The sequence below is a fragment of the Propithecus coquereli genome, unplaced genomic scaffold (genome assembly GCF_000956105.1).
Source record: "Propithecus coquereli isolate 6110/MARCELLA unplaced genomic scaffold, Pcoq_1.0 Scaffold166, whole genome shotgun sequence".
NCBI classification, from domain to species: Eukaryota; Metazoa; Chordata; class Mammalia; order Primates; family Indriidae; genus Propithecus; species Propithecus coquereli.
In genome coordinates this window covers 2,161,976-2,227,653 of record NW_012141191.1, presented here as the reverse complement: position 1 = coordinate 2,227,653, position 65,678 = coordinate 2,161,976, and the positions used below count along the sequence as shown (strand labels likewise).

Below are 65,678 nucleotides of genomic sequence, written 5' to 3'. Positions count from 1 at the left end.
TAAAAGGTCTATATACAAAAATCAATTTATTTCTATATATCATCAACAGTTACTAAATAAAATTTTAAAAGTTCCCATTTGCATCAAAATTCTTAATGTTCTATTTGTTGTGAACATTTATCAAGCTATACAGTTATAATTTGTGCTTTTTATGTATGCATATGCTTCGATGAGAAAGTTTATTCCAAAAAGTTTGACAATTTACAACTCAAGGAAAAAGAGGTGCATATTTCAAGTGTGAAGTAATCTAAAATGTGACATAATTTTGAGTAATCAGTGGGAATAATCTATTTCAACTTGGTATTATGAACATTTGTATCAGAATGGTCCAGGTGTTGTTATTTGGCACACTAACGTGTAATTAAATATTTTTAATTTTGAAAAGCTAGTAATGTCTAGTAATTTTTAACTCATCAAAACAAACTATAAACAAATAAGAAAACTACCATTACAAAACAGAATGTAAATGTTGAAAAGTTTGACGGAATGTAAGACAAAATATTTGAGGTAAAAAGAGTTGGGGGAGCAGTATGTCATCGTACAAAATGGAGAGTCAAGTGATGAAGGTTCCAGTATGTCTTTCAAAGTTGCACAGATGACCAGCGAATAAAAACTGAAAACAGTAGTTTAACTACAAGGGAAGGAAGGAGGAAAAAAGAATGGGGATGGCTTGATTGAAGTGAGCTAAGAGCATATATATCATAACAGAAAGTAAATGCATAACATCCAAAGGTGATAAACCAAGAGGTAGCACTATATTATTTAGACATAAACCAACTCTTTAGACAACAACCAAAAGAAACTAAAATGCAAACAGGTGACAAGTTTTGTTTTCAGAGGTTGGAACGAAAATCATGAGTGGAGCATGGGCTATTGCTTTTCATTATTTTCATTGATTTTCAACAGGTGAATTGTTAAACCACCTGTGGAACACTACTCAGCAATAAGAAAAACCAAACTTCTGATACATGCAACAAGCTGGGAGGGTCTCCAGGAGGATAATGCTGAGTGAAAAAAGCCAATCTCAAAAGGTTACATTCTATGTGACTCCATTTATATTAAACATTTGGAAAGACAAAATTTTAGAAATGGAGAATAGATTAATGGCTGCCAGGGGTTAGGAACAGGGACGGGGAGGTGCAGGTGGGAGAAGGGGAGGTTATACAAAGGGCATCGCAAAGGATCCTGGTGGTGATGGAACTCTTCTGTATCTTGACTACGGTGTGGATACATGAACATACTCATGTGATAAATACATATGCACCTCCCCACACACAAATGAGTACAAGCAAAACCTGAGAAATCTGAATAAGGATGGTGGATTGTACAATGTCAATATCCTGGTTCTGATATTATATTTATAGTATGGTTTTGCAGGATGCTACCATTGAGGGAAGCTAAATAAAGGATACATGGGATCTCTTTGTATTATTTCTTACAATTGTATGTAAATTTATAATTAGCTCAAAATAAAAACGATTAGATAAATAAAATAAACACAAAAAGTACTTTCTCTATCCTTCAAAAGTGGAGAAAAAAAGGAAAAGAAAAAATACTTCCTCAATAAACTCAAAGAAAGAATATGTACATGTGTATGTGTGCATATATATGTATATGTGTACACAAACACACACACACACATGCACACACATTGGGACGGAGAAGCAAAGTGTCAAGAACTGAGTCATTATCAGGTTCTGGAAAAGAAGGAATAAGGTAGACACAGTAATATCAGAGAGGTAGGAGAAGTATTGGGTAAACAAACAGAGATTTAAATGAGGAGATGGAAAGCTTCTGCTTAACCAGGGATGAAAATCCAAAGAACGTGTATCATGGTGCCTTCTTGAGCAGAACACATCATTACCCAATATCTGCAGTAGAGTGTAATTGTTATGAGTGTGAGCTCTAAAATTGACTTCCTAAGATTCAATAGCAACTCTGTCCATTATTAGCATAACAATGACTGTGGGCAAGTTTTTGAAACTCCTCTATGCCTCAGGTCCCTCATAATATATGAATCGCATAGGGTTGTTATGAAGACTAAGTTAGCTGATGTGTATAAAGAGCTTAGAAAAGTGTGTGGCATTCAGTCAGGCTTAGCTAACTGTATTATCTCACGGCAGGGCATTTATCATAGATGACAGCGTAAACTATAATTTTCCTACTCTTTCCTTATTATTTATTGCATTTTGGCGCTTTAGGACTATCTGAACTTATTCTACAGTGTCTAGGGGCCCTGATACCCCTGCATCTCTGAATTCTAAAGCCATTTGAATACAGGTCAAAGAAGCACGGTATTGTGTGGATGACGGCTTATCCACCCAGGTACACACAACGTTGCTTGGAGAGGGAAACTGGTTCATCAATACATCTCACTGAAATCTGTCTCCCTTTTTCTGGCTTTGATTTCCAACCTATTTTTGTAATGTGAGTCCAGCACAAGTTAGAGATAATTCTGTAGTTTCTTCAACTTCTTGGAAATGTATTTATTCCTTACCAAAGCACTAATGCACCTTAGGCAATGTATACTCATTCTCCAAATAGAAGCTGTAATAATCATTTTCCAGCCCCCTTAACTTTTTCTTATTTTGCAACCCTCTTTCCTGATGAAGATAGACAGTAATGATGTAGACTGGTGCTGTCAGCTCTAAATCCCCTACAGATAGACTTGTTCTGCTTGTCAGAGTGGTGCAGAAGTAGCTGCTGAAGTAGCCCTGAAGTCTGCATAATGATAGACTTGAGAATTTCACTGTGTGAGAGCCTGAGCTTCACTGACAAGGAATACATGATTCATGGAAAAGAAATAAATATTTCTCAAACTTACGAGTATGAGATATATGAGACTCATATTTTGTAATGAACCATTACGTGATCTCTCCTAGGGAAAATACCATTTTGGCACCTTTTTTCTTTAATAAGGATGAGCATTGACTTAGCAGCCACCACTGTTGGCACAGTGTACACAATAGGCAGCCCATAGAAACAAAGAGCTACGTGGCAGAAGCACCAGAATCCAGTTCATTGTGTGGCTCCTGTCAATGCCACTAAAGGACCTTTGGTCAAAGGCAATGGTTGTCCCCTTTGACAGTACCTGTGGGAGTTTAGGTATGTAGGTTTACCATTTTTACTTTCTCTTAATGAAATCCCCTTAGGAGACCGCCGTCCACACATTTACCTCTTCTGAACCCCCTTTTTTTGTTGTTTATATTGACAAATATCACCTTTGGAGGTAATCAGTTCCATATGGTTATTATTTGTGGTGTATGGTGATTCTACCATTTATTTTTACTTAATTTCTTATATCGAGCCCATTTTAAAAGAAGTTTTGTGTCCCAGAATTTGATTAATAGGTCTGTATCCACCTTTACACACTCTTCAGAGTTGTATAGGGGTTGGCTTTTTTCAGTCCTCTCCTTTTTATATGAAGGCATGCATCTGTCTCCTGATCATTTTAGTTACCGCTCACTGAACTTCCTCCATATTCTTCATTCTTTTTATGGAAGAACAGAAACCAGAAATATACTTCTGACATGGTCTTATAATGATTGGGTATATAATCAGAACAGGATTTTAAGTTTTTTTCTGTCTGGGACTTTTCCTGAAGATAGTCAGGTCTGCAAGGGTGGGGATGGGTGAATTTCTGGCTGCAGAACCCTACGCTTTGGGAAACAGCCAATAATGGCTCCTATACTCAAAGTCCTCTTTCTAGAATCATTGTTTGAAAATTTGCTATCTTTCCTTATGAAAGTTCATCTGCCATGACTTACTAGGTCTTTTTGAAATGATCTGCATCAATCTGGCAACCCCTAGATGAGATAAGCATCATCTACAAACCAAACAGATTGCATATTTTCTCTTTTAGATCATTTGGGCTCACTCTTGTTTACTGTTCTCTACCCATTTTTAATCTTTCCCTTCTGTTTGTTTTGAAGTTTATTTTCTATTCAGTTCTTCCAAGTTCTTATAGTCACTTTTTTTTAAACAAAGTATACAAACTAGTAAGAAGATATTTTTTAAACCTAAGTATCAAAAAGATTGGCTCTGTATGGTACATCTATACAATGGAATATTATGTAGCCATTAAGATAATGTATAAAAAAATATTTAATGATAAAGCAGGATTTTTCCGGTATATTGTTAACAGAAAAAAGCAGATTATAAAACCTTATGCATGTTATTATTCCTTTTTTTTTTTTTTTTGAGACACAGTCTCACTCCGTTGTCCGATCTAGAGTGCAGTGGAGTCATCGAAGCTCACTGCAGCCTCAAACTTCTGGGCTAAAGCGATCTTCCTGCATCAGCCTCCTGAGTAGCTGGGACCACGGGTTCACATGCTACCATGCCCAGCTAATTTCTTTATCCTTTGTAGAGAGGTGGCCTCAGCATATTGCTAGCCTGGTCTCCAACTCCTGCCCTCAAGCGATCCTCATGTCTTGGCCTCCACAAAGTGTTAGGATGACAAGTGTGAGCCACTGTGACCCGGCCCATTTTTAAAAATACAGTATAATCAAGTGCCTAATAACAAGACTAGAAAAATATATACCAAATAATTACTAGTTACAGTATTTCTGAATGGGAAATACAGCCAATATCTAGAAGTCAAAGACAAATAGGTTGAAATTAGTATGGGTTACCGTATACATTTTTAAATAATGTGGCTTAAATATAAAGATCTATCAGATTGGATCTTAGAGTTTATTTAGTTTCATTCATAGAAAGTTATTGATGTTTACATCTGTAACATCATTAATGTTATATTTTGGTATATTATCCTAATCTTTGGGAGACTCAAATAAATAGACGGATGATAATCTTATTTTAAAAGCAGCTTTTATGCATAAAATAAACTATATCTGTTTACAAAGAAAACCAATTATATTGAAATACAGTTGTTGAAATAGTAAAACCCAAAATTGGTGATAGAATAAAATATTCAAGCCTTTATTAATACATTAAATACCAAGATCTAGCAGTAGGTCTAATAAATTCGGAGTAGAGATGAATATAAATGACATTTTAAGATACCTATGACAACTATAAGGTGATATAAAAATATTTGTGAATTTTATTAGTGACAGAGTCATAGACATTGCTAATACTATTGTGGTTTGTTGTCTATATTTATAATCAAAGAAACTGCTAAATTTCAGGTAGAAGTTAGTGAATATAAGACGTATTTTTTTTTTTCTATCCAAATTCATAGACTTTCTGAATTCAATCCTTGGACTCTTGGGTATCTTGAGGATTTCAGATAAAGAACTCCTGACCTATAATAAGATCAAAGTTCTTACATCAAGACAGAGTAAAAGATAAAATACTATATAGAAATCAACTTAACAAGAGCAATTGTTTAATATGCTCTGTGCGTGCATAGATTTGTAATGCCAAAAATGAACAAAATTCAGCATGGAGTAAAACTGCATCTTAAAAGATGACCAAAATATAAAATGACACCAAATTAAGATGTAAGTATTTTCCCCCTAAAAAGTTCAAGATTTATCCACTCCAAATTTAAATACTATGTGGAGATATGATAAAGAAAGAAATACCATGATAAAGTTTAGATGGTCTAAGCTTATGATGGAAAAAAGAAAATCAATAGAAATTTCAATATGCTGTTCTTGAGAACAGTCCTTCTGGCACTATAAAATCTTTGTGAATCAAAATATGTAATGATGTATTATGAAACACTGTCAGCAAGAAACCATATTAAGTCACTCCAGATCCTCATATTAATAGAAATGGGTTCAAATGCCAATGTTATAGATATTAATAACCAACAATAGATAGATAACTAGAATTCGGGAAGAATATTTAGCAGGAAAATTATAGTTGAATTTGGGCAATGACATTCTCTTGGTGGGTTATTTGAGTCATGTACCAGGGTACAGACTGACCCCTTAACCAAAAGGAACTACACCAGGTGTCCAAGTACCTAAAATGACATATTGAAGATGTCTATAAAGACAAGAGTGTCAGATTCACATTCTTTTTCCGCTGACTCACATATCTGTAAATAAAGTATAAGATGTCTAAGTATATACAAACAAATGTTAATAAGTGTACACTGTGGTTATCTTAGGCTCAAGGCTCAAGTGTTATATTTAATTTCTTATTTTTGATTACATTTTCTAAAGTTTGTTCCATGAACATATGCTACTTTTATAGTTAGGGCATATTTAAATTATTTAAAAATAATTTGCTATTGTTTTGTTTTTAGAGCTGACAAGACATCTTATTTGGTAAGATGAGTTCTATTTTTCTTTTATGACAGAATCCTAAATTTTAACAAAGCTTCGAGATTGCTGAAATGACACTCAGGTTTTCCTTGATTAATCAGGCTAAATGACATTTTAAGAACATAAAACGTTATTTTATAAGACAAGATTATTCATTTTGGAATTTAGTGCAGCAATGCTAGCTTGGACATAACAAATACATGTATTAATTTGTAATAGCAAATTCATAAATTTAACACCCAGAATGTAGTCAATACTATTTGGCAGTTTTACCTGGGCTACAAAGACAGACTGAATTTAAAGATTGCTCCTTTTTGCTCACTCTGTCTCTCTCTCTCTCTCTCTCCTCTCTCTCTCTCTTTCTTTTGCACAAAGCTTTATTTCCATTTGGTCCAAGTCTCGGGAGAGGCATCCAGCGTGGTTAAAAAGCTGCCCAGTGACTGGAGGGAGAGGCTCAGGCAGAAGCCTAGATACTTTGAGAGGGGCCCCTCAGAGGTCGCCACCCGCAGAATCCTGGTCTGCTTACAGGTGACCCTTTGGGAGAGATGCTCGCCGGGCCTACCCTGGGGCCCACCAGCCTGCGGAGGTTGGTCACGTGGTCTCATCTTCTTGATGAGTTTCACTTTCTCTTCTAGGAAGTGGCTCTCCAGGAAGTCAGAGAGATGAGGATCTGTTTGGACAGAACCCAGGCCATGAAGATCCAAAAGGGCCTCGTTCAGGTTCTTGTCCAGGGCCATGGCACCTTCCATTGCATCCAGGGTTTCACCATACTCATCTTGAGATGGCTTCTGCCACGCTTGTTTTGCATCTTCAAGAGATGCTTGGAGCCTTAGCTCCTCTCAGCTAATTCACAAAGAAGTGCCCCACACTTTCCAGAGACACATCGTGGCAGTGGAAACAGAAGCTCAGAGAGAAGTTGGTGTAGGAAGCCTGCAGATGCAAATTGACCAGGCAGTTGATCACTGCCTTCATCTCGGTGGGATAATTCTGGGAGATCACGGTTGGTTGGCGGTAAGAAACTAACCACAAAAACGGTGTTGGCTAGTCCCAGAAGCAGGAGATGGCTGAGAAGATGGTCCAGCAGGTTGCAAGTGGAGAGGATATTAGAGGGTGGTCCAAGGCTGGTAGAGAGGTCTGTTCGGTGCAAACACTGTTGAGGCAAGAGACAGAGCCACAGGACTGTTGAACGTGCAGCCCAGAGCTTTTCATTTTAATTCTTGCATTTACTATGCTGATATTGACATGAAACATTTGAAAAGAAATTACATAGGCAAGGAGTATTTATGGTCACCGATAAAATTATGTGAGTCAAATGTTGAATTGTTGAACTCATGGGATTTGGGAGTTGACTTCAACATCTCTGTATATTTTGGCCTTTCCTAGATTATATCTCGGGCTCCTGCTGCTCCTCACTGTTTCATACTGAGCAATTAAACTGCTGCAAACACATTAAGTCATATGGTCTCATTAAATGTCTGAAAATTTAACAAAACATTTTAACATTATAATTCTCACTTTACAAATAAAAATAAAAAACCAAGACAGCTAACAAGAATAGGAAAGATATTCATTTATTCTTTCAACTCACACATATACATTAAATGCCAAGCAAATTATTAGGTGCTAGGAATAGAAAGATGAGCAAAACCAACATGGTCTCTGCCCTTTCAGAGCTTGAAATCAGATTGCCATAGTAGTTAGGAAAGTAAAATTTTTATAGCTAGCCTGATTTGAGTTTGAATATTGGTTCTACCTCTTATTTCTCCTGAACTTTCTAAGCTTCAACTTCTTCATTTATAAAAATAGGATAGTGATAACTCTTTCGTTAAGTCACTACCAAGAATGGATGCAATGTGGATGAAATACCTAGCATGGTATTCACACATAGTGGGTACTTAAGAAAGCCAGGTACCTGGCTTTTATTAAAGTAGATACTTAAGAAAACATTATTATTATTTTTGTGTTTGTTGTTTGTGCGCCAGTTTATATTCCACTAGAGCTACAGAATTTTCAATTTCTGAGATTATGGGAGATTTACACATTACCCTTTCACATGTAATATTCTCAACTTCAAGGTCAAGGCTGGAGCCATTGGGCTAATCCCAGTCTAAATGTGTTTGGCTACCAATTCTTTCACAAAATATATTTCATAAACCATAGTTTGAAAATCATTAAAATTTGACACTTCCTACTTATTGATCTAGAGGGAAGATAGTGGAACCCATCTTCCATGTATTTACTAATATCTGGTCATATTTACAAATATCAGGTTGTAAATTTACCATTAAGCTCAATGTATTACTAAAATATAGTCTGAATGGTGCAGAAGTGAAACAAGCTAATAGGACAAAAGAAAGAAGAGGAAAGATCGCAGAAGTGAAGGACATGATAAGAAGATAATCATTCTAAGTCTACATAAATGTAATAACATTTCATTAACAGAGATGATATAAGAGTATACGTGATGAAAAGATCTAGACCCCTAGAAAAAATGATTTCCTGTGTCTAGTTAATCTCAAGCCCAAAAATGTAGGCATTTTTTTTCCTACCACAACACTGAGGACATGTGTGTGTTTGTTTTAAATCTGCTTTACAGCAGTTTTTCAATGATGATCTTTATTATTACTTTTAGCATTTTGCCAGTGGATTTTGAAGTAACAAGGTGATTCATTTCTTTATAAGAAAAGACATACTGGATTACTTAGTCATTGAATTTGCATTATAAAATTCCATCAGGAATTAATGTACATCTAAGTTTTTAATTAGCTTCAATAAAGGCTTAATTGGGTAGATTTTGGAATATATTTGTTGATTAGAAATAGACAATTTCTAGTATGTCAGAATATTGCATTTTGGTATGTTATTTTGTATAGTACAGCACTATGCATATCGCCATGGGTTCTCAATAAATATTCATTGACTGAATTTCCAGAATCTGCAAGGAAGTAACCTTCATTCCTGTCAGATGCTTTTTATATATTTTAATTAAATGTCACCTTTGTTTTTGAATTATACTCTATTATTTCCTGGATTCCATTTAGCTGGTTACCTATTCATCATGGTTCCATTTACATTGATTAAAACTCCTTGCTTTACTTAGTGCTAATTATTGATTATAAGCAGAGTTAAACAATCAGATCCCATTTCCATATTACTCTTCTGGCACCTATCTTATTCATTCATTGACAAGTTGTCTCACCATATTAAGCAGGCTAGGGCCCTTAGTCCCTGAAGTGAGGGGAAACATAGGAAATAAAAAGAAGGGGTCCTAAACCATTGGCAGTGAAACAGCCAGAATAAGATGAAAGATGTGGGTTGTGCTGAGAGCAAGGTCCCTGGGACACAGCTACCTTTAATATACACAAGTCAGTACAATAAGTCTTCACTTCATTTCATAGATAGGTTCTTGGAAACTACAACTTTAAGCAAACTAACATGTAATGAAATCAATTTTACCATAGGTTAATTGATACAAACAAGAGTTAATTTCCCATTGCATACATATTTCTGGTCACAAAAACATCACTAAACTTCTAAATAAAGATCAAAAACACTTCTACTATTAAACATGAAAATAAATATGAGCTATATATATATTAAGAAAGATTAGTAGAAACAGAGTTATTTACCCAAGTTTTGGTGAATCGGTGAGTGATGGTGGTCATAGTGGTGGTAGGTTAAATCAAGAAACAAATGTTTGCAAAGTCAAAATTGTCCAGAACACTTCCTACCTCCATGCAGTTCACAAACAAATAAAAACCAATATTGCTGAGAGTTTTAGACTGGCATAGTTTATTGTGTGTATTTGTATGATTATCACATATTTGATGAGTTTTTACTTGGTAACAATTTACATTCATTCATTTATTCATTTTCCAACCCACTTATTGCAGATCAGGGTGGTGGGTGGCCAGTGCCTATCCTGGCAGCTCAGGGCACAAGGTGGGAGCTGAGCCTGGCCAAGGCCCTTTCTATAATAGGGCACACTCACACTCACACCATGAAAATAATTCAAATTAAAGTCTTTGGAATTTTAAATTATTTTGAGCTTTGAAGGAAATGTGATTGTGAGACCTGAGTCACGTAGCAAGCTGCTGCAACTTTTGCTTCTCTGATTATAGATTAACCCTCTTTCTTATTTTTCTTGCCCTGTAAAATGTTGAGAAAGAATAAATGGCACTGGAGATAAGATCCCCTTCCCTCTTAGTTACTGATCCTTTGTTGCAGATAAACTTCCTTCCTTTTTCCTGTACATGACCCAGACCAGATGGTAAAAGACCCTATAACTATCGAATTGCTCAAAAAGGAATGTTAAATATACTTTTCCTCAAAAAGAACAAGCTGTAACCAACCAAATTGCTGTAAGTCATAAAACAGCACTGTATAGAAAATGTTGTAATTCTGATAAATTTCTTTGCTTCTGCCTATATAAATGAAGCCTTAGCTTCTTCACTTCAGATCACTGATCCCATTCCTTTGGAGTTTGTGTTACCTGAGCGGCTATCCTCACCTTTGTGCTTGAATAAATTCTTTTAAAAACTTAGATTCAGATATTTTCAATTATTTCAGGTTGACAACACCCACAATCACTCACATTGGGACCATTTAGACACATCAGTTCACCTAACGTGCACATCTTTGGGATATGAGAGAAACCAAAGTACCCAGAGAAAACCCACACAGACATAGGGAGAAAGAACAATGCAAACTCCACATAGACAGTGGTTCCAGTTGGGAATCAATGTTTTTTCTCATAATGAAACAACATGGAACAAAACAATGTTATTTGAAGACCTGCTATACTTCAAAGCTGCAACCTCTGGCTGTCATGATGACCATGCCCCAGCTCTGCTTGAAATAGTAGGGAGGTAGGCAGCAACCAACTTGGTCAGATAAGCCTGGGTCCTTGGCAAAATGATAGAAGGATTGGAGGGAGGTTTATGTTTATAGATAACATTTATAAACTGAATGGGCTTCACTAAATTGAGCTTATTCCCAAGAAGAGGTAAGTCTCATTGTTCTATTGAGTTGGCTGAAATGAAAGGAAAAGAGAGGTGAATATTTCACACATACAAATTGAGATACTTTTATACTGGGTGTGGGTCACCTCTAATCACGTACATCCCTTCCCAACTCTGTGCTCAGTAACATTACCTTGGTAGCTCGAAATCAGTCATGGTGGATGCAGTTACATCATGGATATCAATAATGCTACAAATTAGGGGTTTTTGCTATTTTTACTATTTTTTTCAGACAACTGTCATTGGGTTGTTGGACATGTATCAGCATATCACTCAGTGTGGGTCTGTATATGTGTGTGCATGTATACATTCTAGAAATTTGATTTCTGGAAAATTAATTAGAAATAACTTCAATAACTTCAGATCTTACTCTAGCTTACCCACTCATTGAAAAAAATGGTCAAGATACATAATTTAGCTGCTACAAAATCTCTTAATACTGTTTCCTCAATCTTATTCTTTATTTACAGTGGCAGTTCGTAAGAGTGGATTAATCCCAACCTGTTGGTTATTCCAGCCCAATTCTTTCCTTTAGTAGGCCAACCCGTTTGTTGTAGCTAATCAGAATTATTCCCAAAACTTTCCCCCTTAAGTTCATTTTTTTTTCTTTATCAGTAAAAACTTGGCTGACAATCATTCAGCTAACTGTACTTATCAAGTAACCAGCAATTTATAGAGTTTAGATTGTTCAAGAAGAGGAAGATGAGACTACCAAGAAGACCAAAGGATGCAAACATTGCAATCTTTCCCGAAAGTCTTCTAATATAATAACTAGAAGCTACTTTTAGAGACTTAACATATCTTAAGAAAAGGCACTAGAAGACGCAAATTCATTTATATGTTGTATAAAAACATAATATAAAAATTTACTCATTCATCAGACTTTTATTGGGGACCTGCTATAATAAGGATCTCTAAAAGAAAAATCTCACAGTAACTACCCTTGAAGAGCTTATCATCTAGTGAGGGTCATAAAATACGTGGTAATATTTATTAAATAGAGACAGGTAGAGAATACTATATAAATCTATTCTAATTAAATTTTTGTGTATCATATTAAAACTCAATTTGGTGATGAAAACATAGACTTTATTTATAATTTTAAGATTTTTTTTAGTTTTAGTAAGAAACAAAACAAAAATTATCACCAACCCTAACTTTATCATTTGGAAATGGAAGATTTCATGTTAGATTTTTTGAAGTCTCTATTTTCTAAGCACTTAAGAGGTTTCCCCCATTGTCACATTCCATTTTGACAACTATGGACATTAATTTATTAACCCTAGGTTGATTAGAAGAGTCAACTAAATATTAATATAAAACCTTATTCACTAACAAAATCAACAATCTGAAGCATAACTGTAATTGCTCCTTTCCAGATGACAGAAAGTAATTTCAGTGACTGCTTTACTTAATTAGGATGCATGAAGCATGGACTACAGGTCACCTATGTCCGTAAATTCTGCCTCTTCAATTTTATTGAGAAAGCACTTGTGTCTCAGGCACATTGACATGGTTTTTAGTAAGTCCATATAAGCTCAGTGCAACCAAATTTCACTTACTTGTAGATATATTATCTATACTGCCTTCTAGTTTTTCCATAGATCCCAGTTCATTTAATATTTATTTTCACTTACGTGGCATTATCTAAAAACTTAATAGTGAAAAAGCTTCATTACCCATTTTTTGGCACAATATTTTTGAAGAAATAGGTAAATACATGAAGATACTCCCTCAATTTATTTTGCATGAGGAGAACTCTTTGAAAGAGAAACATTTGCACCCCCCAGATAAAGGGAAGTTTTGAAAGAAGGGTAAGTTTGCATTAGTCTGAAGAAAAGTAGCTATCTACAATCATGAAGCCATTTGCAAGATAGAGTTGTGCAAAATGGTAGCATGGGAAACTGGACAACTCTTTTGCACCTTGGGGATGTCACTAGGTGGTTCAGTAGGAGTTGCAGACCAATAGACACATACTCAAATCTCAATAACAAAACACATTTCAAAGATAAATACAAATTCTTAATTTTAAAATTATGAAACATTCAGGACAACCCACTACAAGGTGATTACAAGCATTTATTAACATCTGTGATGAGAGAAAGCTATGATTGAAACAAGACATATGAGACACAGTTGCCACGCTCAAACAGCCCAAGGCCAAGAACAGTAGCGACAGTAGAATCATAAGCAATAATAACACAAAGAGATAACATGGCCTCCCATGTGAAATGTATACTATGCTATGTATAAACTCTGTATTTATTTCCTTTCTTTTTAAGATTATTTATTGAGAATTAATCCAATATTGATCTATTCTTATTATGATTATTTCCAACTTAGGACATGGAGGAGAGTTACAACATTTGGATACCTGGGTGTGTGTAAGACTAATTTACTTTAACCAATTAGTAGTTACACCCTACACCTCAAAAGAAGTCTTATCCTGAGAAATACCACATTTAATGTTTGAATATATAACACAAATCCAATGTTATGACTGGATTTAATTTTACTGGGTATAATCCAAGAGTTTCCCAAAACTGAGTAGGTTTATGCATGCTCCTTGAACATTTGTATGTAAATATGTGATATGTGTGCATGTAATCTATGGCTTCAAATGGGAGAGGCTTATACAAACATATGTAAAGTGTGTGTATATACAGAAAAGAGGCCTCAGTCCAATCCCTTGCCCAACCACTCAGCACAACTGTTCCAGAGTGAAATTACAAGACTGCATTTCTTGCTTACTCCAGTCTTACTCATTGTAGCTGACTGTGTGGTTCACTTCATTTCTTGGCCAACAGCCTACAGAACACTGGTATGAAGCAGCAGACATACGCAGTAGCCACGCTGTGAAATGTATCACACCAGATGTAATCAGAAATGCACCAGAGCCCACAAGCTGTACGATACAAGCCGGTCTACCATTCTTTCCTCCTGTCCGCTCACAGTTCCATCAAGTGTGGATGCCACAGGAGAGTCCTAATCAAGAGAAACCTGGATAATAACATCAGTCCTTCTAGAAAATGACATTTATGTACTCAAAGAAATGGTGCAGTCTATCATTCCTGCTGCTGAGGCTTTTATATGCTTTTAATTGTCTTCTTCGGTCAGAACATAGAAGTACTTGCTGATTACAAGGGAACAGAGGTCTAAGACTTGATTTTAATGATCCTGCTGCATTTTCAACAGTCTTAGTTTAGTGAGATAAAAGCTGGAATGACAGAGTAAAAAGTGTTTTCAAACAGATTTGCATCGTTCAAGGCCATGGGTTGTTTTGTACTTTGGGGAGCTGGAGGGCCAGTGGAGAAGAGCGTATTAGGCATTTGAGAACACTTATCCACTCATGATTACAGATCCACAGAATGATAGCATCTGAAGAGATCCAAGATTCCTCTTGTCTTCAAGTTCAAACCTTAATTCTACTGATAAGAAAACACAGGTCCAGAGAGGGAGACTGATTTATTCAAGGCCATAGAATAGGTAAATGCAAGGGCTAAAATGATTTCTACTGACCTTAGGTCCAGTAATATTTTTCATTACCATGTGCTTACTGTATAACCTGGCTGAGAATTTTTCATTCCTTTTTTGCCTCTCTTCCTTTCTCCCTCTCTCCATCCCTCTCCTTTTCTCTTTCTCTCTAACAATATCCCTCCCTACTTCCCTTCATCTCCTTTCTCTCTCTCTTTATCTTCTTTCCTTTCTTCTTTCATTTTCCGCTTTCTCCTTTATCCACCTATTCATATATTTAACAATTATTTACTGAGCATTTATTATGTGCCGGGCGTAGTGTTAGGGAATGGGGATTCACATGGGTCCCTGCTCTCATGGAGCTTATAGTCTAATAGGGCACATGGGCATAATTATACTGAGCCTTGACGATGAGTAGGAAATAGGCTGTTATAGAATCGGGGAAGAGAAATAACATTCCAGGTAGAGGAAACAGTATGTGCTAATGTCCCATGGCAGAAAGCTGCTCAGTCAGCAATAAGACTAGAACAGTCTTTTAGGGAGATCTTGGCAGAACTGATTATGCCAGGCATAAAATAGTATTATCATTTGATCCTGTCTTCACTGCCATAGCCCCAATCTTCAACCCTAAATTCCCTCTAAAATACGTTTATTCCTGTAAAATCTTTAAACTTTGTATTAATAAATAAGAAAGAACTATTTTGAAGTAAACTTAAAAAAATAGAGGAAAATGTGTCATGTATCTGTGCTAAGATGTGGACACCATAACCGTGTATGTTCATCTCCTTCTTACCCACAGTTCCTTGCAACCTCCTAAAAGCCAGTGAGGTCAACATGGTGTATGGATTGTGGACTCTGAAATCAGACAAACCGTGGAACTTAATCTTCACTCTGCACTTTCTGGTGCTTCAGTTCTGAGCAAATCTTTCAGCGTTTAAGCTTCAGCTTTCTCACGTGCAGAATCAGAATTCAAAACTACTATCTAGAAGGTTCCAAAGAGCATACGTAAAGAGCCCATTAGGGTGCCCAACACATAAAGTACTCAATAAACATTCAATAAGTGGGTAAAAAGGTATATGACATTTTAAAAGCAAAAGTTTTAAGTCACAATATCAGTAGATGCTCTTTAATAGTAGCACTGGATTTACAGAAATTTAAAATCTATACTCTCTACCTACATCTACAAGGGATGAAAAAAACGTACATTTTCATGACAAATGTCAAAATGCCATATGTGGCCACAGAAGTAGGGGAAGTTAATGAGCCCCCTGGGCCATGGACATGGTCAACTCAGCCCCAAGATGAGTATTCTCACTAAGGCAGACAAACAAAAGCAGGTTCCATCTCTTGGCTTTCATGGATGGAGCAGGACTCAAACACTGAAACTGCAATGTAGAGCACTTAACTCTTCCCTGTCTCAGTTTTGTCTTCTGTAAATGGGAATAATACTTCACATTACAATAATTATAATTATTATTATACCCTCTATCAATATTATTGTGCATTACTATACACGGCAATTATTTTTATTATGCCCCGTATCTGGGACATAGTAAGTGCTCAGTAGATGTTATTCTTTTGAATGCATGCAATATGACGTTCATATTCTATAATGCAGGTTTGAAATGATAATTCTTGATAATTTGATTATAAGGGCAATAACAAAAAGAGTGACTAAGCTTATTTCTTTGTTTAATATATCTCATAGGTGTTATGAACATCGATTTTTTTGCCATAGTTTTCAAATAAGGGGAAAAGGGAGTTAGAGTCCCTATGCAGGGAAGAGAAAGTCTGTGGCTCTTTCAGAAAAGGCTTTAAAGGCTCTGAGGCTACTTTCAATCTTACACAAACAAGTTTATTGCTTGAGCAAAATCGAAAAACAAAATTCCTCATGTCTTTAAGTAGAAAGAACTCCTGGTGGCTAGAGCTGGAATTCTTCATAAAAATAGTTTATTGCTAAGCACATAATATTTCTCAATATGTTTTAAAAGTAAACACTAGTGGACGAAGCTTTGTCTATAACAGAAGTTTTGAAATGCTTGCTGTTCATCAACCTGATATTGCTTTCCATACCTTCTCAGCAGTGTTTTCCCCAGAACGTTAACAGTCACAGCTGGGTGTTAGAGATATGTTTTCATGCTGTATATAAAACATTTTACTTCCAGGATGGCATTTTGTAAACTAAAGTAATTCATTTTCTGAATACACTCATTTTACAAATTGCCTTTGACTTGGAATTTAAAAAATCATCATTTGGCAACCATCATGGTTATAATTGATTCAGAAAGAAACATCAATGGATGTTAAAACAAGTGGTAATAAACTTTGGTTAGTAACAAGGTATTTACATAACTTCAAAATGAAGCAGAGGAAAATAAAGGAGAAACCTAGCAGGCACCACCTCAAGCTGGTGATGGAAATTGACATCACCAGACATGAGACACAGACAAGAGAGGTAAATCCAGGTATGATGGTCTGGGAAGCACACAATGCAACTTCTGGGAGAAAAATGCAAAACCTGAATATAATCATGAGGAGATATCAGACAGATACTGAGAGAGTTGCCAAAATAACTGTCCTATGCTCTTCAAAAGTATCAAGGTCATGAAAGACGAGAGAAGACTGAGGCCTTTCCCAGACCGAAGGAAACTGAGGACAGATGGCAACGAAGCAATATGGGACCTAGGATTTTCTTTTGCTATAAAGAGATTGTGGGACAACTAGCAAATCTGAATAAGGTATTAAGGTTAGATAATATTGTATTCGTGTTAGTTTCCTGAATTTGATCATTGTACCATGTTAGGAAAGAGAATGACCTTGTTTTGGCAAAAAACAACTGAAGTATTTAAGGGTAGGTAGAGATATGTCTGAAACTTACTCAAAGCAAAGAAGGAAATTATGTGTTTGTATGAGGGTGTGGAGAGAAAGAGAGAGTGAGGAAAGAAAGGGGGGAGAGTGGGGGAAGAGAGAAAGAGAGACAGATAGATAAATAAACAAGTGTTTTGCCTTTAAACCACAATAACCCTCTCTGATATGACAGGTTTCTTTCTGATATTTTGTTTGTTATTGGGTTTGATTGTGAACAACTTGGTGGAGAGATAGAGCATATCAGTGGTGGTAGGAGAGTAAACTTATGCTTAATGTATATACATAAGTATGTTCTTCTTCCTAACTCCATGTCATGGTTTCTTGGCAATGTCCAAATCATTGCATTGCAAAAGCCTGTTATTATCTACCTCAAGCCAGCTCAGAGATAAGACCAGATTCAGGTACTAGCCATTCACAAAGGTTTAGTTGGTGGCCTTTATGTTGGATGAGAGCCAATTGCTACTGACTTTGATATACTTCCAAGCAGTCTTCATTTTTCCAGTTTCTTCTTTAACTGGAATCTTCTCCTCCCCACTGTATTAAGTCCCAACCTATTTGGTCAACCTAAAATTTAGCCAACCTAAAATTCCCTCTGTATTCAAGACAGAACACTTTCCCCTAGACAGGTCAATCTCCCCATTTTCCACAAATCATATTCGCTGCTGCCTCAATAACTTCTCTTATATTGTCCCCTTTGTGTAAAATGTAAATAAATAAAATAACAATATTAATAGCAGCTACTAATTACTGAATATCAACTTCATGAGAGGTATTGTCCTAGATACTAACTAATATACACACAGACAGAAAATCTAATTTAATCCTTACATCTTCTATGGGATAGACACTATTATTCCCATTTTTAGAGCTCAGGAAAGTGAGGTTCAAAAGTTTAGACAGGTCTAGTGCAATAGTTCATATCTACAGTCCTAGCACTTTGGGAAGCCGAGGCAGGAGGATTGCTTGTGGCCAGGAGTTCAAGACCAGCCTGGGCAACATAGTGAGACCTCGTCTCTGTAAAAAATTAGCCAGTTGTTGTGGTGCGTATATGTAGTTCCAGCTACTCCAGAGATTGAGGTGGAAGGGAGGATCGCTTGGATCCAGGCAGTTAAAGGCTATAGTGAGCTATGATGACGTTACTGCACTCTAGCCTGGGACACAGAGTAAGATTCTGTCTATAATAAAAAAGTTTACACAAGTTTTTAGTTATCTAGCTTTGTCCTTTCTGTACCTACTCCCTAAAGTATGTACCTTACAATACTGAAGTTGTTATTTGAAAAAAGTCAAGGAAGGAGGCAATGGTCAAATACGTTTAGAAAATCCTGCATTTAATGGAGTTAAGTAACCAGCTTAGACTCTACTGTGCTAACTCATGTGGCTATTCGTCAATGTTCGTGAATTATGTGGCATTCCCTGCTTAGTGTGTACCGTGCCATTCAATGGCCAGTTGGAAAAAGTTATTTGTTGCTATTTTATTTAATTTTGCCTTGTCATCCAAATTCACATGAAGAATAGGATGTGCCTTATACTTCAGTTTCCTTTACATGTTAAACACATAGTAGGTGTTCAATAAATATTCCATGATAACTGGCAGGGACAGGCTAAGCTCTCTACACCATCTTTTTTCTTCCTATACCATGCCTTAGTAGTTCTCCTTGAATTTTTATTCCTCCAATTTCCTGTATCCAAGCTAGTATTTACATGTAAACAAAGTGACCTTTGGTATCCAGAAATTGACTTCTAATCACTGATAGAAGCTTCAGCTTTCTGACATCCTTTAATTACATTTCTGTAACTCTTCATTCTCTTCTTACCCAGGTGAGAGTCAATTTTCCAAAGAGCAGAGTCTTTCAAAGGTTTTGAATAAGAAAGGAAAAATTTAATTTAAATAAGCATTACATACCTGGCAGTTGGGAAAAATGAAAGGGCCATGAACAGTTCATCAGGAAGTACCACAGTGTGTTAAATTATAGGTAATAAAATCATAGTGTCATGAAAAAAACCACTACAGAGACTTTGAAATGACTTTTCTAAACTGCAAGAGTTGCATTAATTCCTATTTCCTACGATTACACAAGAACATGACTGCGTCTGAAGGAAAGCAAGCACATGCTTTCTGCCAAGTGCTTGTAGCTTTACAAGAAACATTGAAATTTCGATATCTTTGCAAAACAGATCTTGAGCTTTTAAGCACATAAATGTAAGAATGTACACATTGCCCCATTTTCAAGGCTAAAATGATGTCTGACATATTCTCCCCTGATAGTAGTTGTACTCCTTGCAAAGAGCCTCAAACCTTGCTATACCCCAACTTTGGTAGATGGGGGGTGACAGCCACATAGCTAGTATATTTTGGATATGAGGTAGAATTTCAGTGTAGTTTTGGGGAAGCAAAGGTGGAGGAGTTTGAACAATTGTTTACAACGAAAGCTATATTTGAAAAGTTTTGGCTGGCAGAGCAAATATTAGGTTGGTGCAAAAGTAATTGCGATTTTAGCATTGTTGAAATTTGCCATTTGATATTGGAATACATTCTTAAATAAATGTGGTTATGTTATACATCATTTTAATGCACATGTTTCACTTTTGTTTTTTTGACTCCTTACTTGCTGTTTATTTTATGTTTATTTTACAATATGGAAATGATGTTAGACAAAAAGCAAATTTGAGAGATTTTCTTATTCAATTTCAAAATGGGTCGTAAAGCAGTGGAGACAACTCGCAACATCAACAACGCATTTGGCCCAGGAACCGCTAACGAACATACAGTGCAGTGGTGGTTCAAGAAGTTTTGCAAAGGAGACAAGAGCCTTGAAGATGAGCAGTACAGTGGCCGGCCATCAGAAGTTGACAATGAGCAATAGAGAGCAATCACCGAAGCTGATCCTCTTTCAACTACATTAGAAGTTGCCAAAGAACTGAAGGTTGAGCATTCTACAGTCATTTGGCAGTTGAAGCTAACCGAAAATCACAAAAATAGTCATTTTGAAGTGTCGTCTTCTCTTCTTGTATGCAAGAACAATGAACCATTTCTCGATCTGATTGTGATGTGCGACAAAAAGTGGATTTTATACTACAACCGGCAATGACCAGCTCAGTGGTTGGATGGAGAAGAAGCTGCAAAGCACTTCCCAAAGCCAAACTTGTACCAAAAAAAAGGTCATGGTCACCGTTTGGTGGTCTGCTGCTGGTCTGATCCACTACAGCTTTCTGAATCCCAGCGAAACCATTACATCTGAGAAGTCTGCTCAGCAAATTGATGAGATGCACCGAAAACTTCAAGGCCTGCAGCCAGCGTTTGTCAACAGAAGGGCCCAATTCTTCTCCATGACAATGCTCGACTACACATGACACAACCAACACTTCAAAAGGTGAACAAATTGGGTCACGAAGTTTTGCCTCATCCACCATGTTCACTCGACCTCTCGCCAGCTGACTATTACTTCTTCAAGCACCTCGAAAACTTTTTGCAGGGAAAACACTTCCACAACCAGCAGGATGAAGAAGACGCCTTCCAAGAGTTCGTGGAATCCCAAAGCACGGATTTGTACACTACAAGAATAAACTTATTTATCGTTGGCAACAATGTGTTGATTGTAATGGTTCCTATTTTGATTAATAAAGATGTGTTTGAGCCCAGTATAATGATTTAAAATTTAAGGTCCAAAACCGCAATTACTTTTGCACCAACCTAATCAAAAGAAATGGTAATTGGTTATCTCCAATGTACCCATACTCCATGAGTACCTATTAATAGTATATATAAACTCCAGTGTTGGTTTCTGTATGAAGGAAAACTAGGCCCCAGAACTACAGCCTTTTCCCATTCTTCTCATAGGCAAATAAATATTTTGAACTTGCCTCCATTTGCTGCATAGATTTCCTGAGTATCACGTACTCCTGTATCCTCTTGCATATATTACAACTGAAGTGGTTTTTAAAATGTGGTCCCTGACTAGCAATGTTAGCATCAGCGGGGAATCTGTTAGAAATGGAAATTTTCTGGCCTCACTGCAGATCCATGAAGTCAGAATCTGGAGGTGAGAGGATGGGACCCACCAGTGATCTGCGTTTTAACGGGCCCTCCAAGGAATTCCAATGCACGCTACAGTCTGAGCACCATTTTCCTCTTGGAACCACTCTCTCGAAGCTCCACAACCACCTCTGATTCACCAAATCTAGGGGTCTTTCCTCAGACCTGAACCTTCATTGTCTCTGTATCATGTCACGTCATTCGTTGAGATTTTCTCCTCCCTTATTTTCTGTGGCTTTGTACTACCCTGACGCAGCCTCTTTTTATCTCACACTATTTCTTCGTCTCTTTCATTGACTTGTTTCCCATTATCTGGAGTTTTCCATGATTAAATCTCACCTCCTTTCACTTTGTACTTTCTCTCATGAGGATCTGATGCATCTCTATGATCTCTATTATTAATTTTGGTCACAGGATTTTTAAGATTTTGTTTGTCTCAGCCTCTCTATTAATCTCCAAGTTTACATTTCCGGTTGCTTGCATAGAAATGCCATCTCTATGTTCCGTGGCCTCTTCAAAGGAATTCATCAAAACCCAAACACCCGGTCCTCACCACCCCCAAAGCAGCTGCTCCTGTTTCTCTCACCAGACTCTCAGACAAGAAAACTCAAAGACTCAGGATCATCTTTGTTTTTCATTCACTCCATGACTGAGTACTTGCCAAGTCTCATTGAGTCTGTTTATATCCTTTGCATTTCCACCAACTTTCCAGTAGGCCCAGCTTCCAGTCATCTTTCACTTTAGTTTTTTCTAGTAATTACTACCAAGTTAATCTTCTTAACGTCTTATTCCAGTGTTTTTATTGTATTGTTAGGATGACATTCGATGATTCTCTAATACCTGCCTCCACTTGCCACATAAAGTCCTCATTCATTAGCTTGACATTCATGAGTATCTATTATATAATGCCCAGCTTCCTTCCCAGGCTTAGCCAACATTGCCCCCTGCTATGTTCTTGTCAATCCAGGAGATTCTCCATTGAAAAGTCTCTGGAATTTATTAATATTTTTGATATTCCTATAATTTTACATATAATGCTTTCACTCAACCTGGAATACCACCTCATCCCTCCTCCATGTCACCTTCTTAGGTTGTCCTCCCCTGGACATTATCTTTCCCCTATTTTTCACTTCATTTATACCTTTTTATGGCAGGTGACACATCTGCAAGTTATTACAGTAATGTGTAAAATGGCTTCTCTTTTTGGCTAGATTGTATACTCCTGCAAGACAGATATTGAGTTGACCTCTACGTTTTTCTTTCTCACCTAAACACCCAGCATGCAATTTGTCATATCATAGATACTTAATAAATATTTGTGTGTTGAATAAATTCTGCTTTCAGGTTGCTTATGAGATGATTGACAGGTCTCCTAACAGAAGCAGCCAATGAGAAGTAGTGGGGGGAGGGACGGATGGGGCATAAAGGATGCAAACAAGAGATTTTTGACTTAAAGAAAGGAAGTCTAGAGTTTTTCTAAAGGGGACACTTAGGAAAGTAATGTGGGTTTGTTTTCAATTGTGAAGAGTTCTAAGTACTGGTTAAGGGACTCTTATGGAAGACTACCCCACGGGGTGCTTCTTACAGAGTTAGCGCACTATGCAACATTAGTTCTGAGAAAAATGAATAGCTGCTAGCCCATAAAATTGGGGGTTCTATGGTCAAACAATTTGGGAAGATCTGACAAAAATGAATAGGATTATTTATTTTGACACCTCCTAGACCTTTCCATTTGCTAATGCGTGGCTTTCCAGGGGAGTCTATAGCCAGTGGTATTTCCTACAGTTCTATGGCCAGTAAACTCTTTCATCACAAGCATCCTGTAGAAATAGCATTTCTGAGGAACCCAGGCAGGGACACATTGCATGAATAACTCTTTGCAACTCAGTATTTTGTGAGTTTTAAAATAAGAAACTAAAGGCAATTTTAATATTCAGTACCTTAGTCATGCAAGAAACAAATTAGCAGGCTCATAAATTGTCAAGGAAAAGGGCACTTCTATTTCAAGTAGCCAAATATTATCGTTTTCACAGTCCTCTCTCCCAGGAGGATTTCCCAAATTATCAGTTATTTGTTGCCTGTTTTCAGATTTATCTTCCACCACCAATCACCCTCCTTCCCTACTCTCACTTAGTGACACACTTTTTTTTCTGGAGGAATCTTCTTAGCAATTCAAGGAAGGTGGGGAAAAAAAAAGAGAAATTAACTACATACACAGCCCTTAGGCCCTTATAATTTAAAATGGATTCACCATGACTTGAACGTGTTGCTAAAGCCATATATTTATTTGCGTATATATGTAAAATAAGTATTTGTGTAGCGGTATGGAATAAAAGACTGACTCAGGAGGGAATGGAGTCGATATTTTACCTGCTCTTTGGTATTCCATGGCTGAGGTCCATTTTTTTCTTCTAAATGCCCTGACATTCACTTAAGAAATGGTCAAAATAATTATTTAAAGTAATATAAAGACCAAATACTACATGTACCAGTCCTAGAGTTTCACACACATGCCAAAATAGTCTTACCCTTATAATCCTTAAGAACTTGCCTTTTTGAGATATCTTGAAGGCAAAATACAAGCTGCTTTTGCAATATTTTATGAAAATGAATTGCTCAGGACCATTAGGAAAAGAAGAGGGGGTGTGTGCCTGTGTGTGTGTGTGTGTGTGTGTGTGTGTGTGTGTGTTTGTGTGTGTATGAAATCAATTTAATGACATGTTTCTCCAGTAGATGAAGAGGGTCCCAAATTAATTAGAGAAAGCAATTCACATGTGAATATCTTCCCGGCCAAGCTGGAATCAAGACCACTAGAGATTAGTAGGAATTACTATACTCTAATTATGCAGGTATATAAATATAGTCTTTAATCTTTTATGGATCTTTAATTTTTTCATATTATCCCAAGTTTTGTTGGTTTTCCTCTAACCACCCAAATCCTCTAGCCTGAACTATCAGGGAAAAAATATTTAATAATTTAAATAATGTTTTTTTTCCTGAAATTCTTAATCAAGTGTTTTACTTGAATGTCCCAGAATTAGAATACATTGTTAAGAATCTGGGCATGTCACAAATAGGATTGGAAGGAACTCAATCAATAGGTTGATTTTGCATGCATGAGGATTACAATCTGGCTGAAGTGAGCCTGTTGACAGCCCCTGAATCTCAGGCCATCCTCTAGATAAGGTAAATGTGTTGTCTTATTTTATTATGCCCTAGAGAAGACATGACCAGATCTACTTGTTCACCACATGCAAGAACTCATTCCTTCATGATCAGTGAAAGTTAGCAGTGGCTAAAAAACTGCAAGTTGATATATGTGCAGTTGCCACAGAAAATCATTGCTTTCAGGATGCAAGCCTACTGGCTGCATCCCATGATAAAAAAAAGAAAAAGTATGGTAAGAATAGAATCTTTGATTCTTTCATTCATCAATGATTTACCAATTCTTCCCGGAGTGCCTGACACATTTTAGATGCTTAATAACTAGTTGTTGAATAAATGAACAAATGCAAGAATGAATGTTACATTTTCTACTCTGGTCATATCATGATTCAACTTTAGATATTTAATTTGTATGTTATTGACACTTGTTGAAAGCAGGGAGTATGCGTTTTCATCACCTCATCACCCACACAGCCTAGATTGGTGTTCCGCACAGAATAGATGCTCAATATGTCTGTTAAATGAAAGGGTGGCTAAAACTATCTTTTAACTTTTTAAGAGTACTTAGGTATTTGATTACCTACCTCATTTTATGACAAAGAACTAAGTAAATGCTCTAGTCTACACCACCCAGTCGGTAAACCTTCACTTAGTTACAGGCTGACTGGCCTCAAATCCTTACGTCTTTGGAAACCCTTCAGTCACTGGCCATCCATGAATTGTCCCATCCATCTTCCTCAAGCAAGCATGCCCAGGTGGTGTGCGCTTTCAACAACACTGCAGTTCTCAGTTCCCATCTAAATCAGAATTCCCAACTGGTTCCGTTTCCCCTGTAGGCACTTTGTTTATTGCTTCGCCAGGGGGTAAAATCTTGTCCAGCTCACTGCGTTAGATCCAGCTGTGATCAAAGTGATTTTGAATCTACCGCGTTTGCTGTGTGGGCTAGAATGTGAGCCTTGCACTGGAAGGGAGATGAAAAATTGCAGACAATCACAATCAAGCCTAGAAACTGCTGGTGACTGACAAGCAGTGTCCAATTTTTGAGACTGTCTCAGAAAGCAACGACCTCACTTTGATGCCGATGTGAGAGGAATGTCAGGATGGATTTCTGTGAGGTATTAAATAAATAAAGTTACCGAAATCACTCACTCCTAATGTAAAGGGGACATATGACTTTTTATCAGGAGCTTGAGCTAGGGCTCCATTCTGGACCGCATTAGCCGTTATGAGATGAAAGCAGATGGAGATTATTCATTCCTTTCAAACTCACATTCTTAAATGGCATCTTATAAAGTAGCTTTAACACAATCTTTCGCTTCCAGGTGAATATGACAAACGAGTCCTCCCTGGAGCAGAATGAGGACCCTCTCCTTTCCAGCACATCTTCGCCGCACTATCACTTTCGGTATCATTCTTGCCCACGAGTAGACAGGCGTTATAAGTGACTCTATCTCACTTACCTTTATTATCATGAGACGCACCCTGACTCCACCACCCCAGGGCTGCCCTGACGTGCCTTAGCAATATGATCCTCCTCCATCCACACAGCTCCTCTCTCGCACCCAGTGACAGCCACATCAGCCAGAATACTCGGAGTCAGGTTCATAGAGTTAAGTGCTCATCTTTCAGGCTATACGAAAAATTCTCCAAAATATATGCTATGCATATACACTCCAAAATACATAGTACATATACTAACATATAGCATATAGTATATATACTCTCCAAAATATATATATTGTATTAACACTGCTCTGACATCAACCATATCTGAAAAGTGAGTTTTAGGTCCCAAAACAACATTTTATAATTGTACATAAACCAAATTAATCAAGTTTATGAGAGGAAAGCGGAAAGGATGGACCCCCAGTTGTTCACACCAGTAAGGAGGAATGTGTGTTGCCTGGGTTTGGGGGAGGAGGAGAAGATGTGGCCAGAAGAGAAGGTCCTTGGAAACAATTGACACAGCCATTTCTATCTTGCCTAGTTGTTAAAGGTTCCAGGGGTAGAGAGGAGATGACTGGGCTGGGCATCAGGTCTCCTCTTTAACCTCTAAAACCTTTTTAAAGTCTGTTTTAATTACTGGCTTTCCATAGTAAGATTTTCTTTGAACGAAATATTATGCTATAAAGAATCTACTAGATTGGTAGTCTCAGCCTATACTACTTAGCAGGTTTGCATTTATTCAATGTGTTTTTGAACATCTCTTTTAGGACTCCAAATGTCCTCCAAATGCAAAAGGACTTAAGTGCTTTGCAGTTCAGTGAAATTCGTTACTAAATTGTACTAAATCACATTCATTATCTCATTTCAACATTGCCGTGAGATCAGTATATCATTCTCCTCCATTTTAAATATGAGGAAGCTGAGATTCACAGAGGTAGCCATGTACCCGAAGACATGCAGGTTGTCAGTTACGGAGCTGACACACAAGCACATGTTCCTATCTCAAGCCCAGTGGTCCTGCCCCGATACCACACTGCCTCACCCACACAGGGGGCTCTAGGCTGTACTGTGAAAAAGACAGAAAGAGAAAATGGGAGCTATATAGTCTTATTACACATTTCAAATGTGCTCTGAATATTCAGACCTATATATTATTTGGCTGTTTCTATCACCCCAGTTTATTACAGAACACAGTTTGGGCGTTCATTTCAGTTTCATCATATAGGGGAATATGAGGAAAAAATTAACTACCATTTAATTTTATTCCAGTTAGTGTTCAAGTCTGGCATGCCCTACCTACTCTGTACCACATCTCTTCATCAAATATATACCTGCCATCAGAATAGCCAGGTCAGAAGGAGAAGGAAGGTGGGCAGGGTGAAGAAAGTGCAAAAGCAGCACTAGGTTATCACTGGTGGTTGGTTCTGTATCATGAGGGAGAGAGAAAATGTAGGGCACAATTTGGCTTCATGTTAAGGAGATCATTGTACGTATTTATCTTTATTTTATACTAGCAGAATCTGAAGTTCAGGTAAGTTAAGGAACTTGGTCAAGGTCACACAGCTAGTTAATGGCAGATCAAAGATTCATACCCTATTGTCTCCAAAATAGTTTTTTGTTTTTGTTTGTTTGTTTAATGATATAAACCTGGAGTGGTTTAATATCCCTTTACCAAAGCACAGAATGTACATTAAACTAAAACATTATGTAACATTAAATAGGCATGAAATTCAAGAAAAAATAACAAAATTAAAAAGAAGTAAATAGAGTGAAAGAAATGGCCAAATAATGATATGCATTTATCAAATTACTGATTCTGAAAATTGATAAGAAGTTATAGCCACTTCACTTTGTATGATATATAATAATGTATACTTTCTCACTTAGAGCTAAATTTGCTACCGATTTTTTCTTTTTTTTTTTTTCCAGAATATTACAGAGGTACAAATGTTTTGGTTACATAAATTGCTTTTGTACCATTTGGGTCAAAATTATAAGTGTGCCTATCCCCCAGATAGTGTGTATTGCACCCGTGAGGTGTGAACTTACCCATCCCCTCCTCCCTTCCCCTACCTTTTTGATTTCTAATGAATGTTATTTCCATATGTACACATAAGCATTAATCGATTAGTTTCAGTTTAATGTGAGTACGTGTGGTGTTTGTTTTTCCATTCTTGTGATACTTCACTTAGAAGAATGGGCTCCAGTTCCATCTAAGTTAATACAAGAAATATTAGTTCACCATTTTTTTTATGGCTGAGTAGTACTACATGGTATACATATAGCACATTTTATTAATCCATTCATGTATTGATGGGCCCTTGGGTTGTTTCCACATTTTTGCAATTGTGAATTGTGCTGCTATAAACATTCAAATGCAGGTGTCTTTTTATAGAATATCTTTTTTTCCTTTGGGTAAATACCCAGTAGGGGGATTTCTGGATCAAATGGTAGTTCTACTTTTAGTTCTTTGAGGTATCTCCATACTACTTTCCATAGAGGTTGTACTAGTTTGCAGTCCCACCAGCAGTGTATAAGTGTTCCTATCTCTTCTCATTCACACCAGCATTTGTTGTTTTGGGAGTGATCCAAAATAATTTTTAAAGACGCACTTAAAATTAAGCTACTGTAAAGAGATAGGAGCTTATTAAGCCAAATAAAACAAAATAAATTTGTTGTACTTGAAACCCACACATGTCCCAAAGTAAATATATGTCAAAGCCTATTATAAAAAGGCTGGGCCCTGATTGAATTCTAGAGTTTGGTGAAAAGAGTCTGGGAGACAGCTTTATTGTTGCTCTATGAATTAATATCACACGTGTTTGGGGATAAACATTAAACACATTACTGGCATTCCTTATAATCCTCAAGGACAAGGCATTATAGAATGTACTCATCAAACCCTAAAAAATATGTTATTTAAACAAAAAGAGGGAGGTATACGGTCCCCCAGAGATAGAATAAATCAAGCCTTATTCACTCTAAATTTTTAAAATATTTGTAAAGAAGACAATTTAACAGCAGTAGAGAAACATTGGAATGGGAGTCGACAACCAGACTCTTTCCCTCACCAGCCTACCTGGTGGAAAGATGATATAGAAAATAAATGGAGAGAGGGATGGGCGAAGGTGTGGGGTAGAGGTTTTGCTTGTGTTTTGACAGATCACGGGCAAACAGTCTGGATTCCAAGCAGAAGAATCAAGCCCAGAGTGGAGACCTGAGGGGAAAAAGCAGAAAATGCCACCACAGACGACTGAGGCCCTGACCAAGGGTTTCTAAGGATAAGACTAAAGCCTCGTTATATTCCTTCTGACTATTTCTTCTTGTTCTTCTACTAGACATTCTAAGATTGCACTAAATTTGTTCAAAATTGGCATCATGAATCAAATCAATTATGGTCTACCCAAAATCAAATTGACAGCAAATTAGCTACCCAAGTGGCTGACTTACAACAAGTAGTCATCTTACTAGGAGACCAGGTTGTAAGTCTACAAAAGCAACACAGACTCCGTTGTGATTGGAATATCACTCAATTTTATGTTGCACCTCATATATACAATCAAACTCGATTTCCTTGAGAAAACATTAAAAAACACCCGCTTAATCAAGGAAATCTGACTGAAGAGATTGAAAATTTGCAACAAGGGATATTAAGTACCTTCAGTCACCAACTTAATTTGCTCTCTGAAGCTGACGTTATTAATGGCATCTCATCTGGTTTGGAGTCAGCTGATCCATTTTCTCATTTTAAAACCTATAGGAGTTTCACTATAGTAACTTTTGGCATTATTTTAATCATTTGCTTGTGCTTATTTATAGTCTGAAGAAAACTCCAAGGAAGACAAGAATCCGGAGACCAATGCCTCGCCGTGATGGCTGTACAACTCCATCAACTTATTTCTAAAAAAAAAAAAAAAAAAGAAAGAAAGAAAGAAAGGGGGAGATGTTGCTCTATGAATTAATATCACACGTGTTTGGGGACAGGATTTGTCTTAGGAGTTTTTCAGAGCTTTGCCCTGAAGGAATATGTGAACATGTTGGTTTGGATTTCGAATGCTGTTACGCTCGGAAGGGCGTCTCTGAAAGGCAGTAGCGGCTGTATCCCACGAGACACCGCATTTCTCAGACCTAAAGGTTTGGATTTGCTTTGTAAAGCACAAGTGAATCTGTTAAAAACTATAGGCTGAGAGCTGACAATGGAGTGCCCTCTGGAACAAACAGCTTCCGGAAAATGACAGCTTCCCGAATGGCTAAAAGCAAAGCTTTTGTTTAAACCACTCTAGACTGCCTGTCTCCATTCACAATAACCTAATAAACACGGAGCCTACATATCTCTGTTTAACCCCTCTGTTTAAATGATAAAGTTACCTTAGAATTTAGAAATTAACCTTTGAAAGACTTTGTAACTGTTTGCTCACATAAATAGAATTAGTTAAAGAATCTGTAGAAGCGTTCTGTAAAAGCCTTTTGAAAATCTGTTAACCTGAGAGGAACTACCTGCTGTTATGTAAATCTGTTACCTCTGGCAATTATTCACTATTTCCTATAAGTTACCATGTAAGACCTCATTCCAGGCTTTTGAGACCCACGGAGAGGTCTAAGCCCCCTGAGCTCCTGCTTTGCCTATAATCTTTATAAACTTATAAAACTATATCTTTGTCTCAGTGTATTCTTTTATTTCTTCCATTTTCCATTTTTCTCTATTATTTTCTTATCCCTTGCAACTCTACCAAAGGGACCTGGTTTTTTGTGGGGAACACTGGCCACGTTCCCGGCACTTTATCTAGAATGCTCACAGGGAAATGAGGAATAGCAGTTGGGTTTGGGGTACCAATTCTCCTTACCTGGTCATAGCTTTCTGAATTACTATGTTGAGAAAGTACTCTGAGACCTTGACCTAAGTCAGTAGGTAAGAGTGCCACATTCGATGATCTATGTCTGTAAGGGGCATGGGACAGGAAATGGTGGCACGAGTGCTGCTCGTTTCACGATCTTTGCTCTATCTATTGAAATGAGAACATTACGTGTGCTCATTGCAAATCCTTTACAGTAATTTTTAACAGTGGGAGTCATCCTAAGAGCTTGTTGCCACTTCCCTTCACTAGCTGGACCGAAGACCATATAACCGTTCAAAAATCCCCACAGCTCTAGGTGTCTAGGAGTTTGCTGGAAATAACCAAGTTGCTATCATTTGCTATCTTCAACACACAAGCAAAGCACACCTCAATGTCACCAGATGAAGTGAACCTCCCATAAGTTAAAGAACAGAGTCTGTGAGAGAAAATTTATTATTCCTCTTATTGACTGAAATGGCCACCAGAAGCTATATTTTCATGGCAAATAAAATATTATGCTACTATCACAGAAAATATAGTAACAAAAAATACTTTTGCAGCTATCCAAAGTGGATCTCACTAACTCTTTTGGCACCAAGGGTGCATATGGAGTTTCATAACTAGGAAAGAGATATAATAGCTCTTTTGTAGAATCATACTATTAAAAAAAAGTGAGCAGAGAGAGAAGAGAGAAGTGGTCTCCCAAGCGAGTCTTGCAATTAATGAAGGGACCTGGAAGGGACCTGGAAGGGACCACAGGATCGTGTATTTCACCTCTCTGCTGAGGAAGAGCATGGCTGAAGCCTGAGCGAGGCTGACCTTTGCAGATGACAGTGCCGTGCAGGGCTTTCCACGCTAACACACCTTGCCTCATTATCCTCACCTGTGCAGCACTAGCCACATTGCCCAACACCTTTTAAGTGCCTCTTATGTCGTTCCAGCTTCACATGGATTTTGAAGGGAAAATATCCCAGAAGTGAAAAGATTTATTGTTAAACACACAGAGTTTGTGGTCCTAAGAAGCTAAGGTCTTCTCCCAAGGTCACCCAGAAAAGCCATGGCAGAGGATGAGTGTCAATGTGCTTATTGTGTAATGAGATACAAGGTAATGAAAGAGGTACAGATGCCACCTAAAATTCCATGCCCAATTTTGACAATTGTGTGTTACTTTTCAGCTCTGTTGGAGGTTTGAGAGGTTTTCTGAAAATTTAAAAAAATATTTTAAAATTTCTATTTAAAGATCAAATTGCCTGTCAGTGACATGGATTTGGCAACGGAAGCTTCTTTCTGGTCCCTGCTTTGCCTCCTCATACTCCTTGGCCAGCACACTCTCAGCAGGTGTGAGCCAGACCAGCCTACGCAATGGCTGAGATTTCTCCAGCCAGTACGCCAAGGGCTAGAAGTACAAAAATCATTACTACATATTACTGGTCAACTATCACAAAACAGGGTGAGGCTCCTTCAGACACCGGAGTGCAAAAGTCTCTGGCCAAACAAGTGTTTCAAGGTAAAAAAGAACCTGTGAGTTCTGAAGCACTGGAGCTTAGAGCGGAAGAAGATTTAAGTGGTAGAGTTAGGCTTTAAATTCAGTTAGACCGTGCAGGCTGAAGTCCTGTGCTATTCACCATTGACATATGTGTGCATTTTGCATAGTGTGTGGCACATGAGAAATGGTTGCTAGGGGTTGGGGCAGAAAGATGACTTTTCAGCCTCTTCACATTAGAGAGGAGGAAGTTGGTCCAGAGAGGTGAAGTAGCTTACCCAAGAAGACCTGGCAGGTTGTATACATACTAAGCAAAATAATGGTCCCAGGGAGCCTGATTTTGTTGACTGTCTTGAGATGTTTCTCACATGCAAGGTTCTGCATCTTTGGTTGTCATTCAGGATGTCTGCTATGAAACTCTGTTCTCCCTTGCAGGAGGCCAAACATCAGCAATGTTCCATCATAGGTATGAACTCATAAAGTTCATAGTATTTGTTTATTCTGCCCTTGAGGCAGACTACTTAGGTAGATATGAAGTGAAATAAAATTTAATTTAGCTCAGCTTTTGTTTATGTAAGTCCATCCAGCAGCACTAGGTGCCACTTTTCTTTTTACTTTCATTTTCTGGATTATCTGAAATCATCTGCTTCACCTATGCATTCATCAAACATTTATTGAATGCCTACTGAGGGCTAAAACTATGCTAGATCTTATTAGTAATAAAAAAGATATAGTTGGCATCTCCATGGCCCCAATAACAAAGATGCTTACAATCGCACTAGAGGAGATGCCTCAGATGAACCACAGAAGACTTGACAGGTAGACCCGAAGAGGAGGCACTGGGAAGAAAGGCGACTTTGGAGTCAGGTAAACCCAGCTTGATCACTGCTAGTTTGATGACCTTGGGAAGCCCCCAAAACCCCTCAGTCCCCATTTTCAGTCTATAAACCAGAGATAATCACAGTATGCATGTAAAGCCCTCTGCACAGTGCCTGGCCACCAGGCAGCACTCAATAAATGTTAGCAATGTTTGTAGCTTAAGCAGTGAGTTCAGAGGAGATTTGGAGATTCTGGTTCATTTGAAACAAGTGAGGAGGAAAGGCCTTATTAATTTATGTTAAGGTCAGAGCTTAGGTTGTATTTAAACCATCTGGGAGGCAGCTTGTGACTGAATATTTGTGATTTCAAGCAGTGGTTTGAACAGTTACATTTCAAGAAACTTAATCAGGCCAGTGAGATGAATTGGATAGGAGAGAGAATAAAGTCAGGGAGACTGGTTATAAAAACAATAATCTGGGCAAGAGTTAGTGGAAACTTAAGGCTAGTCAGTGCAATAGACTTCAGAAAGAGTGAAGAGGCAGTCTGAAGATAATTAGACACCACTGGAGACAGGGAATAAAATGGAGAAAATTACAGGTGTCTTCGAGATTTCAAAGAGTGCCTGGCAAAGTAGAGAATTCAGGATGAGTAGTAATCAAGAGGGCAAAGATGTGTCCAGCTTCTTAGTTTTCAGCATATATTTTTATAGCCAGGGCTTGTGAGTGGCTGGAAAATGTTCAATATACATCATTTCTTATATTCAATGGGAACACTTTCCAAGAAAAGAAGCTTCAGCTCTCAAATACATGCATGTCTGGGCAATGTCACTTACTGTCCTTTGCTCCTTGGTCTGATACCAATTATAGCATCTCCAGCCTCACTGCATGCCCTCTTAAAGGAATTGATGATGTATGTAGATAGATGTCATAAGAGTTCAGATCTTTATGTCAGTTGCTTAAAGATAAATATCACATGTGCTGGGGCTGCTTCAGTTCAATGTTAGTGTGTCCTTCTGAACTCATAAATGAATGTTGACCTGAATTAATGATTTGGGAGTCAACCAAAGTAGTTTCCACTTTTGACAGAGAATATGGGTTGAAAGAGACTACCCCTTCATCTTTATTGTTTCCCCAACCCAACACCCAGGAATCCAGCCTCTTTCCCATATACTCTGTATACGAATATCTATTACCTATCATGATATGATTACCTATCATGTATTGGACACCTGCTGGCATTGTACAAAGCATTTTAGAGCCATTATTGCCTCTTATTCTCTTCTAAGCACCCCATCAGGTAATTATTATCATCCCAGCTTACACACAAATGGCCTGACACCTAGGACAAACTTGTCCAAGGCCATTCCAGTATCTGATGGCAGAGCGTGATTCAAAACAAATTTAAAGAAGTATTAAAGTAACATCTTTGAGGGTAGAATTGGGACTAGAAAAACTGAGGAAGAATATATTATATTCTAGTGTTTACAAAGCACTCATTAGCTGTGAATAGAAATTAACACACTAATCACAGTGTGCTGCCTCTCATTCTAATTTGTTCATAAAATGTTCAAAGGAAATCTAATTCTATTAATTTTAAAACTTCAGAGAGAAATGATTATTTGGCTCTGATCCTTAGGATTCATTGCAAAGATATGAATAATTAGACACTCTTTATGAAGATGAAGATGAGGCTTCTGCTCTAGTCAGCTGGTCAATTCTTCCTTTGTGATTTCTTCGTTTCCAGGAGTGGTTAATATGCTGAGTTGTGTCTGCCAAAATTCATATGTAGAAGTCTTAACTCCCTCCCGTACCACAGAATGTGACTGTATTTGGGGATACGGTCTTATAAAAGTAGTGAAGTTAAAATTAAGTCTTTAGGGTGGGTCCTAAACCAATATGACTGGTATCCTTATAAAAAGAAGAAATTTGGACACAGACAGAAATAGAGGGAAGACTATTTGGAGACATAGAGAGAAGATCATCATCTACAAGCCAACGAGAGAGATCTCAGAAGAAACTAACCCTGTTGACACCTTGATCTCAGAATTTTAGCCTCCAGAACTGTGAGAAAATAAATTTTTGTGGTTTAGACCAGCCAGTCGGTGATACTCTGTTATGGCAGCCCTAGCAAACTAATACAGCATGCTTGGACTCATGCACACTCTAGGCCCTGGTTTGCCTCGTGAGGAAAAGCATGTCAAGGCATTGACTAAGATGGACAAAACAGTGGAAGAAATGCTTTGGAAGCTCCTGAAGTTTAGTGACAAGCATGGGTTTTCTCTTTTAGATTTCAACAAAATAGAGGAAAGGCATCAAAGATTCCATTTGCAGCATTGCTTGCATTTTGTTAAGTCTCCAGACACCCTGGAAACCTGCTCATGACACCCTTGCCACAGAGTTAGATTTTCATGCCCTTCTGGGTGTTTCTCTACTTGACCGGGATCAAGTCTTCCTTTCCTCTAAAGGGCCAGGGGGCAGGCAGTCCTTCCTCTTTGCACATTTAACTCAAACTCTCATGACACTTTATGGACCACTGAGTCTACTTTTGCATAGGGTCTAGCCTGGGCTTATCCTGGTTGTGGTCTTCTAATTCTGCTTTTGTATTCGAAACTAGTGTCAGGTAACGAAGTGCTCTCAACAGGGTTAGCTAGACTGCTCCTTAGTTACATTGATGCAGTCTCATGGATTTAAACAGTTTTCTGTTTTTATTTCTTGATGTTTAGATCTCTACCCTTCATTCGTATCATTTTTTTTTCCGAGTTAAGCCTAGAGATATACATTCTCATCATTTTTATAAATGTGACATTTTCTTCTAATAGATCTAAAGCACTAAAAGCAATAATTTCTATTTAGGGAGTGCCCACGATGTGCTTGGCACTTTATATTGTTAGCTTTAATCCTCAGCCTATCCTAAACGTTAAGTATTATCATTTCCATTTCATAGGTGAGAAAGGCAAGACCTTAAAGAGGCCATAATGACGCTGAAATTTGAACTGAGTTCTGATGGTGAAGCACAGGATTTTCCCATTGGTCATGTGTTTTCCAATTTTAGTCAGTCTCATTCACTGCCCCAACTTTTACCATATCTGTATACTGTCTTTACTATTATTTATTAAAATTTCTTTTCAAATAGACTCATAGTTTTACCTTTATGTTGTCTTAAGCAATGTGCAATTATATGCTTGATGCAATAATTATACATTTAAATATGAATTATAATGAATACAACTTTATGCCACATTTTATAAGAATATGCATTAAAATAAATAAACATACAAGCCTAGAGTAAAAATGACTATCCATGGAACACCTAACATTATTTTGGGTGTCACCAATGGTATGGATAGTTTACTCTGTGAAACATTGCACTAGGAATCGCTGCCACTTCAACAGCAGAATGAACCCAGGGCATAGTCCAACACCAACCTTGATGTTTTCCCAAATAATACTAGATACATTCTTCTAGCAAGTTGTGCAGCCACTTGGCAGTAGCTCGAAATCTGTAGCTTTGACTGATGGGTATTACAGCCTTCCACTATCTTGCAGTGACACGCTCCATTCTCTTGTTTTCTCCTGCTGACACTTCAGCTGCTCAGGCCCTCTTGATATTAATATGGGAATTAGGAAATCAAACTGGGGCAAAGGCTGCACAGCTGAACATATGCAGGAGGGCTGGCCTTGGAGGCTAATCAAGCGGATGCCGTACCTGGTGAAGTCAGCCAGCTCTTGACGGAGACAGTGGACAGATTTCAGAAATGGAGAGTAGGACACAGCTGGTCCACCTGATGACTCCTGTGCCAGTTTCCAAAAATATCTCCCTCCCTGCCTGTCTGTGGAGTCAGAAGTTCTGCTGCAATAAATGCATTTCTTTGGCATGTTTTTCAAATTTCTAGAGTCACATTAGACTGTAAATAATCCGTAGGAGACATAACACCCAAAGTCATATTTAATTAACTTAAATTTGGCTTGAGGCTGCCTTCATACCTTGTGTCCTTATGTAGAAAACTACAACATAGTAACTTAGTATGTGAACAAACCAAAACCTCATTTAGGAGTATAACAAACAGCCAAGTTTCAGCCCAGCACACCACGCCCAAATGAGGCAGACGCCCAGCTGTGGCCAATCAGGTGATTTAGCTACTTGGCTTCTGGGTCCAGAATAGAGAAGCTTCCTGTTCACACTGCTGGGTGGAGCTCTCTGCACCTCCACTGGTTCAAGGTGTTGCCTCATTCGTGAATCGTTCTTTGCTCAAATAAACTATATAAATTTAATTTGTCTAAAGTTTTTCTTTTACCAGTCACCATTGGTTAGTACTATGCTAGTGGCTATAGGTGGCAGTTAGGGACTTTTGAAGAGAAGGGCTGGAGGGGAAAAGCTATGTTAAAGGCTACTGAAAACAAAGAAGAAATGTGTCAAAGACAACAATATCCTCTCCCTCCAAGGCTTCTTGACGGCATCTATCCCTTTTCCTACCCCTCCCTCCAATCTGGAGTTTTCCCTTGTTGGCAGGCACCCTCCCACCTGGGCTTCTCTAGCAGGTTCCAGGCCTCCTGCTTGCAAGGATAGTATATATGCTCAGTTCAAGTAAGTTGGGGTGGTCTGCTATTTTTAAAAAGTTAATAAAACCTCAGCCCATATTCATACTAAAGTAGTTTCCAGATCAAAAGAGCTAACAGCCTACCTGGGTTGGATCCTGGTCAGAGCAAATGTTTCATGTTTAGTTCTGAGTACCATAGTTTAAAAATAGTGCCTGTGACAGTTAATATTATGTCAATTTGGCTGGGCCATAGGACCCAGTTATTGAAATCATGTTAGTTTTGCCCTTGCTATGAAGGTATTTTGCAAATGTGATTAACATCTATAATTAACTGACTTTAAGTAAAGGAGTTTACCCTTGATAATGTGGGTGGGCCTCATCCGATCAAGAGAAGGTCTTAAGAACAAAACTGAGAAGAAGAAACTCTGCCCCAAGGCTGCAGCATCAACTCCTGCCAGATTTCCCAGCCTGTGAACCTACTTTACACATTCTGGACTTGCCAACGCCCATATAAGCCAATCCCTTGCAATAAATAATGTGAGTCAATCCTTTCCAATAAATCTCTCACACAACACACACACACACACACACACACACACACACACACACACACACACACATACACACGCTATTGGTTGCGTATCTCTGAAGAACCCTACTGACACACTGCCCAAGTGGAGCAACCAAGACCGTGTGGGGTCTGGGAACCAGGAGGGTTTGGAAACTATGGTGTGTGAGGAGAGGTTGAAGGTGTTACAGATACTTAGTCTGGAGGAGGGAGGTTTAAGTGTGACCTGACAGCCGTCTTCATATATTTGAAGGTCAGAAATGTGGAAAAGAAATCAGACTTGTTCTGTGTTGCCCAAGAAAAGAGGACTGTGGTCCAAGGTTAGAAGTTATAGAGGGCAGACTTGGCATGAGTGAAAACAGGAGCTTGCTAACTATTCAAGCTGAATCAGCTTCCTCTTGAAGCCATGAGCTCCCAGGAACCAGCTTTTGATCAGAATTGTGCTATGTGAAGGGAAGTCAAAAAAGGGACTTCTTGATTGGGTAAGAGGAAAGACAGTGTAGCCTCGAAGCTCTGATCCAGGTTGAGAGTTCTAAGACCACAGCTATCATTAACTGAGCCTTTCCCATGTGCCAGGCACTGTGTGCATCCTTCCAGCTCGTGAGGTAGGCATTAATATCCTCACTTCACAGAGAGGGAAAATAAGGCTCTTGGAAGTTTAGTAACTGGTCCAACATCATTCAATAAGTAGAAGCACTAGGTTTCAAACCCAGGCCTGTCTGACTCCCGGTGCTCCCCTGTAACTATTGGGGGGCAACCATATGCAGAGACATTGTACTTACCATTTAATAGTAAGATTCAATGTTACAAGCATGAGCACCAACTGTTGTCTCTTTGGTCCTTAGCATATGCATCCTAATCATATGTTTTCCTGTCTGTCTTCAGTCCAATGTGGCAAATTTATCAGGGACAGGGCAAGACCTTATTTGTCAAAGCATTGAAAGTGCAAGAAATGTATTCTTTCATTAAAAAAATACTAGTTGACCACAGGCACTAATTATCTAGGAATGCAGCTGCTAACAAGATAGGCATGGTCTTTGCCTCATTAAGAAACTTACACTGAGCCATGAGGACAAATATTAAATTGAAATGTGTCAATAAGTATTTAATTACTGTTGTCATCAATGTTGCGAATGAGTACTCAGAGAGAGAGTAACAAGTGGATCCTTATTTCCACTGGAGGGTAGGGAAAGGTATCCCTCAATAAGTGATTGCCAGGCTGAGAGCTGAAAGACACGTAGTACTCAGCCAGGTGCAGTGCAGCAAGGCCCTGAAATCGGAGGCCACCTGCAGCAGTGAAGGAACTGATGGGAGGCCAATGTACCTGACTTAATATGAACAAAGAGGGCAATGGCATATGATGCGGCTGGAGGGGTGGAGAGAGGCCACTTGCTGCAGGACCATGGAAAATACGTAATCTTTTAGGTGAATAAATGAATGAATAAAGGATAGAGATAACTTGGCAGCTTTGGACATCCCAATCTCATAGCCGCCAAATGCAGTTGCACATGAGGCTGGGTCAGTTTGGAAGAGTCAACACAGCACGACTGAGACTGCTATACCCAGAAAGTCCTGTCTGCAAGGTTGACCCTTGGCTGGCACAGGAAACTTGGACGTTGGGAAGGTTCCCACCACTTCCAGAACACATCACCGTGGCTCACTGTGCCTAACCTGTCTGTGAAAACAATATGGTTTATACTGAACACCTACTTTCCTTCTGAGAGTTTGGAACTTTAGTATGTGCTGGGCAGAAAGTGACTATGTGACCAATCGCCAATAAAAATTGGGATTCTGAGTCTCCAGCAAGCTTCCCTGATAGACATTCCACACATGTCACTACTTATTGCTGGAGGAATTAAGCACATCCTACAAGACTCCGTGGGGAGGACTCTTAGAAGCCTGTGCTTGGTTTCCTTGGACTTCACCCCATGCATCTTTTCCATTTGCTGATTTTGCTTTGTATCTTTTGTCTGTAATAAATCTTAGCCATGAATATGACTGTGTGAGTCTTGTGAGTCCTCCTAGTGAGTGAATCATTGAACCTTGGGGAGAGGGGTCTTGGGGACCCCTGACACTGGGCATGTGACCCTGCTGACCTAAAAGCCCATAGTGACTGTGGAATCAAATCTTTCCCTTTGACCACAGAAGAGCTTAGAAAGGTGGGTTAGAATGGCCTTGCTATTCCCAGAGAACTCTAGCCAGTGCAGTTTCTGTACTACTCCTCTAGGGTCTAGAAATGTCTGCAGTTAGCCACAGCTGGGTAATAAAAATTTAAAGACATACAGTGACTTTCAATGAAGATTCATAATAAATATTCAACAACCACCTGCAATCCCCAATGCCACTGCCCTGGATTTGCTAGGAACATGCCATCTTACCTTCAAGAGTTCAAAAAACCATTTTTTTTAGTGCTCTAGAGTTTCAAACTATCTGCCCTTTATTAAAATGCAGGATGTGTTTATGAGTCTAATAAGATGTTCTTAAGGGCATTTCAGTTTTATGTCTTTGTATTAAGCTAACCAGTGTGATGGTCTAAATGCCCTCTTTTATATGTTTCAATTTATTATTCAAGACCAAGAAAAATTAGTCGTATCTTTGCACTTTATATTCTGCTAATTGCAAGAACATCAATACAAACACAGCATAAAATCACACAAAAACAAATTTTATGTTTTGTATGCCAACTTCACTACATCCAGTGAAGCAATGCTTAAAATTGCTAATTTTGCTCACTAAATACTTTTCTGTGAGTAAATAGAAATTCAGTATACATACTGTTATGAATTTAGTGCATCCCTCAAAGTTTATGTGTTAGAAACTGAATCCTCAATGCAACAGTGTTGGGAGGTGAGATTTTTAAGAGGCGATTAGGTCATGAGGGCTCTGCCCTCAGGAATGAATTAATGCCATTATTTTGGAACTAGATTAGTTATCTCAGGTGAGGGTTCCTGATAAAAGGATGAATTCAGCCCTCTTCCCCTTCCGTCTTACCCTCTACTGCCCTCTGCCCTCTGCCATAGATGAAGTAGCAAGAGGGCCCTCAACGGATGTGGGCTGCTCGACCTTGGACTTCCAGCCTCAAGAACTACAAGAAATAAATTTCTTTTCCTTATAAATCACCCAGTTTGTGGTATTCTGTTATAGCAACACAAAATGGACTAAGATACTCTTACAGTCTCAAGAGAGAAAAATGGCAATGAAATATTGATGAGACAAGAGCAGGGATGGAAGACAAATCTTGCTTTTTGAAGTAACAACCAAACAACGCTACAGTGTTTTCTGTCTATGGAATCCAGTCACGCTGGTTACATTATCAAAGCAGGTCTATATTCCTGTCACAGCACTCACCTTCGTCCCATGAGCTGACACTTGGGAAAGCCACAAAGCCCCCAAACCTGGTGTCTCTGAGGAGCCCGCCATGTTATTCCTATGGAAGTGCTCCTTGATGTGGATTAATAAAGTGTCTTCTCCTTTTGCTGAATACAATAAGAATTCTTTTATGAAATCAATAAATATTTACTGGGCACCTACTTTATTCAAGGCATGTGCAGCATGTTGAAAGTGACATAGTCCTTGATGTTTAGAAACTGTCAGGCCTAGGTGTGTAGTCACATGTTGCAATACAATGAAACGATAGGACTATGTTGTTAAGTAACAAATGCAAATTAATATTATAAGGTCAGAAAAGGCAGAACTCTCTGTGGATTGGACAAGTCTTCCCAGGAGGGATCTATCCTGAATTATGAAGATTGGTGAGATTCGATGGTCAGAGGCAGGAGAGCGTATCTGATGAGTTGAGAATGAGCATAAATGAACATTCAGGAGACATTGAGTAGACTAAGATGGCTGAGGGGAAGGTGAGTTTAGGGAAATAATGCATGATAAGGTTGAAAAGGTAGATTGAGGACAGCCTAGGATGCAGTGTAAGAAGATTGGCTACTCTTGCTGCTGATGAAATACGACCACCAGTGTCTGCAGAGCAGAGGACTTTTACTTTCAAAGCAACATTTCTGGAGAGGAGGTATAGGAAGAAAGGTGTGGAAGAGGCCAAAAGTCATTGAAATAGAGATCTGGGAAGCACCTGCAACTAAAGGGAACCATAGCATGCTTATTGAAATAAGTCAAATTATATTGGGAATATAGGAAGGGGAAAAATAAAAAATACATATGAAAGACAACATGAGGGAACAGCCAATAAGCATCAGAAATCCTTAAGCTATGGAGTTCTCATAAAAGAAGTTTTTTAAAAATTAGTTTTGCTGCTACATTTTCATGAAGTGCTGAGCTTCTAATTCATAGGTCTCATCCTAATTGTAATAAAGTAATTATTGGTGTTCTTATTGGTTTATTGTTATTCTCTTCTTAGCCTATAAATGCTTACAGTCTGGGATTGTGTCTTAAGTGCCTCAGGTGGGTCATGGCACAGTGCAATTATTCAAAAAGTAGAATTAATATGTAGGCATCTTAGGAGGCATAATAGGAGAAGTTAGTTTTAAACACAGTAAATTAGAGGTGAATGTCTAGCAAGAGTTACTTACTCATAACACACTTTACTGTAGGTATGTGATAGAGCATGCAAGCAATTGGTATAACAGAGGTGTCATGATATTTTATGAGTAAAATTCATTCAAATCCCTGTATAATGAACTATGCCATAAAATTGAGTTTTATTGTAGAAGGTGATAGTCGCTTAAGAATCACAAGGCTAATGGATAAAGAAAACATATTCAAGTAGGACTATCAAATGAAGATGACTCTTCATGCTAAATTGCTGAAATGTCTCTAACTGGTTTAAAGTTCTTTCAGCATATATTTCTGTTAAGACTGTTCCCTCTTAACATTGAAATCATTATGCATAAAAGAACAAAATTATTCCTTCTTAAATAACATTTTAATGAGTGAATCAATGAATTAGAGTTCTGAACACTGGGAAACTTAAGGGACCATCTGTGCTGCTACTGATTGGCTTAATGTGGTCAAATCACAATCATAGAATTCTGTGGCTCAGTCATTCATCCTACATTTCTAAACAATGGGGCCAAAACATGTTTTAAATATTTTGAGAGCATATTATTAAGTTAAGTAAACTCATTAAAAACATCTATTGATGTTCATAGAAAAATATTATTTATCTAAAACAACATTCATTTAATCATTTCAATTAATTAAAGCAATTTAGAACACAGGAGATTAAAGAAAATAACCAAAATTTGTATCACACGTCTGTACACTGAAACTCATGCATTTTATTCACAAGAACACACTCCAGTCTTCATAAAGAGCCTAATTTGTGACACTTGCTTGTCACTCTAAGTCTACAGTAGGAGCAAAACAACACAATACGCATGAGGTTGGGCATTTCTAGAGACTGGTACACTGGAAAAACAAGCAATGACATATGGAAGTGGGATAGTAGGAGAAGAGATCAAAAATCCAACAAATCCAATAAACTGAACCAGCACAGTCATCTGGAACTTAAGTGTAGGGGAAAACTGCTGTCTATGTATCAATACTTCTCGAGAATAATCAAGTGTACACATAATGGTGACCCATAGCCATCTAGAGTGCTTTGTTTCAAAAGGGACAGAAATGTATCACATGTGAGAAATGCTGCTGCTCATTAGTTTAAAGTTAGAGAGAATAAACCTCAACACCTTACAGTTATAAATTCAGTCTTCTGAAAAAATTCACTAAATGCTTTATATCTTGATGACGATAATATCTAAACAAGGCTCGACTTATTGACCTTTATTATTAAAATATTGGAAAACTTGCCTATGTCATATTTTGACACGAGAAATGCTAAGAAGTTTCCTGAGAAACTGAGGTCTGGTCTGATTTTCATACCAAGAGATACAAGAGTAAGAAATGGATTCTGTACAGACTTTCCAAGAAATTACCCACTAACTTGAGACTTGAAATTGTAACAAACAGCATGACACAGGCCTTCCCAGTCATAAATGGTAGATTCTGAAGTTGTAAATGGGGTCTTGGCAAATGGGGTACAGTCTTCAAATTGTGCTAATACTGTTTTATGATAGCACAGATGGCCTTCAATGCAGAGTGGGGTTACGTTTCATGATGCTGTCTAACTAACAGCTCTGAGTTTTGGCATATGGAGACATATACTGAAAAATCATTGTTGACTAGCAATGAAGGCTGTTGAATGTTAAATTACTCTTTTCTTTTCTCCTGCAGAAATCATGGCCGAACATAATTCATTCTTCAGACCACCTTTTTCCATTTGGTCTATCCCAAATGTTTTCCAACTGTCAGTCTCGTTTGGCTCCTGTTTCTTCTTTTCATCTAATTTCACCACAGTGTCCACTCTTTGTTCACTTCCCTGTACCTAAAATTTAATGCCTATAACCTACCCATTCACAGCCCACACCAGGTCATCATTTTCATGTTCCACAGATAAAGGTTCGCAGAAAATCTGTTTCTTTCCGTTGATTTTAGGGGTCAGTGTTCTGGTGCCATATTTCAACCCGTGAAAGCATTGGAGAAGTTCTGTCAGCCCTTGAAACTCCTACTTGTAAAAGCCACTCTAAAGATAGACAAGACTATACCCCAGAGGCCTGAAACCTGACAGTGAATGTCTACAGAGGTTCAATGGCTTCAGACCAAAAAGGAGGCAATAAACTTCTAGGTTTCTTGCACTGTGTACCTCATTTAAAAATAACATTTATTTTTGTTTTGACTACCAAAGTAGCAGATGTACTTTGTAGGAAATTTAGAAAAAAGCAAAGCATCAAACAAAAATTAAGTTCCACTATTGTGTGACCCAGAGATAACCACTAGTATCTACTATCTAGTCTTTTATCATCGAAATCGTATCAATGTTGTTTCCTCATGTGAGGGCTCATGTGGAAGTCCAGAAGTTAGCGGCCGTAGGTGCAGCGCAGCCAAGGTTACTTTCACCCATGTGTTCCTAAACGTAGATCTGTAAAAGCTTTGTCATTCTCCTAGTTGGTATTAGTCATTAATTCATAGAAAGAAATGGCATAGCATAGTGATGAAGAACATAGGTTCTGGAGTTTGAATCCTGGCACACAATCTCTTTGCACTTTATTTATTATGAGGATAACAACAACAATAATAATAATACCACTTACTTCATGGGATGATTATAAAAATCAAATGAGTTAATATATAAAGTACTTATAATAGTGGCTAGTACAAATTAAGTGCTCAGTTAATATTTCCTATTTCGAAGATCGCAGGTTCTGTCAACTGCATGTTCATTGCCAAGGGCTCTTACTAGGCCACCTTCATGTATTATTTTTAAAGTCCTTGGAAATATTGATCACCAGATATTAAGATCCCCATATTTTGGCCCTATCTCTGCCAGTAGTTACTGTGTAACCTTGATAAGTCATTGGATCATTGCTTCATCATTGGTAAAATCAGGGTGCTATGCCATGTTGGTGATTCTTAATTGTTTTGAGGAGATGAGAAACTCTTTAGACACAGCACTTTGTTCATGATTTCAGGGCTTCACTGACCTCTCAGAGCTCTTGTAGGGCCCCCAGGTTAAGAATCCCCATGTTATATGATCTCTGATGGTTCTTCTAGCTCTGATTTCTATGGTGTTCAGTTTCATGGAAATGGTCCCATTCTTATGATTCCTCACCTGACTATTCATGAAGTTCAGGAAGCAACTCTTCCTCTTGGAAGATTTCCCTGTTTTCCATCTTCTTGCAGACTGAGTTTCCTAATTAAATCTCTTGCACATACTTTCAATTCTTGGTGCACTCAGGATTTCGGAATCCAACAGCACTTATTTATATGCTAATTTGCTACAGAGAACTGTACTCTTTCTTAATCCCAAAGGAACAAGAAGTATTCAGCCTAATGCTCTGCTGCATCCACTGGAGTCTAAAGCAGCCTGTACACAGCCAGTATGCAACGTGCCCTGGAAAATGAAGCCTGGCCCAGAGTACACTTAGCCAGGTGGCAATGGGACCAGGAAGGCTGCTGACTACCAAGAATGATGCCGGACACAATAGTATGTCCCTCTAGAGACTAGCTACACCTGTGTGTCTTACAGTGCAGCCCAGGGACTACTGCCCCCCAAATCATCTGGACGTACGTTAAAAATGAAGATGGCCACACAGGACCTCTATGTTACATTCTATGTGAATGGCCATGCTGGACTTGGGCAATCTGGTATTGTGGCGTTCCGATGACTTATCCCAGACATATCGATAAGAATGTTTGAGAGCGGAACCTAGCAATCTACATTTTCAAAGGCATCAAATGAGTCCCGTATATTGTGAAATTTAGAATCTCTAGCATAGAAAAAACTTACTGTGTGCACATGGAGAAAGGAGATGCTGTTAAGCATATCCAATATTTAAGAACTTATAATAGTACTTCCATCATAGTGGTAAAACATGAGCCAGTCTACCAGACCCTGGAAAATAGAGATTACCATGGAAGCACTGTAGAAGTTCCCAGAGCTTTGGTTTTCTCTACAAATTCAGGATAGTAATGTCTATCTTATAGGGTAGCTGAGGATTTAACTCAACAATACATCTTAGACTGGTTAAATAAACTTTGCCACATTCGCACAAGAGAAAAATATGCAGCTCTATAAAGGAATGAGGAAGCTGTCTGTGTACTCATACCAAAAGCTCTCCAGGATATATTATACAAGAAAAACGAAGTGGGTAGCAGTATATATAATATATTATGTACTACCTGTTATATAAGAAAGATAAGGTGATAAGAATACGTATTTGTGCGTGTATGTAAGTGTAAAAAGATGCTAAAAAAAAGAGGATTAGTACAGGGCGGCATGAGGGGGGAGAGACAGGATGGGTAGAAACAATGTGTGAATTAAATTTTTTTAAAAGGGCACTTTAGTCCCTTCCCTTAAGAACAATCTATTCTGAGCAAGGAAAAATGGATTTAAAGCCACCAGCCTACTAATTGAATGTGCTCAGTTATTGTTCTTTTGCCTAGTTTTGATTTTAACGAGTGTTGACCATGAAATTATTATATTTCACTTTAAGGGTTGCCAAAACTCTCATCACCCAAGTCAGCTTACAGATCAAGGGGGAAATATCTGGGTGAAGAATCCTTATGGAAATGTATCAGTAATTTGTTTCTGAAATGGGAGAAGGAAATCCTTGATCAGCAGAAAACAAAACTGAAGAAGTCTGTAACCTAGGGATGAACTTTTCTGTGCGGCAGGATTTCTGCATCGATTGTTGTGCAGTCTGTCTACCCGTACCGGGTCATGAATGATGCATGGTGCCACAAGAAATTCAGCTATACAGCTATGTGCTGCTGATTGAAACAGAGAGCACTGTTTGAGAGCAGAGAAACATCTCTTTGCTTTGCTTTTAGCTTTACACCAGCTTGTGGAACAAATCCATTGCAATTTCTATAAGCTTTGTTCTCTAAATTCTCTTGGGCCAGATTTCTTATCAGATGCATTTTCTTTTTTAAAAAAATATCAAAACACCACAAAACCATAGCAAGAAATTTTGGAAAAACAACATTTGCAAAACTCTGGGTTGCTGAATATTCACTGTTAACTGATACCCATGCAAATAACAACAAATTTACTTTTGTTTAAATGATGAAGTTTGGAGAAAGAAAAAGGATAAAAAGAGATATTCAACTTCTGAAATTATTTTTTTAGTGTAGTGATTGATTTTTTTATAATATGAATATAAATCTTTGTCTCAATAGCTAGTATGAACAGAAATCTAATTTTTCTCATCGTATCTGAAGCATTCTCCATCCTGGAGATTTTTCTAACTCAACTAATAGGCTTGAAATATACAGACGGTTGGACAGTATATGCCAAGACCATAACTGTTGCTTTAAAGGATTTCTGCAAGCCCTGGACTGTTACTCAAGAGAGAAATAAACTGCTCTCTTCTTTGAGCCATTGTATTTTGGGTCTTTGATTATGAAAGTATACAGCTTCTGCACAGCAAAGGAAATAATCAACAGAGTGAATAGACAACCTACGGTATGGGAAAAGATATTCTCAAACTACACATCTGACAAAGGACTGATACCCAAAATCTACAAAGAACTCAAACACATCAGCAAGAAAATAACAACCCCATCAAACAGTGGGCAAAAGACATGGACAAACGTTTGTCAAAAGAAGATAGACAAATGGCCAACAAACATATGAAAAAAATGCTCAGCATCACTAATCATCAGGGAAATACAAATTAAAACCACAGTGAGATACCACCCTACCTTTGTCAGAATGGCCATTATCAAAAAGTCAAAAAACAATAGATGCTGGCATGGATGCAGAGAGAAAGGAACACTTATACACTGTTGGTGGGACTGCAAATTAGTACAACCTCTATGGAAAACAATATGGAGATTCCTCAAAGAAATAAATGTATACCTACCATTCAATCCAGCAATCCCACTATTGGGGATCTACCCAAAGGAAAAAAAGTCATTTTATCAAAAAGACAGCTGCACTTGAATGTTTATTGCAGCACAATTCACAATTGCAAAGATGTGCAATCAATCTAAGTACCCTTCGATTCATGAGGATAAAGAAAATATGGCATATATACATATATGGAGTACTATATATATATATATATATGGAGTACTATATATACATATATATGTATATATATAGGGAGTACTACACACCATGAGTACTACTCAGCCATAAAAAGGAATGTAATAATGTCATTTGCAGCAACTTGGATGAAAATGGAGTCCATTATCCTAAGTGAAGTTTCCCAGAAATGGAAAACCACGTTCTCACTAACAAGTGGCAACTAATAGATGGTTACGCACAGGTACAAAGTGATATAAAGGACATGAGAAACTAAGAAGAGGGGTTGGAGGGGCTGTGGGATAAAAATTTACCTATTGGATACAATGAACACTATTCTGGTGATGGGCACACGGAAAGCCCCGACTTAAGCATTATACAAGATGTCATGTAACAAAAACACTTGTACCCCCTTAATTAATATTTTGAAATTTGAAAAAAGTATAACTGGTACCTTAACTAATAAAGATGTCTTGCTATGTGAGAGTGTTTTAAGAAATTAGCTTAGCTGTGAACAATCAAGAGTGGATAGGGCCACAAAGAGTAAAGGATGAGAGACTGTTAGAAGGATGTAGCCATGAGACTACAATCTTTCTTTTTTAATTTTTAATTATTTTTTTATTCAGCATATTACAGGGGTACAAATGTTTAGGTTACATATATTGCCTTTGTCCTACCCAAGCTTCAGACTACAATCTTGACCAGGAAATCAATAATATTAAACTGCCCAGCAAAACCTCTCTTTGGAAATTTACAACAGAGAATTGTAACTCAGACCCTACATCCATTGTTACAGATTCCTAATTAAGCAAGAGTGAATTAATGCATTGTAGCTCTATCTTTGTCCATAGACTTTGCAGCAGAGTGATTAGAGAGATACAGAACAGGAAGAGAGTGACTTTAGTGCCATATAGAGCTGGGTTTGAATTCAACTCCTCCACTTACTAACTATAGGGCGCTGGGAGGTCCATTTAACTCCCCTGAACCTGGAATGTAAGTGGAGATACTAACACCTGCCTGTGGCATGAGGGTGCAGGTAGAGCTTCTAGAACAGGACCTGGTTCACACAGAGGGAATCCACAAATTTCACGTGTATGTATCTTTCCTCTACTCCTTCGAGGAGATATCACAGATGTCTTAGTGCCAGGAAAGTACAAAAGAAGGAGGTCATAGAAAAGAGTAGAAAATGGGATTCATAACTTTTTTGGTACCGGATCTCTCGACTATGTATTAGGTGGTAGAATGAGCAGGCCCAGACCTATAATAAATAGTTTCAGAGAGGAGCTAATTGAGACTAAAGTCATAAAACACATGCCTATCTAGTAACTTCCTATAAGGAGACTCAAACATTTCAAATCTAGTTGCCAGCAGTTTGTGCCCTCACTGATGGCAACTTCTACATTTGTGAGATTTTTCTACTTGCTATTACAGCTGATCACTATCAGAACCACATTTTGCTATCAGGGCAGTCATCAAGTCAATTTTTTAAAAAGTTAAGATATTTATATCTATTGTTATTTCTACAAAGCGTTTTCTCTTAGATTCGCCTGCTTATATTTCCCTCTGAGCATGTCTGCTCATCCATCTCTTTAATAAATAATATTTATTGAGCACTTCATATGTGCCAGACCCACTTTTAAAGCATTTAATATGTACACTATTACCTTATTTAATCCTCACAATAACCCGGGAAACAGGTACCATTATTTCTCCATTCTATAGATGAGAAAAATGAATGACAGATGGATTCAGTGTTGGTCCAAGAGCACACAGGTCTTGAGATGCAGAATTGAAAGCTGGACCCGGCAGTTTGACTCCAGAGCCCATGTAGTTAATAGCGTCCCTTCAAGGACTCAAAACACTTTGCAAAAACTAGAACAATACACAGTATGATGCATGGAAACAAAGAAAAAACAAAATAAAACTATGAACAGAAGACTAAAAGAGGGGAAGTCAAGTAACAGGATGAGGAAGAAGGGGCTGGAGGGGAGGTGAGACTTAACAGAGGAAAATACAGGTTTCGTGCAAGATCCTGAATTTGAGCCAAAATCTTACTTCTGAACTTCTTGGCAGTCAAGGTAAAAAGGAAAATAGGGTATGTGACATGATTCTTACTACATAGCAAAAGGAAGACAACTAGTCTTCAGAGAAAAACATATTGTATCCTTCTCAGCCCTTCATTTAATTTCCCAGTTCTGAGCTTGAAAAAGTCTAGCAGTCTCATCAGTGATTAGCTTCTGACACTATCTAATTGCTTTAATTTTGCTGGCCAGAGATGTAGCTTCAGCCACTGCTCATATTCCAAAATGTCCATTGGTATTTTCTTAAATTATTTAAAGCCATCTGTAATGTCTTTCGCTGTTCCACTCCACAGATTATCAATGAACAATAAACCAATTTGGTTAGAAAATGTTATTTCTTACATTGCATAATATTAAAGCCCAGACCATTGCTTTTTAAACTGTGAGCTTATATGTGGAAGGAACTCCATGATGTATAAATTAAATACTATTTAATAAAAAATAAACCAGAAAAATATTGCTGAGATAATTCTGAAAAAAGAATGCTGGATTTTACAGTGGTACAAAGGCATTTATGATCATTTTGATTTTATTTCCCTAGGTAGCTGTAAAAAAGCTAGAAAAAGCACTAATTTAAGGAAAAGAATATGCTTCTATCATACAAAATTGTTCTAATTTAAACTTTCGCTGCTGGACCATTTTTTTCCCTATGTAAAGAATGTATCTTTTCATCCTATTAAATTGGGGCTTTTAGGTAATAATAAATAACTTCAAGAGCTATAACACGCTTTTTTCTTCATCTAACAGAAACCAAGAGCACCATGGTTATTGTTAACAATATTACTCAACAGCCTGCAATTAATTCTATTTTAGTACCTACCAGAACAGGTAAGGTGTATACGGTTAGCTCTTATTTAAATTATTGTCCAAATATTGTACAATATTTTTCTTTGCATGAAGCAAGCAGTCTGTGTGGCAGTTTCTTGCAGCGTCTTTTACTCTGGTATGTGAATAAGCCAGTCACTAGGGAGAGAATTTCCTGGTATAGATGTATGTTTATTCCTGTTTATCTAATGCTTATTTTGTGCTTTAAAGGACAAAAGAATATAACTTGTAGGCCCTGCACTATCAGATTTTGAGGAGTTGAGAGTTTAGGCATTTTTTGGCTCTGCTATGTCAGCGGGCAACACAGGCAGCAGACTCCAACATCCTGTGTCCACATCCTGCTTCCCTCCTCAGCAAGGTACTTAACATCGTTCTGCCTCAGTTACTTCATATTGAAAATGATGGTAGTAGAAGTTTCTACCTCACAGGGTTTTTGTAGGATCAAAAGAGAAGACACCTGTAGAGTACTTAGAATAGTGCATAGTCATGGTGGAATAGTAAACAGTAAATTCTTAATAATTACTATTGTTGTCAATATTACTAAAAAAGTAGAGACCTGGCAATTCTGGATGGAAATAGAATTCGTGGCTAGGTCATTGTGGTTATTTAAGGATAACTGTTGGCCAGGAGCAGTGGCTCATGCCTGTAATCCTAGCACTCTGGGAGGCTGAGGCAGGTGGATTGTTTGAGACCAGCCTCAGCAAGAGTAAGACCCCATCTGTACTGAAAAAAAAAAAAAAAAGAAAGAAATCAGCTGGAGAACTAAAAATATATAGAAAAATTAGCTGGGCATGGTGGCGCATGCCTGCAGTCCCAGCTACTCAGGAGGCTGAGACAGTAGGATTGCTTGATCCCAGGAATTTGAGGTTGTTGTGAGCTAGGCTGATACCATGGCACTCTAGCCCGGACAACAGAGTGAGACTCTGTCTCAAAAAAAAAAAAGGATAACTCTTACCAGGAAAAGACTAACTTGACCCTATTTAACGCAGGAAAAAACATTTTATTATGAACAGTGGGAGTGAAAAGTTTGAATGGGAATATATCCAAGAATAAAGAAATTTGAATTATAAAAATAACTTATTTTGTGTTATATGTCAAGAAATTAAATTATTAATATAATTGCATCTATGTGCTGATTCTTAGAATTAGCCTATTGTTTTTAAGAACAATGACTCTACTGCATTTGTTTCATTTTCTGGTTTTGTTTTTGTTTTTGCTGGGTGGGACCAAAATTATTTGATACTTGGTAGCACCATTATTAAGCTAGCCATTTTGGCAAAAGTATCTATTCATTTTTGCAAAGGTTTCTCTCAATGTGTATCAATATTTTGATACTCAAATAATATATCTTTGGAGAACCTATCCTTAGATTTCTTTTCTTCTTCAATTCTTGACTCAGCTAACTCAACCAGATCATCATTTGTTTATGGCTTTGCATAAGATTCAGGCTTTTCACCAACATTGCCTTCAGTGAAATTCCACCTATAGAAGGATTTTCACCTTCATTCTGAAATTCGTTTGCCTTGTATTTTGTTCAGTATTTAAATAGACAAGATGTCAAGTGGAGAGGGATGTTTGAGTGGGTAATGATATTAGAAGTGGTCAGTTCATTTGTGAATACTTGCAAATATCTTTACTTCTCTATGTAACCTTGTTTCCATAGGGATTTGGATAATAATTGCTCAGAAAACATCCTTCTCCTATAACTATTTCATAGATTTAATTTACAATATACATCTGTTGTGTGTATAAAAACCTATAAAAACTTGCACATGGTCAAGCTTTACGTCAGAAAGCCATCTAATTAAGGGCTTGTGGGTCACAAATAAATCATAAATACTAGATATCTGGGCCATTTATCTAGATTTTGAACAAAGGTGAATATTAAAACAAAATGTGTTTTTTCCAATTTAGGGAAAACTGTAACTCTATTGGTGTAAGTTTTCTTTTGGGGGATATTTTTTAATTTCAAAATATTAAGGGAGTACAAACATTTTTGTTACATGGATATCTTGTCTAATGCTAAGGCAGGGCTTTTAGTGTGCCCTTCATTAGAATAGTGTTCACTGTACCCAATAGGTAATTTTTTATCGCACGTCCTCCCAAACTTCCCCGTTCTTGGTTTCCAATGTCCTTTACATCTGTTTGTGGCCATGTGTACCCATCGTTTAGTTCCCAATTATTAGTGAGAACATGTGGTGGTTGTTTTTCCATTCCTGAGATACTTTGTTTAGGATAATGATCTCCATTTCTATCCAAGTTGCTGCAAAAGACATTATTTCATTCCTTTTTATATCTCAGTAGTACTACATGGTGTGTGTGTGTGTGTGTGTGTGTGTGTGTGTGTATACATACATATACATATATACCATACATATATATGCACATATATATATATATACCATATTTTCTTATCCACTCAGGAATTGAAAGGCACTTAGGTTGATTCCGTATCTTTGCAATTATGAATTGTGCTGCAATAAGCATTTCAGGGCAGCTGTCTTTTTGATAAAATGACTTCTTTTCCTTTGGGTAGATATGCAGTACTGGGATTGCTGGATTGAATGGTAGGTCTACATTTTTTTCTTTGTGGAATCTCCACACTGTTTTCCGTAGAGGTTGTACTAATTTGCAGTCCCACCAACAGTGTATAAGCTTTCCTTTCTCTCTACATCCATGCCAGCATCTATTATTTTTTGACTTTTTGATAATGGCCATTCTGACAAGGGTAAGGTGATATTTCACTGTGGTTTTAATTTGTATTTCCCTGATGATTAGTGATGTTGAGCATTTTTTCATATGTTTGTTGGTCATTTGTCTGTCTACTTTTGACAAACTTCTGTTCATATCTTTTGCCCACTTTTTGATGGGGTTGTTTTATTTTTTTTTCTTGCTGATTTGTTTGAGTTCTTTGTAGATTCTGGATATTAGCTCTTTGTTGAGTGTATAGCATGCGAATATTTTCTCCCGTTCTGTAAGTTGTCTACTTACCCTGTTGGCTATTTCCTTTGCTGTGCAGAAGCTTTTACATTTAATTAAGTTCCATTTATTTATTTTTGTTGTTTCTGTATTTGCTTTTGGGGTTTTAGTCAAAAATTCTTCACCTCGGCCAATGTCTAGAAGAGTTTTTCCTACATTTTCTTCTAGACTGTTTAAGGTTTCATACCTTACATTTAAATCTTTTATCCATCTTGAATTAATTTTTGTGTATGGCAAGAGATAGGGGTCCTGTTTCATTCTTCTGTATGAGACTCTCCAGTTCTCCCAGCACCATTTATTGAATAGGGTTCCTTTCCCCAGTGTATGTTGTTGTCTGCTTTGTTGAAGATCAGTTGGTTGCAGGTAGGTGGTTTTATTTCCAGGTTCCCTATTCTATTCCACTGGTCTATGTCTCTACTTTTATACTAATACTATGCTGTTTTGTTTTCTATAGTCTAATAGTATAATTTGAAATCAGGTAATGTGATGCCTCCAGATTTGTTCTTTTTGCTTAAGATTGCTTTGGCAATCTGGGCTCTTTTTTGGTTCCAAATGAAGCTTAGAATTATTTTTTCTAGATCTGTGAAATATGTTGGTATTTTGATGGGGATTGTGTTGTATCTGTAAATCACTTTGGGCAATATAGACATTTTAACGATGTTGATTCTACCAATCCATGAGTCTGGGATGTTTTTCCATTTTTTTTTGTCATCTGTGATTTCTTTCATCAGTGCTTTGTTGTTCTCCCAGTAGAGATCTTTCACCTCTTTGGTTAAGTACATTCCTAGGTATTTTATTTTCTTGGTAGCTACTGTAAATGGTATTGAGTCCTTGATTTGACTCTCAGACTGATTGTTATTAGTATATAGAAATGCTACTGATTTGTGTACATTGATTTTGTAACCTGAGACTTTGCTGAGTTTATTTATCGATTCTAGGAGTCTTTTCTGGTAGGACCTTGATAAACAGAAATATTGTACGCTATTTTCAGTTGTGATGCTCATGTCAATGGAGAGCATTAAGAGTACATATCAGTTAGCAACAAGTTGTCCCTGTACATGAAATATAAACAGGACAGACATGAAAATCAGTGGTCATGGTAAAAGGGATAAAACTTTAGCCCCAATCTTCTTTTGGTTTTTGTTTTGTTGTTTAATTGAGATATAATTTATATACAATAAAGTGCCAACTATATGTTTATGCAAAAGAAAATACTGAACATAAAAAATGATTGGAAAGTGGGGGGAACAAAAAGAGAGCTAGTGGTTTGCTGGAGCTGACTCATGCCAGCTCAGGAGAGCTGATGGTTCAGTTTTCAGAACTTTGCAAGCTGGATTGTTTATTAAATTGCCATCAGCTTGAAATCAGTCATAGGAGATTACATATGCCATGAAATTGGAAAATGTTACCAATCAGAGATTTTGTTTTTTTTCCAGAGATGGAAGTTAAACATTTGCTAGCACATTGACTGAATCTTACAATAAATACAATGGGCTAATTTGCTGCTGGGTGAAGCAGCCACACTTAGACGATTTCCTCTGCTCTCCAATTCCCGGATTGGGTGGACAGTTCTCTACAGCAGCCATCAGCTGGGAAAGGGAAGGATGCTACACACACAGGAAAAAGTCCCCGTGAGTCACTGAAGATCAGAGTTCTGTTGCTCTTAGCATCCTTCACTTTTTAGCATGATGAACAACACATTCCCTCTCACCATCTCAACACTTTTTGACAATACTACATCTTTCCCTACACCAGAAATCAAGAGGAAGAGGAGAGCTGAGTTGAGAGAGGTGAAAAGCTGGAGAGAGGTTATTGTTACTTCTTCAACCCCATGCAAAACTAGACAGGGTTGTCAATACTGCAGCTTTTGAGCTTTAGAAAAATACCAATGCATGAGGTCCATCCTGGAACAAGTGAATTATATCTGTGGTCGGAGCCCCGGCATTAGGTACAGTGCAATGACAATCACTCTTTAAGATTGCTGCACAGAGCGAAAACTACAGTTTAAACTCAAAGACATCGGGGAGGGACCTATCTTGTTTACCATCCTGTCCCTAAGAACAGAGGCTCCAGGTCAGACACTTTTCCAAAAAGAGGAGAATGAATTTCCCTGAGAGTCAAATAAGCATTTTCTACATTATAAACACTTGGCCTAAACATATATTTCTTACACCATCAACAGGTTATAGTCTGTCTTCCGTTTCAACCCAAGGCAAGGGGGTCCTTTCCTGTAGTGGTTCTCAATCCTGGCTTTGCATCAGAGTCACCTAGATAGCTTCATGCTCCTGGACAGAAAATCCCAGGTTCCTGGGATCTGCTCCTAACTTTCTGAATCAAATCTCCGGTGTTAGTGCCCAGGAATCTACAATTCAAAAATTTCCAAATGACTCGGAAGTACTTCCAAGTTGGAAAACTAGTGCTTTAAAGCAAGCATTACCAAAGCTCACCCTCCCTTCCAAAGACTAGTGACAGGGTTAGGGACAAACATTATGACCCGTTGGTCAGTTGCAGAACTGTCTGACTCTAAGCTTCGTCACTATTCATCATACATGTCTCAATTCCATGTCAGGTCATGTGAACTTATTTTTCTTTCTACTCTTCCTTCCAACTTTTTCTTTTCACCTCAGGAAGACCTCTCCCTCTGATCCATTTCCATGAATTACAAAAGAAAGGCAGCATGAGGACAAAAAGTAGAAATGACAGAGTGGTTGACTCCTACTGGTTCTTCAGAGAACAAGTCAGTACTCTTAGAATCTCCAAAGATCTTCTCATCTTCCTCTAACTAAACCTGGTATTGTTCAAGTGTAGGTTTTGACGGTGAGCTACTTAATTCAAATTTAAGTGTATTGTTTTTGTCTTTTGCTTAATTATCTGTTTTTGCCAAAACATTGCTGCCTTCTTTAACTACAGAAGCACAGTTTTCATTATGGGTAAATATGCTTTTATGTGATGCTTTAGGAATCAAAACAATTTATGGCAATGTTTTTGTGGAGAAAAATACTCTGAGCTCCAAATGTACTTAACCAACTTTTAGAATTGAACCCATAATTAATAGGGAATGGCCTATACATCACTTTGTCCTGAACCGTATATAAATTTTATAGGCTAAAGCAGAAAGATGTTCGAGGTATAAAAAACTACCATAAACACAAGTTCCTCTCTATCAACATCACACCTAACTGAAAGCTTCTCACCTGTGTGCCTGTAACACCTGTTTTTACCCATACTCTGTCTGCACTAGTGGACTGTGGAGCCCTTGAGGATAGAGACAAGCATGCAGCCATGCTCACCTATGTACACCTGCCTCCTCACCTCATCCATCTTACACTGCTCTGCACACAGTAAGCACTACATAAGTGTTTGATAAACTGAATTAAACTACTTATTGTTTCTAGATTCCATTTAAATTACTGTTTCCTTTTACTTTCAATATGTTGTAACATATTAATTCATTTCATCGTCATTTGTTTTATTTTTTGTCTTTTCTTTCTATCTCAGTACAGTTTTTTAAATGCTACCCAAACATACAAGCTTCTTGGAGTGTAGCTGGGATATACTGATACAAATTTTAAATGCAGATATCTTTTGAGCTGGTAACTTCACCTCTAGAAAATCATCTTATACATGTATGTGCACATGTGGCCAAAAACATATTCAGGAGGTTTTTATTTTTGTTTTTTTGCAGGTTTTTTTACAATATTGTTTGCAAAACAGTATAGATAAATTGCAAAAATCTAGGAACCATCCTCTTTGGGTGACTTTTTACATAAATTAAGGAACATCTTTGAAATGAAAATATATATAGATGATAATAAATGAGACAGATATATTTGTGCTGCTATGGAACTGTCTCTTAGATATAATTTTATGTGGAAATGAAAGCAAGATGCAGAATAATATGTAAAATATCTCTCCATGTGTATAAACACACACTTTTGTTTACATATAATACACTTCTAGAAAGATACAAAAGGAATTTTTATCAGTAATGCCTCTCAGGAGGGAGAATTTAGAATTATTAGTGATGAGATATTAGTATTAAATATTACTTAATAATATAAATATTATTATTAAAGTAATAATATTTTTCATGGAATACTTTCTTGTACTCTTTAAAATTTTTGCCATGGCCTATATTAGTTCTTCAATTAATAATGCTAAACAAATGTAGAACTCACCAGAATTAAAAACAAAGAATTTTAAACTATTTAGCCTTATATGCACAGATGTAGCTATAAGGTTTTGATAAATAAGGATTTGCAATGTTTAAGGGATAAACAAAATCATCTTCCCCTAATCGTCTTGCTTCTGTAAATAGTATCATGAGTACTCAGGGCCTAATAGTGGAGCCCATTATGAAATTTAGCCCATGAGTCAGAATTTCAACTAAAATATTTTCCAATATCATTTCAAATTATAGCATAATAAATGCAGGAAGAAATCCAGAGCAAGCACCTAAGCTGGTACAAAGTGAACAGGTGGCGCAACTGTCACCCCCTCTGCCCTGGCACCTCAGGAAATTACTTCTGATGATCATAGTCTGCTTTCCCACTGGGCCTGGATGCAACTTCAGAATTTTTCTGAAGGAACTCACTGCTGATTGAATAGAATAAGAACAAATTTTTCCATATCAGACCTAAACTCTGTGCCTTCCCACCTGCCTTGAACTCCTGAGGAGGGAGGGAGGAAACACCACCATGCTTGGGTGAGGGTCCTGTTTGTACAGTCCAAACATCTCAATGGAAAGCAGATATGTGACTGTGTCCATCAGAGTTGGTGGCTGGAACTTGGGTAAGCCACCAGAGTAATGCACAAGATGGAAAAGAAGGGCTCTCTGGGGGAAAAAAAGGGATATCTGTGTGGTCTATGGACACTGGCAAATTGTAATTTGGATTGGATTAGTATTCTGCACTATTCCCTCAGGACAGCTTCTGTCCCAAGAAACCTGTGCCAATCTTTAAAGGAAAGGTGTGCTATAATAATGCCCAGGTCAAATGAAAACTGCATCTCTGGAGGTGAGTCAGTACCTGAAAGGTTGTACATTCAGAGCAGTAGCCTTTGGAGATAAGCTGGAGAATAAATAGTTCTTTACTCATAATGCATGTGAGTCTTCCCATTGGAATGTAGTGCTTGCTTATACAAATTGCATCCATGTGCTCCCCTCTAGCTCTCTTAGCAGTCCACGCGTTGCTCAGTGAGTCCACTGGATGTGCTCACTAAGTGGTGTCTGTCTTCCTTCTGGGGTTGGGGTTGGGTTGGAAAGGCTGGCATGTCCTGCAATGAACTTTCCACACTGCCCACATTATCCGCAGTGGTCTCTGGTCACCTTGGGAGAGTTCACAGGACATAAAGAGATTCTTTCCTGTCTAGGATTCCCAGTTTAGTCATTGGAGTGAGACAAGAACAACAACCTTAAAGGATGTCAGCACCTTCATAGTGGCAGGATCCAGAGATAACTTCGAGAGGCTTTGGCTATACTTTCTATCAGCTCCCCGAACCTCAAGTCAAACCAAATAAATATGTACAAAAGGCCAGCTTCATAAGCGTGCCACCAGTGCAGTTGCAAAGACCTCCATACTCGGAAAAGAGAGTCTTCTCTTGGGGTTTAATACTCTGCAGCTACCATCTTAAAATTCTTAGTAATTTTATTTTTGGGTGTGTATTCCATAAGTGAGGTATGATAGGACAATGGGGTAAATTCCAGGGCCTTGGAGCCTAGGCTCAATGGCAATCCCATCTCCTAGTGCCTCCCTGAGATGAGTTCTTGGACATCCCCAACCCTAAATCCACCTAGCAATTGCCTTCTCCCCAGCTCCCTCCTTCAGGAACCTACGTGCATTCACCTAGTGAGTCTTCCCATGCTCGAACAAGAGCAACATTAAATATCAAATATAAAACACGATGATGGGTTGAAAGAGACATTGCAGAAAAAAGGAAAAATTTTTTTTGGATTTTGAATATTTGTGCTTTTTTAAAATTTCAGAATATTATAGAGCTACAAATGTTTTGGTTTTAGGAAATACTTTTGTGTAGACTGAGTCAAAGTTATAAGTGTGTCCATCACCCATACAGTGTGCACTGTACCTGTTAGGTATGAATTCACTCATTCTCTGTTCCCCACTCTCACCTGCTTGATTTCTGTTGAATTTTACTATTATATATGCACATGAGTGTTGATCTATTAGTTCCAATTTAGTAGTGAGTTCATGTAGTTTTGTTTTTCCATTCTTATGATACTTCACTTAAAAGGATGGTCTCTAGTTCCATCCAGATTGTTACAAAAGGCATTAGTTCACCATTTCTTTTTGTGGCTGAGTAATACTCCATGGTATACACATGCCATATTTGATTAATCCACTTATGTATTGGGCACTTGGGTTGTTTCCACATTTATGCAATTGCATACTGTGCTACAATAAATATTCTAGTGCAACTGTCTTTTTAATAAAATGTCTTTTTTTCCTTTGAGCAAATAGCCAGTAGTGGGATTGCAGGATGAAATGATAGGTCTTTCAGTTCTCTGAGATATCTCCATACTAATTTCCATAGAGGTTGCCTAGTTTGCAGTCCCACCAACAGTGTATAAGTGGTCCTTTCTCTCCACGTCCATGGTACCATCTATTGTTTGGGACTTTTTGATAAAAGCCCTTCTCTAACTGGAGTTAGATGATCTCTCATGGTTTTGATTTGCATTTCTCTGATGATTAGAGATGATAAGTATTTTTTCATATGCTTATTGGCCATTAATCTATCTTCTTTTGAAAAGCTTCTGTTCGTGTCTTTTGCCAACTTTTTAATGGGGCTATTTGATGTTTTCTTGCTGATTTGCTTGAGTTTTTTGTAGATTCTGCTTATTAGCCCTTTATCAAATGTATAGCATGCAAATATTTTCTCCCATTCTGTAGGTTGTCTATTTGCTCTGTTGATTGTCTCCTTGGCTGTGCAGAAGTTTTTTAATTTAATTAGGTCCTATTTATTTATTTTTGTTGTTGCTGTGATTGCCCTTGGGGTCTTCTTAAAAAACTCTTTGCCCAGGTCAATATCTATAAGAGTTTTTCCAACCTTTTCTTCTAGAATTCTTATAGTTTCATACTTTAGGTTTAAGTCTGTTATCCATCATGAATTAATTTTTGTGAGTGGTAAGAGGTATGGATACTGTTTTAGTCTTCTACATGTGACTATCCAATTTTCCCAGCACCATTTATTGAATAGGGATTCTTTTTCCCAGTGTATGTTTTTGTCTGCTTTGTCAAAGATCAGATGGCAATATGAGGATGGTTTTGTATCTGGGTTCTCTGTTCCGATCCACTAGTCTAGGTCTCTGTTCTTGTGCCAGTACCATTCTGTTTTGGTTACTATAGCCTTGTAGTATATGTTGAAGTCTGGTAGAGTGATGCCTCCGGATTTGTTCAACATATGCAAATCTATAAATATGATTCACCTCATAAATAGAAGCAGAAAAAAAGATAATATGATCCTCTCAATAGATGCCAAAGAAGCATTAAACAAAATTCAGCATGCTTTTATGCAAGAATTCTTAAGAAAATAGGCATAGATGGAACATACCTAAAAATTATAAAAGCCATATATGACAAAACCCACAGCCAACGTCATACTGAATGGGAAATAACTGAAAACATTCCTGCTTAGAACTGGAACCAAACAAGGTTGCCCACTGTTACTACTTCTGCTCAAGTCCTAGCCAGAGCAATTAGCCAAGAGAAGGAAATTAAGGGTATCTAAATGGGGAAAGAAGAGTTCAAATTATTGTTCTTTGCTGATGATATGATCTTATATCTAGAAAACTGCAAAGACTCTGCCAAGAGACTCCTGGAATTGTTAAATAAATTCAGCAAAGTCTCAGATTATAAAATCAATGTACACAAATCAGTTGCATTCCTAAACACCAACAACAATCAAGCTGAGAATCAAATCAAAAACTCAATAACTTTCACAATAGCAACAAAGAAAATAAAATATTTAGGGATATATTTAACCAAGGAGGTGAAAGACCTCTACAAGGAGAACTATGAAACATTGAGGAAGGAAATCACAGAGGATTAAACAAATGGAAAAACATACCATGCTCATGGATCAGTAGAATCCACATTCTTAAAATGTCTATATTACCCAAAGTGATTTACAGATTCAGTGCAATCCCCATTAAGGTAGCAATGTCTTTTTTTTTTGCAGATCTAGAAAAAATAATTCTCTGCTTCATATGAAACCAGAAAAGACTCTGAATAGCCAAAGCAACCCTAAGGAAAAGGAATAATTTTTTTCCTGCTTTTTGAATAAGAGGCTCTGCATTTTTATCTTGCACTAGGCCTGGCAAATTACATGGCTGGTCAGTAAACATGAAAGTCCCTAAAGTTCCTTCTCCCACTAAACCACTTCTATATATACATTCTGGAGTCAACTCTGCACCTAACAGTACCAAAAAGCAGAAAAAACTGAGGGGAGAGAATGGAAACACAGGCTTGTCCAAGATAGGACTACCCTTCCCAGTTCTGACCTCAGCAAGTCCAGGACACCTCATTTATCTCATCTTTCTGAACATAATACTACACTGATCTTTATCAAACCAAAATTTACTCTGTCTTTAAAAGTATAAAGAAGAACAAAGGGTATAATATATTTAAAAACTACCTGGATAGGATATAGTCATACAGAATGGTAAGTAATAGCAAACATGTGAGGCAATCTATGGAAGTAATTAGGAAGGTGGGCTCAAAGAAGACTGCCTGGATTCCACTCCTGGCTCATCTCTTACTAGCTATGTGGCATTGCACAAGGTGACCTCTGTTTTTCACTGGGCTCATCTTTAAAAATGGGATAATAAGAGCAGCTCCCTTGGTAATTGTTGAGAGGATTAAATGCTTAGGATGGTGCCTATCACATAAAAATGCTTAACCAATGTTAGATATAATATATAATATACCTATAATGTAGATATTCCCTTCATTTCAAAGAAGGGAAACTTTTGAGATACTTAGGGTAGTCAAGGAAAGATTAGGGAGATGCCAAGACAAGAGTCTTTTATGGAATTTTGTGAATTTAATTTTGGTAGAATATCAAGATAAAAATGCTCTATGTCATCATTTGAACGTATACACACACATACACACCTAAAATAAGGAGCCCTTAGAAATAAGAGACTTAGTTTAACTATGATACATGCTTTGTGCATTATTTCTGAAATGATTAAAAACCAATGATACCACTGGTTTTTTTCCCAATCTCACAGAGCCTTGTCTTGGTATTAAGCAATTCTAATGAAAGTGTACAAACATCTGTCTTACATTCTGTCTTTTTTCTTAGCTACACTGCCACACAAATTCATTGGTGTTGCAATTTAGGATGATTACAAATAAGATAAAAGCCCCATCTGCCTACCCGCCAATCTTGTAATTTTTACTAGCAGAACTGTATGTCCTTGTACAGATGTAACAACCTCAATTGATTTTTTTAAAGAAATACATATTGGAATGAATGCAGAAAAAGGATCTTTGTGGCTATGAATGTTTACATGTAGCAGGCAGAGTCTGTAAAACACCAATTTAGTTACCTGTGTGTTCAGTTACCAGTTAAATACTCTCAATTGACCCAGGGCCATTCTCAAAGATCATGGAAATATATCAAATGTATTAAGGGCATTTTCCTTGGTGTTTACTGATAATCATTTGTTTGCTTTGGATTTAATTATTAGTGGTCATTCCCAAGAATATATGCACAGATGGCCAAATAGCTGATGTTGAAAATAAAAGTTGGGAAACCATTCTAATGATGCCAATTTTCCTGACACTCATGGAATGTTATCTTCTTAACAAGACTGTAATTTTACTGTTCTGCAATGTCTTCTCATGTAATACCTACTAACATAAGGAGTAAACAAAGGATGTCAATAAGGTAAATTAGAGCTGTGCTCTAATTTCATTCTAGGTAAATAAAGGGAATCTATGATCTGTGTTGACATAAGTCACAGACACTGTAAATGATAGTTTCAAAGGCACCTTAACTTCTTAGAACTTCCATTATCTCCTGTGTATAAAAAAAAAAATAAGTGGCAAGATACTCTATAAAATGCCTTCCAGCTCCAACAGATTATGATTCTATCATTAGGGAATTAAATGATCTCACACCATCTGATCTCCTGTCAAATCAAGGTTGTTATTGGGGTTAAAGTGTTCTATATCAGGAAAAAGAAAAGAAATGATTAATAATGTAAGCAGTGATAGTGGCTTTACCAGCAACAGAACAGTGCCTCTGTAGTGGTGGAGCAAGAAGAATCATATAAAAACACAATAGGTACTAAATTTTACTTCAATTCTAAGAGACTTTAGGATAGTAAGAAGGAATTGAACAGGTAGGAACAGAACAGGTAAAATCTTAGAAGACAATTTGAAAAAGTCTTTACACAGGGATTTCTAGCTTGCCCCAAATAGAGAAGTCTTCCAAATATCTCTATGTGCATATTCCAAGGAACAGCTTTCATTTAAATGATACAATATAATAGGTAATGCATTTCATAGAATCCATTGAGCACTTAAAGAGGTATGAGTTTGAGAGTCCAAGTGAATTTCTTAGAATATATGTGGATTTAAATGGCAGAGTGATTACATGAGATGTAAATAATTTCATAAAATGTAATCATTGTCAGTCTGATAATGATAATTCCCATTTATTGGATGTCTACCATGGATCAGGAACTACACTGGATCATTTACACATATCAACTCATGGAATGCTCAGA

The 65,678-nt window shown here is 37.6% G+C and overlaps 1 pseudogene; it reads right to left on the bottom strand.

Annotated features, from left to right (window-relative positions):
* Positions 1–6,616: 6,616 nt before the first annotated feature.
* Positions 6,617–41,908, bottom strand: LOC105808030 (annotated as a pseudogene).
* Positions 41,909–65,678: the final 23,770 nt, after the last annotated feature.